The 72,089-nt window shown below is 39.9% G+C and overlaps 5 protein-coding genes across 5 annotated transcripts in view; 3 read left to right on the forward strand and 2 right to left on the reverse strand.

Annotated features, from left to right (window-relative positions):
- Positions 1–11,683: 11,683 nt before the first annotated feature.
- On the reverse strand, positions 11,684–23,269 carry mpzl1l (myelin protein zero-like 1 like). Its single transcript, XM_080780602.1, has 6 exons — positions 23,135–23,269; positions 20,735–20,901; positions 19,066–19,273; positions 18,624–18,753; positions 15,763–15,865; positions 11,684–14,805 (listed from the first exon to the last, which is right to left on the reverse strand). Exons 1-6 carry the CDS (start codon positions 23,205–23,207, stop codon positions 14,704–14,706), a joined length of 783 nt encoding a protein of 260 aa, XP_080636728.1. The 5' UTR covers positions 23,208–23,269; the 3' UTR covers positions 11,684–14,703.
- A 2,400-nt stretch (positions 23,270–25,669) lies between these two features.
- Positions 25,670–54,438, reverse strand: rabep1 (rabaptin, RAB GTPase binding effector protein 1). Its single transcript, XM_080779583.1, has 18 exons — positions 54,304–54,438; positions 49,398–49,526; positions 48,820–49,023; positions 47,294–47,454; positions 44,502–44,621; positions 42,250–42,385; positions 41,897–42,075; positions 40,526–40,642; positions 39,276–39,743; positions 37,240–37,344; positions 36,448–36,564; positions 35,357–35,455; positions 34,489–34,629; positions 33,972–34,161; positions 31,689–31,744; positions 30,861–30,959; positions 29,969–30,085; positions 25,670–27,334 (listed from the first exon to the last, which is right to left on the reverse strand). The coding sequence occupies exons 1-18, from the start codon at positions 54,347–54,349 to the stop codon at positions 27,233–27,235; spliced, it is 2,586 nt and encodes an 861-aa protein (XP_080635709.1). The 5' UTR covers positions 54,350–54,438; the 3' UTR covers positions 25,670–27,232.
- Positions 54,439–55,185: 747 nt separating this feature from the next.
- Positions 55,186–56,445, forward strand: LOC308326857 (medium-chain specific acyl-CoA dehydrogenase, mitochondrial-like; the record flags this gene model as incomplete). The annotated part of the gene is made up of 1 exon (XM_080779904.1): positions 55,186–56,445. One exon carries the CDS (start codon positions 55,186–55,188, stop codon positions 56,443–56,445), a length of 1,260 nt encoding a protein of 419 aa, XP_080636030.1.
- A 3,027-nt stretch (positions 56,446–59,472) lies between these two features.
- On the forward strand, positions 59,473–63,781 carry scimp (SLP adaptor and CSK interacting membrane protein). Its single transcript, XM_080779449.1, has 4 exons — positions 59,473–59,685; positions 60,914–60,968; positions 61,182–61,264; positions 63,358–63,781. The coding sequence occupies exons 1-4, from the start codon at positions 59,592–59,594 to the stop codon at positions 63,444–63,446; spliced, it is 321 nt and encodes a 106-aa protein (XP_080635575.1). The 5' UTR covers positions 59,473–59,591; the 3' UTR covers positions 63,447–63,781.
- Positions 63,782–64,497: 716 nt separating this feature from the next.
- The window catches only part of vps37d (VPS37D subunit of ESCRT-I), a 24,740-nt gene continuing 17,148 nt past the window's right edge, over positions 64,498–72,089 (forward strand). The window contains exon 1 of the mRNA XM_080779654.1: positions 64,498–65,031. Within this exon, the coding sequence (XP_080635780.1) occupies positions 64,909–65,031 (123 nt within the window). The 5' untranslated portion in view covers positions 64,498–64,908. The remainder of the gene's footprint in view (positions 65,032–72,089) is intronic.

Consider the following 72,089-nt stretch of genomic DNA (forward strand, 5'->3'; position numbering starts at 1 on the left):
AATGAGGATAACATTTTTTTCAAAAATTCAAAAAACGATGGGCTATAACCCATGTTTTTTGAAATTTTGAATTTTCTTCAAATCCTCAAAAATGATGAAAAACGGCGTGCTATAGTATGCCGTACGGTAGGGGCTATAGCCCATGTTCAAAAATGATGAAAAATGAGGATAACATTTTTTTCAAAAATTCAAAAAACGATGGGCTATAACCCATGTTTTTTGAAATTTTGAATTTTCTTCAAATCCTCAAAAATGATGAAAAACGGCGTGCTATAGTATGCCGTACGGTAGGGGCTATAGCCCATGTTCAAAAATGATGAAAAATGAGGATAACATTTTTTTCAAAAATTCAAAAAACGATGGGCTATAACCCATGTTTTTTGAAATTTTGAATTTTCTTCAAATCCTCAAAAATGATGAAAAACGGCGTGCTATAGTATGCCGTACGGTAGGGGCTATAGCCCATGTTCAAAAATGATGAAAAATGAGGATAACATTTTTTTCAAAAATTCAAAAAACGATGGGCTATAACCCATGTTTTTTGAAATTTTGAATTTTCTTCAAATCCTCAAAAATGATGAAAAACGGCGTGCTATAGTATGCCGTACGGTAGGGGCTATAGCCCATGTTCAAAAATGATGAAAAATGAGGATAACATTTTTTTCAAAAATTCAAAAAACGATGGGCTATAACCCATGTTTTTTGAAATTTTGAATTTTCTTCAAATCCTCAAAAATGATGAAAAACGGCGTGCTATAGTATGCCGTACGGTAGGGGCTATAGCCCATGTTCAAAAATGATGAAAAATGAGGATAACATTTTTTTCAAAAATTCAAAAAACGATGGGCTATAACCCATGTTTTTTGAAATTTTGAATTTTCTTCAAATCCTCAAAAATGATGAAAAACGGCGTGCTATAGTATGCCGTACGGTAGGGGCTATAGCCCATGTTCAAAAATGATGAAAAATGAGGATAACATTTTTTTCAAAAATTCAAAAAACGATGGGCTATAACCCATGTTTTTTGAAATTTTGAATTTTCTTCAAATCCTCAAAAATGATGAAAAACGGCGTGCTATAGTATGCCGTACGGTAGGGGCTATAGCCCATGTTCAAAAATGATGAAAAATGAGGATAACATTTTTTCAAAAATTCAAAAAACGATGGGCTATAACCCATGTTTTTTGAAATTTTGAATTTTCTTCAAATCCTCAAAATTGATGAAAAACGGCGTGCTATAGTATGCCGTACGGTAGGGGCTATAGCCCATGTTCAAAAATGATGAAAAATGAGGATAACATTTTTTTCAAAAATTCAAAAAACGATGGGCTATAACCCATGTTTTTTGAAATTTTGAATTTTCTTCAAATCCTCAAAAATGATGAAAAACGGCGTGCTATAGTATGCCGTACGGTAGGGGCTATAGCCCATGTTCAAAAATGATGAAAAATGAGGATAACATTTTTTTCAAAAATTCAAAAAACGATGGGCTATAACCCATGTTTTTTGAAATTTTGAATTTTCTTCAAATCCTCAAAAATGATGAAAAACGGCGTGCTATAGTATGCCGTACGGTAGGGGCTATAGCCCATGTTCAAAAATGATGAAAAATGAGGATAACATTTTTTCAAAAATTCAAAAAACGATGGGCTATAACCCATGTTTTTTGAAATTTTGAATTTTCTTCAAATCCTCAAAAATGATGAAAAACGGCGTGCTATAGTATGCCGTACGGTAGGGGCTATAGCCCATGTTCAAAAATGATGAAAAATGAGGATAACATTTTTTTCAAAAATTCAAAAAACGATGGGCTATAACCCATGTTTTTTGAAATTTTGAATTTTCTTCAAATCCTCAAAAATGATGAAAAACGGCGTGCTATAGTATGCCGTACGGTAGGGGCTATAGCCCATGTTCAAAAATGATGAAAAATGAGGATAACATTTTTTTCAAAAATTCAAAAAACGATGGGCTATAACCCATGTTTTTTGAAATTTTGAATTTTCTTCAAATCCTCAAAAATGATGAAAAACGGCGTGCTATAGTATGCCGTACGGTAGGGGCTATAGCCCATGTTCAAAAATGATGAAAAATGAGGATAACATTTTTTTCAAAAATTCAAAAAACGATGGGCTATAACCCATGTTTTTTGAAATTTTGAATTTTCTTCAAATCCTCAAAAATGATGAAAAACGGCGTGCTATAGTATGCCGTACGGTAGGGGCTATAGCCCATGTTCAAAAATGATGAAAAATGAGGATAACATTTTTTTCAAAAATTCAAAAAACGATGGGCTATAACCCATGTTTTTTGAAATTTTGAATTTTCTTCAAATCCTCAAAAATGATGAAAAACGGCGTGCTATAGTATGCCGTACGGTAGGGGCTATAGCCCATGTTCAAAAATGATGAAAAATGAGGATAACATTTTTTTCAAAAATTCAAAAAACGATGGGCTATAACCCATGTTTTTTGAAATTTTGAATTTTCTTCAAATCCTCAAAAATGATGAAAAACGGCGTGCTATAGTATGCCGTACGGTAGGGGCTATAGCCCATGTTCAAAAATGATGAAAAATGAGGATAACATTTTTTTCAAAAATTCAAAAAACGATGGGCTATAACCCATGTTTTTTGAAATTTTGAATTTTCTTCAAATCCTCAAAAATGATGAAAAACGGCGTGCTATAGTATGCCGTACGGTAGGGGCTATAGCCCATGTTCAAAAATGATGAAAAATGAGGATAACATTTTTTTCAAAAATTCAAAAAACGATGGGCTATAACCCATGTTTTTTGAAATTTTGAATTTTCTTCAAATCCTCAAAATGATGAAAAACGGCGTGCTATAGTATGCCGTACGGTAGGGGCTATAGCCCATGTTCAAAAATGATGAAAAATGAGGATAACATTTTTTTCAAAAATTCAAAAAACGATGGGCTATAACCCATGTTTTTTGAAATTTTGAATTTTCTTCAAATCCTCAAAAATGATGAAAAACGGCGTGCTATAGTATGCCGTACGGTAGGGGCTATAGCCCATGTTCAAAAATGATGAAAAATGAGGATAACATTTTTTTCAAAAATTCAAAAAACGATGGGCTATAACCCATGTTTTTTGAAATTTTGAATTTTCTTCAAATCCTCAAAAATGATGAAAAACGGCGTGCTATAGTATGCCGTACGGTAGGGGCTATAGCCCATGTTCAAAAATGATGAAAAATGAGGATAACATTTTTTTCAAAAATTCAAAAAACGATGGGCTATAACCCATGTTTTTTGAAATTTTGAATTTTCTTCAAATCCTCAAAATTGATGAAAAACGGCGTGCTATAGTATGCCGTACGGTAGGGGCTATAGCCCATGTTCAAAAATGATGAAAAATGAGGATAACATTTTTTTCAAAAATTCAAAAAACGATGGGCTATAACCCATGTTTTTTGAAATTTTGAATTTTCTTCAAATCCTCAAAAATGATGAAAAACGGCGTGCTATAGTATGCCGTACGGTAGGGGCTATAGCCCATGTTCAAAAATGATGAAAAATGAGGATAACATTTTTTTCAAAATTCAAAAACGATGGGCTATAACCCATGTTTTTTGAAATTTTGAATTTTCTTCAAATCCTCAAAAATGATGAAAAACGGCGTGCTATAGTATGCCGTACGGTAGGGGCTATAGCCCATGTTAAAAAATGATGAAAAATGAGGATAACATTTTTTCAAAAATTCAAAAAACGATGGGCTATAACCCATGTTTTTTGAAATTTTGAATTTTCTTCAAATCCTCAAAATTGATGAAAAACGGCGTGCTATAGTATGCCGTACGGTAGGGGCTATAGCCCATGTTCAAAAATGATGAAAAATGAGGATAACATTTTTTTCAAAAATTCAAAAAAACGATGGGCTATAACCCATGTTTTTTGAAATTTGAATTTTCTTCAAATCCTCAAAAATGATGAAAAACGGCGTGCTATAGTATGCCGTACGGTAGGGGCTATAGCCCATGTTCAAAAATGATGAAAAATGAGGATAACATTTTTTTCAAAAATTCAAAAAACGATGGGCTATAACCCATGTTTTTTGAAATTTTGAATTTTCTTCAAATCCTCAAAAATGATGAAAAACGGCGTGCTATAGTATGCCGTACGGTAGGGGCTATAGCCCATGTTCAAAAATGATGAAAAATGAGGATAACATTTTTTTCAAAAATTCAAAAAACGATGGGCTATAACCCATGTTTTTTGAAATTTTGAATTTTCTTCAAATCCTCAAAAATGATGAAAAACGGCGTGCTATAGTATGCCGTACGGTAGGGGCTATAGCCCATGTTCAAAAATGATGAAAAATGAGGATAACATTTTTTTCAAAAATTCAAAAAACGATGGGCTATAACCCATGTTTTTTGAAATTTTGAATTTTCTTCAAATCCTCAAAATTGATGAAAAACGGCGTGCTATAGTATGCCGTACGGTAGGGGCTATAGCCCATGTTCAAAAATGATGAAAAATGAGGATAACATTTTTTTCAAAAATTCAAAAAACGATGGGCTATTTTGAAATTTTGAATTTTCTTCAAATCCTCAAAAATGATGAAAAACGGCGTGCTATAGTATGCCGTACGGTAGGGGCTATAGCCCATGTTCAAAAATGATGAAAAATGAGGATAACATTTTTTTCAAAAATTCAAAAAACGATGGGCTATAACCCATGTTTTTTGAAATTTTGAATTTTCTTCAAATCCTCAAAAATGATGAAAAACGGCGTGCTATAGTATGCCGTACGGTAGGGGCTATAGCCCATGTTAAAAAATGATGAAAAATGAGGATAACATTTTTTCAAAAATTCAAAAAACGATGGGCTATAACCCATGTTTTTTGAAATTTTGAATTTTCTTCAAATCCTCAAAATTGATGAAAAACGGCGTGCTATAGTATGCCGTACGGTAGGGGCTATAGCCCATGTTCAAAAATGATGAAAAATGAGGATAACATTTTTTTCAAAAATTCAAAAAACGATGGGCTATAACCCATGTTTTTTGAAATTTTGAATTTTCTTCAAATCCTCAAAAATGATGAAAAACGGCGTGCTATAGTATGCCGTACGGTAGGGGCTATAGCCCATGTTCAAAAATGATGAAAAATGAGGATAACATTTTTTTCAAAAATTCAAAAAACGATGGGCTATAACCCATGTTTTTTGAAATTTTGAATTTTCTTCAAATCCTCAAAAATGATGAAAAACGGCGTGCTATAGTATGCCGTACGGTAGGGGCTATAGCCCATGTTCAAAAATGATGAAAAATGAGGATAACATTTTTTTCAAAAATTCAAAAAACGATGGGCTATAACCCATGTTTTTTGAAATTTTGAATTTTCTTCAAATCCTCAAAAATGATGAAAAACGGCGTGCTATAGTATGCCGTACGGTAGGGGCTATAGCCCATGTTCAAAAATGATGAAAAATGAGGATAACATTTTTTTCAAAAATTCAAAAAACGATGGGCTATAACCCATGTTTTTTGAAATTTTGAATTTTCTTCAAATCCTCAAAAATGATGAAAAACGGCGTGCTATAGTATGCCGTACGGTAGGGGCTATAGCCCATGTTCAAAAATGATGAAAAATGAGGATAACATTTTTTCAAAAATTCAAAAAACGATGGGCTATAACCCATGTTTTTTGAAATTTTGAATTTTCTTCAAATCCTCAAAAATGATGAAAAACGGCGTGCTATAGTATGCCGTACGGTAGGGGCTATAGCCCATGTTCAAAAATGATGAAAAATGAGGATAACATTTTTTTCAAAAATTCAAAAAACGATGGGCTATAACCCATGTTTTTTGAAATTTTGAATTTTCTTCAAATCCTCAAAATTGATGAAAAACGGCGTGCTATAGTATGCCGTACGGTAGGGGCTATAGCCCATGTTCAAAAATGATGAAAAATGAGGATAACATTTTTTTCAAAAATTCAAAAAACGATGGGCTATAACCCATGTTTTTTGAAATTTTGAATTTTCTTCAAATCCTCAAAAATGATGAAAAACGGCGTGCTATAGTATGCCGTACGGTAGGGGCTATAGCCCATGTTCAAAAATTATGAAAAATGAGGATAACATTTTTTTCAAAAATTCAAAAAACGATGGGCTATAACCCATGTTTTTTGAAATTTTGAATTTTCTTCAAATCCTCAAAAATGATGAAAAACGGCGTGCTATAGTATGCCGTACGGTAGGGGCTATAGCCCATGTTAAAAAATGATGAAAAATGAGGATAACATTTTTTCAAAAATTCAAAAAACGATGGGCTATAACCCATGTTTTTTGAAATTTTGAATTTTCTTCAAATCCTCAAAATTGATGAAAAACGGCGTGCTATAGTATGCCGTACGGTAGGGGCTATAGCCCATGTTCAAAAATGATGAAAAATGAGGATAACATTTTTTTCAAAAATTCAAAAAACGATGGGCTATAACCCATGTTTTTTGAAATTTTGAATTTTCTTCAAATCCTCAAAAATGATGAAAAACGGCGTGCTATAGTATGCCGTACGGTAGGGGCTATAGCCCATGTTCAAAAATGATGAAAAATGAGGATAACATTTTTTTCAAAAATTCAAAAAACGATGGGCTATAACCCATGTTTTTTGAAATTTTGAATTTTCTTCAAATCCTCAAAAATGATGAAAAACGGCGTGCTATAGTATGCCGTACGGTAGGGGCTATAGCCCATGTTCAAAAATGATGAAAAATGAGGATAACATTTTTTCAAAAATTCAAAAAACGATGGGCTATAACCCATGTTTTTTGAAATTTTGAATTTTCTTCAAATCCTCAAAAATGATGAAAAACGGCGTGCTATAGTATGCCGTACGGTAGGGGCTATAGCCCATGTTCAAAAATGATGAAAAATGAGGATAACATTTTTTTCAAAAATTCAAAAAACGATGGGCTATAACCCATGTTTTTTGAAATTTTGAATTTTCTTCAAATCCTCAAAATTGATGAAAAACGGCGTGCTATAGTATGCCGTACGGTAGGGGCTATAGCCCATGTTCAAAAATGATGAAAAATGAGGATAACATTTTTTTCAAAAATTCAAAAAACGATGGGCTATAACCCATGTTTTTTGAAATTTTGAATTTTCTTCAAATCCTCAAAAATGATGAAAAACGGCGTGCTATAGTATGCCGTACGGTAGGGGCTATAGCCTATGTTCAAAAATGATGAAAAATGAGGATAACATTTTTTTCAAAAATTCAAAAAACGATGGGCTATAACCCATGTTTTTTGAAATTTTGAATTTTCTTCAAATCCTCAAAAATGATGAAAAACGGCGTGCTATAGTATGCCGTACGGTAGGGGCTATAGCCCATGTTCAAAAATGATGAAAAATGAGGATAACATTTTTTTCAAAAATTCAAAAAACGATGGGCTATAACCCATGTTTTTTGAAATTTTGAATTTTCTTCAAATCCTCAAAAATGATGAAAAACGGCGTGCTATAGTATGCCGTACGGTAGGGGCTATAGCCCATGTTCAAAAATGATGAAAAATGAGGATAACATTTTTTTCAAAAATTCAAAAAACGATGGGCTATAACCCATGTTTTTTTGAAATTTTGAATTTTCTTCAAATCCTCAAAAATGATGAAAAACGGCGTGCTATAGTATGCCGTACGGTAGGGGCTATAGCCCATGTTCAAAAATGATGAAAAATGAGGATAACATTTTTTTCAAAAATTCAAAAAACGATGGGCTATAACCCATGTTTTTTGAAATTTTGAATTTTCTTCAAATCCTCAAAAATGATGAAAAACGGCGTGCTATAGTATGCCGTAGGGTAGGGGCTATAGCCCATGTTCAAAAATGATGAAAAATGAGGATAAGATTTTTTTCAAAAATTAAAAAAACAATGGGCTATAACCCATGTTTTTTGAAAATTTGAAATTTCTTCAAATCCTCAAAAATGATGAAAAACGGCGTGCTATAGTATGCCGTACGGTAGGGGCTATAGCCCATGTTCAAAAATGATGAAAAATGAGGATAACATTTTTTTCAAAAATTCAAAAAACGATGGGCTATAACCCATGTTTTTTGAAATTTTGAATTTTCTTCAAATCCTCAAAAATGATGAAAAACGGCGTGCTATAGTATGCCGTACGGTAGGGGCTATAGCCCATGTTCAAAAATGATGAAAAATGAGGATAACATTTTTTTCAAAAATTAAAAAAACAATGGGCTATAACCCATGTTTTTTGAAATTTTGAATTTTCTTCAAATCCTCAAAAATGATGAAAAACGGCGTGCTATAGTATGCCGTACGGTAGGGGCTATAGCCCATGTTCAAAAATGATGAAAAATGAGGATAACATTTTTTTCAAAAAATCAAAAAACGATGGGCTATAACCCATGTTTTTTGAAATTTTGAATTTTCTTCAAATCCTCAAAAATTATGAAAAACGGCGTGCTATATAGTATGCCGTACGGTAGGGGCTATAGCCCATGTTCAAAAATGATGAAAAATGAGGATAACATTTTTTTCAAAAATTCAAAAAACGATGGGCTATAACCCATGTTTTTTGAAATTTTGAATTTTCTTCAAATCCTCAAAAATGATGAAAAACGGCGTGCTATAGTATGCCGTACGGTAGGGGCTATAGCCCATGTTCAAAAATGATGAAAAATGAGGATAACATTTTTTTCAAAAATTCAAAAAACGATGGGCTATAACCCATGTTTTTTGAAATTTTGAATTTTCTTCAAATCCTCAAAAATGATGAAAAACGGCGTGCTATAGTATGCCGTACGGTAGGGGCTATAGCCCATGTTCAAAAATGATGAAAAATGAGGATAACATTTTTTTCAAAAATTCAAAAAACGATGGGCTATAACCCATGTTTTTTGAAATTTTGAATTTTCTTCAAATCCTCAAAAATGATGAAAAACGGCGTGCTATAGTATGGCATGAATTGAACAAAGGGCATTGTTCAATTCATCAAAACATTTAGAGACAAACAAATAGACACTTATATGTAGTTAAAGCAACAGAGTTAAGCAACAGAAACAAACAACAATGGATTCTACAGTGTAAAGACACCAATTTAATTATAAATGTCAATAAAGTTGAATATCTAATAATATCAATTTAAAATGTATTATCCAATACAAATTTCCTTACCATTTTTAATGTTTTAGTTTTGTATTGCTATTTTTATTTGCTAATTGTAGATTGACCTACTTTTTGTTTCTGGCATTCCGCTGCTTGTTATTTTTTATTTTATTTTCATGTGAAGTACTTTGAGTTGCATTTTATGTATGACATGTGCTATATAAATAAAGTTTAATATGTGAAGTACTTTAGTTGTCAAGGATGCAGACAGAGTTGAACCCAGGAGCAAAGTCACAACAAACTAGAGTATAATAATAAAGTATTTAATAAAGAATTACGAGATATCTTACACAGGGGAATGCAGGTAGGAATCAGGCATGAATCAGAATGACATCAAAGTCAACACATGAACAGGCAGGACATCTGTGACACAGGTTATGAACTGACAATGAGTGTTTGTACTGAGTCCAGTTTTATAGTGAGCCGGTTGATTGGAGAAGTGTTCACTGCTGGGCTGATTAGGTAGTTGACAGGTGTGTAAATGGAACTGGGTGTGCTGGAATGGGATATGGGAGGCCAGTGTGGAGACTGAGGGAGAGACAGAATGTGACAGAGTTGCATTTTATGTATGAAATGTGCTATATAAATAAAGTTTACACCACTGACTGTCCCTCCATATAAAATAAAGGCGAAAGTCACAAAAGAAAATTGATCAGTTATAATTCCAGACTATGAAGAATCATTTAATAAAGGAATACTTCCAGATTCAGTTAAAGATTAGCTACAATAATTGTGATATTAAAAGTTAAATGCTCGTCATATGACATAACAGAGAGGAATGGGCCGGACCCTCTTTAAAGTTGTCCTTCTGAAAGTCAGTGTGCAAAGCAAAGCATCACAGAGACACATGAATAATGTGGGATTTGAACCGTGGACCTGTGGATGACAAGTACAGCCACTCATCACACTGAGCTAACTGCTGGTTACTACAACACAGATTTTCTGTGCTAGTTGATGTTAGTGTGGAATAGGAGGGGCCTATATCACGAAAAACGCCATAAATCACGAACGGAATGTCCAATCCATCCGAAATTTGAATCGCATGTCCGGGGTGGTTCGTTCGACCGAGTTCCGAAAGCATTTTCATTCCATTTTCATCCACAGGGGGCGCCGCAAACGCGATAAATGTAACCGTCTGTCGGGAAAACATGAATTTCGGGGGTCAAATCCCCTCCGAATTACTTACACGCGATCTGAGGCGTGACTCGAAACTGTAACAGGCTGGCGAGATCAGCGGGAGGGGTATATATGTAAGCCGCTGCGGCAACCACACTCTGCAATTTTTTTAAATTGCGACCTTTCTAGTTTGCTAATGTTTCTCATCCTCCGCAACACTCAATTCTTCCGGTAAATACAACACATTGAGCAGGGCACTGCAGGGAGTTGAACCCCGTTCCGGTAAACCAGAAGTACGACACCAGTGTCTTAGCTTTTGTGTATTCAACTATTTGGGTAACATGTGAGCTTTATCCTCTCTAATTCATGGGCCTTTTCAAAATTTCAAAAAACATGGGCTATAACCCATCGTTTTTGTCATTTCGTCATTTTTTTCAAATCCTCAAAAATGATGAAAAACGGCACGCTATAGTATGCCGTACGATATGGGCTATAGCCCATGGTCCAAAATGATGAGAAACGAGGATAACTTTTTTTTCCAAAATTTCAAAAAACATGGGCTATAACCCATCGTTTTTGTCATTTTGTCATTTTTTTCAAATCCTCAAAAATGATGAAAAACGGCGCGCTATAGTATGCCGTACGATATGGGCTATAGCCCATGGTCGAAAATGATGAGAAACGAGGATAACTTTTTTTTCAAATTTTCAAAAAACATGGGCTATAACCCATCGTTTTTTTCTTTTTTGTCAAATCGTCAAATATGATGAAAAACGGCGTGCTATAGTATGCCGTACGATATGGGCTATAGCCCATGGTCCAAAATGATGAGAAACGAGGATAAATGTTTTTTTCAAAATTTCAAAAAACATGGGCTATAACCCATCGTTATTTTTTTTTTTCAAATCGTCAAATATGATGAAAAACGGCGTGCTATAGTATGCCGTACGATATGGGCTATAGCCCATGGTCCAAAATGATGAGAAACGAGGATAAATGTTTTTTTCAAAATTTCAAAAAACATGGGCTATAACCCATCGTTAATTTTTTTTTTCAAATCCTCAAAAATGATGAAAAACGGCGTGCTATAGTATGCCGTACGATATGGGCTATAGCCCATGGTCCAAAATGATGAGAAACGAGGATAACTCATTCAATATTCAAAGGACACTGATCATCCCCTGCATCGCTTCTTCAACCTCATGCAATCTGGAACCTTGGGGATGAAAAAGATCAATTTGAGCAGTTTTTCCCCCTCGGCCATCACAGCATTAAACAAACTGCCCCAACGATTCATAGGAAGGCTTCTGTATACAGTGGGGACCTCATATTTATGTAGTCTTGGTGATATGCGTTGATTAGACATTTTCTCAGAGTTGATAATAATCACAAGTACATAGAACATTGGCCAGGAATAGGTTTTTTATAAAAATTTGAACACTGGATACAGAGGCGATTTTATGCGTATAAAAAGGAAATACAATAAAGAAAAATAAATGAATCTTATCTTTTCTATTCTGAGCAGATGTTCAAGTAAGCGTATGAAATGTAAAAGGCACTAAATGTACAACATTCCAGTTTTAAACACCAAACACAAGGCAAAGGTCATTCAGAGATGAAGGAAAATAAAGTCACAGGGCATTTGTAGTCTTCTGAATGCAAGACATAGTGCAGATTTTACAACATAACACACAAAACACTCCTTACCATCCCAAAACACAACATACTAGACATACTAGACAGAGTAGAAAGACTACCAGACAGCATTCATTCAAACTTAAAACCGCAAACAATATCTGCTGCATTTGAGGTCTGATAAACTGAAAATCTTTTATAGTTTATAGTTAACATCACTTCTACACTGCAACAAGTCAAACAGGAGCAAATGGACCAGCGTTGGTTTTGTCAGTGTCATGCACACATTTTTGCGTTTTTGAAATGAAGCCCAAAATGGCAAAATATTAAATAGAAATTGAAATAGTGAAAATCTAAATAGAAAACATATCTGGAAATCCATTTACTGTTTGTGTTGTGTGTCTGTCAAATAATTAAGAGAACATAAAGCATAATGTACTTACATCTATTGCTAAAATATATTTTCTAGGACAAGACATTGGAATGAGTTACAGTAAATAGCACTATATCTTACAGAAGCGAGAAATATATACAAATATTGGTCAAAATTGGAAATTTACTGCATTAAGGAATCAACTAGATTACACTAAAGACGAGACTGGGTGTACAAATACCATGACTGAGTCTGTGAGTAGCCAAACATTTACGGAAGTAATTGTAACACATTTTTAAGAGTTTCAAGACATACCAGTGATTTGGAATGCAATTTAAAGCTTAAAAGCATCTCGAAGGTACAAAGCTAAATATGGGAGTGTAATATTGTATATTTGGCCATTTACTATAAAACAAATAACACCTTTAAAGACATTTGTACAAGTTCTAATAATGGTGCCATATTATACATGAAATGCCTTACATGCAGTGTTTTTATTTTATTTTTTGTTGATTTGTACTGTAGTATTTTTTTCTTTTACATTTCACCTTAATTGAACTTATTTTAACATATTTAGAATGACGCATAAATAGTCAACCTCTTATATTCAACTGCCCTCAGGATCTATAGTGACGACGACACAAAGCTCTCTATCAATTAACGAAAACAAGCATTTTTAGATGTGACAAAATCATAAAAATGACATTGCCGTAATGTGTATGTATGTACGCCATAATGCATATTTATATAGAGCGACCGAAGTACTGACGTCACTCGCTCATCCCCTGGTTTGTAGAAGTTTTTCTCTATGGAGAATAGCATGCGGTCATCTTTTGTGGACCAAAAATAAACAAACTGTCTCTGCGAAATTGTCGGGGAGGTGGCTCTGTATCGTTTACGACAGTCACTCATATTTCATGTAATCCGTTTCTGAGAAAATGTAACTAATTCAGCAGCAGTAACAATAGCGTTTTCTCTCAGTCAGTTGATTCCTCATATCCATATGAGTGAAACGGCCAGGATGATTCGTTTACTTTTCAAACACAGTTCTTATATGAGGGGATCTAAAATCCCCCTATGGGGATTACAATGCAAATAAAAAAGCCAGTGGACTTAGCGGCCTCTACCGATATTGACGTCAGACTTCAGTGCTCTATATGTACATTTTCAAACAAGCACCGATAGCCAGAGCAGCCACTCAAATATGGGGCTTTTTAGTGTGGTAAAAGGTCATACACTGGAGAAGGCCAAAGAGAAAGGGAGTATTTTCAAAAAGGTACCACAATAAAATGCTAGAACCTAGCACAACATTTTAAGCATTCACAGTAAAATGTCAGGGACACATTATATATTTTAAATCGCTGAACTATAATTGGTTGAGCACCAAATCTGTATGACTTGAGGCAATACAGAATGTCCACACTGCTACCAAGCACAACAGTGGAGACCGATTTATGTGGCATGAAGTCTTTAAATTGACAGGATTTACTGTACATACAGCAGTGGTTCTGTAAGTGTAGTCCGGGAACCCCCAGGGGTCCTTGAGGGGGTGTCCAAAGGTTGAGAACCACCGACATGCAGTACACACAAAACACTGCTAATGGGGCACGCTACCAAAACTACAGACGGCTTTCTCACATTGGTTACAACTACTAATAGCCCTATTTAATGTATTGTATGTCGAATAGCAAATTAGCGATCTTCAGTAGCTCATTTCTTTTTAAAATTTGACATACAGTACAATAAAAAGCAAGTCTTTTGCAGACCTACAAAAGGTGACCTTAACAGAAACATAGTAACCAAAAAAGGGGTCCGTGGCCTAATAAATGTTGATTTGGGTCCTTGACATGAAAAAGTTTGAGAACCACTGGTCTAATAGAATAAAAAGTATTTCTTTGCATTTGAAGACAGTGTGTGGGAGTTTTTTCTGTACCTACAGTATAATGACATGCCCAAAAAGTAGGGTCAACATTAAAGTGGTTAAAATCATCTCACATTCATCTGGTTGTTGCAAATGAATAGACTTCCAGCCACTATTTTGAGTCGTTTGTTGCGTTGATATTTTTTGTATTATCACGATCCCTGCACTGTAAAAGCCACCTCAAGTATGTGGACATACAAGTTGTTACATGCTGTTAACTGCAAACGGTATTGTTGTTGTTTTTTAAGGCCACTGTCTTGGCCTCTTCATGCTAGTTTATCACATGATGGAATGGAATGCTTTCAGAGGACTAAAAGGAAAAGTACAACTAAAATGTATAAATCAAACCTGTGCCGATTCTTTCCTCGTCCTTTAGATATACAACCCCTCCCCAGCCCAATCCCAAGAGCAGCTGATCGAGAGGTCTGGTCCTTTATTTTTTTGTCAGTTTTCTTCTTCTTTTTTTTTGGTCCACATTTCCACACCCCCTCCTCTTCAGTTTTTCCTAATGTCAGCGTAGACCACTGGCTCCATCTTATGGATCGAGTTGGGAAGGTTCATGCCTGAGTGATCCAGCTGGGCGTATATCACCGGCCCCTTTGAACAGAATGGAAAAGGGAGAGGGAAAAGGAAAAGATGAGTAAATTAGTTTGCCTAACAGACCAAGCACAATATAAAATCACACCCGTGTGAACTGAGTGGTGCAACTCCCCTCTCCCCTCTCTCTCTCATTAGCAGACAACAGTGCAGCACTCTCTCTCTCTGTTTCTGGCACAACAGCGCCACCTTTGCCCCTACTGGTGCTCATAGTCACATACATAGTCACATAGGTTAACACGGACATTGCTGTTCCTTGGAGTGGTTGCACCACTCAAAAACACATTTCAGGCACATGAAACAATGGACCATGAAGATCATATGGATTTGATGCAGTCTGTCTGGACTGAAACCATCACACAAATGACATGTGTAACGCCAACTCTAGGACTGTGATTAATAAATTCACACCCAACGTGACGGTTTTGTGTGGTTCGGGGGGGGGAGAATCTGATGACTTTGGCATGAGACCTGGCATGAGACCAGGTTGCATTTGTTATACAGGACTCTCACCTTACATACACCTGCACATTACCTAATAGTCTCAAGTAGCAATTCATTGGAGCAAGAAAAGCTGATCTTTCTTCACATTTTTCTTCAGTCAACTCTTGACACTAGTTTGCAATTGATTATTTTGCCGTTACTGCATTCTTGACAAATTAGTCTACAATTACAAAGCCAGTGTTTGTTTCGTCTGGTAAGGCACCTTACGAATAGTTATGCTGAATCTGTGCAACAGTTAACAATAAAGCTTTAGGGGTAGTTACTGTGATTTCAGTTCTAATGCTTAATATAATATATGCTTTTAGATCGGCTATTTTTTACATGTTAAACTATTAAGTATAAATCAGGCTTAAAATCGGTTTCATTTAGTCGCGAGTCTTTGGTTTGAGATAGGCTTTAGCCACCTCCTGTATTGTGTTGTGGTGGTGGCATTCAGTGGATCCCAGCTCCTACCTGCAGTGGGCCCGAGGGGCTGCTACATCTGGAGCTCTCCAAGTTCGACTCCTTCTTCCGCGGTTGCGGTGCGTGAGAGCTCACGCTCTCCGTGGAAGTACATCTATTTAAGGTGTTTGTGATTCAGCAATTTGGGGCAGTTCAGGAAGCATTGGTGGAGAAATGGTTTTGATTCGACAAAGACAAATATGGGAAGACAGACAAAAAAAAGAGATGACACATGGACATGAATGAGATGTGAACAAAATAGCATGATAGTTGCCTTATAGGCAGATATGCTAAAAAGGAATGACAGGCATTTGGCAAAGACAACGCTTGGGGTATGGGTGGGCATGAGAATTTGAATATTCCATTGTCCTTTTAATATATTTTTGATCCCACGATTTTTGTAACCCATTTTTCACCCCTGTGCCAATCATCTACTGTGATCCTGGGCTCTACACAACCTCCGCCAACCTGCCAACGGACTTAACTCATGCTCCCTTCATGCCTGAGTGTCCAAGTTGCTCCTTTACACCTGACAGGGGGGAGTTTCCCTGGTTGGACGTAGCGCGTGGAAGGAACGCGTTATTCCAACCAGTTCCTTTCCCCTCCATCAGGCGCCCCGGCTGGCCAGGGGGAGGCAGTTTAGAGACCAGGATTACTGCATGTTTTTGTGAGGGTACCTACCCCAATATTCCATTGTCCTAATTCAAGATGGTATTAAAAAATGTGCATAATAAGGGTGGGAGCTATGAGGTTTAATTCAATTAAATTAAGAAGTAAATAGTAAATCAAATATTAAGCTACATTGTGACAGAATGGCAGGAAGGTTTGCTTCACAAAATATGCTTGTTGCACAATGGTTGTTGAAATTTGTTTCTCTTCTTTGTTCTTTGTTTAAGGGCTTTTAATAACATTTCCTTCCTAACAAACTTTTCAACTAATTCTATCATAAATGGGTAATCACAATTATGGGTTATTTCTTTAATCAACATTTAGATTTATAATAACTCAAGCCACCACCACCCCCCTAGTATTGGCATGTGACTCTGTGTAGTTATTAACAAAGAACTGAACTTCTTCAGTAGAGCCTCACAGTAAATTCATCTAATGTCCACAGTAAAGTCAAGATACAGTATGCAAGCGTTCCCATCTCTATCTGTTTGATCACATCTTTTCAATATGAAAAGGTCAAGGTAGGTAGTTGAACCCATTCTAGTTGCAAGCTACACACACAGTCACACACACTTAAGCCTTAATAAAATGTGCAACAGGCATGTAATAAGTTTGTTAGTAACAGGGAAAAAAACATGACAAACAAATCAATGTGTGAGTTAGTGGTTAGTTTGACATGGAATAATGAATGTGGCAGATGGCAATTGACAGATGAATAGTAGCAGGCATCAAGCGAAGCTTCGAGATGTTGTTAAGTAGAATGCCTCAATGTGTTGCGTGATCAAATAAGTTGTGATGATGGGATTTTGTCTTCCTTGATATACTGTAGGCACCATTACAAATAATTACGTCTACTTTAGACACCCGACAGTGACACTGAAAGGAACCGATTTAAAAACTGGATATTTCAGCCTACCAACACCACTGTGCTCGATGAAGTACACTAGTACAGTATAAAATATTAGTAATTGCTTGGCATTTTCATTCTGTAATTTTATTTTTAGGAATTTGGTTCACTCACAGGCTACTTAATTTGGGAGATGTTAAATATCTCCTCTTTAGAGACAGCAACTGTTACTTCCATCCTGGTGCTTTCAATTAAATCTGTAGGCATCCATTTAACCGCTTAAGCCCTATTTCTACAAATACATAACACAACGTGACGTGAAGCGAGCTTGTGGATCTGCTATTTTTAGTCCCAAAGGTTGTTGAACATTTATGAGATTTTCACCTGACATTCCTAAAATAGTTGAAAGTGATTAAGCTAGATTTGTGACGCTTCAAGTCTGTTAGAGATGGTAGCAGGGTCAAACTATATTAGGCGGATTAAATGTAGTATTCCATTTGCAGAGCGTTTCCGTTTGACACACACTTGTTATTGAAATAATAAATAAAGCCAAAACACAGATATACTGAAATCAGCACCCATGCAGAATGAGATAGGGTGTTAAAGGTCTGATGACAAATTGTCACCGAGTGACTAAGAAAAACCCAAAAGCAGAGAAAACGGGAACAGAAACAAACGTATTTATGCAGATCCCCCTCAAGCACACCAGGCCAAGAGCTCCTTTCAACACAGACACACATAATGCTTACAGGATGAGATCCTTATGAACCTTAGGAAGTTAGGATGCACCTTTTTAAAGACTGTGTAGTTTAGAGCTCGACCGATATATTGGTTTGGCAGGTATATCTGAAATTATGTTGCTGATGTTGTTTGACAACAATCAGGATTGGCAGTCATGCAGCTGTCAAAGAAACATTGGTTCTTTGCTAAAAAATAGTAATCTAAAAAGCAATGTTAATTTGTGTATTTTATATATATTTGCTTGCTTGACTGTATGTGTATATAAAGACTTCATCTATCAAAATGTTTTGTGTATTTATGGTATCTTTTTTTAAATTATAAGTAATACATAAATAAAATCGGAATCATCAGAACCAAACTTCTGCCATCATTCAGGCTCTAAGGCTAAGCAGTTCTTTAACTGAATTACTGCCTCAGCTCTACTAATTCAAATCATGTTAGAACTACACAGAGTGGATTGTGGCAATGTTAAAAATGTCCATTGCCAAATGCCAAGTGTCTGTTTTCCTTGTGCAATCAAACCTGCACCACTTGAAATGTGCGATGATATCATCTCAGGAATCGCCCCAATTGTGTGCGACAAACCTTGAAATAACTAATAAGTTAAACGACGTACCCTTCGTAATCAAGGCGGCTCTGGTGCCTCTTTATGATGAGGCAGGTGACCACGGCAATAACGATGAGTCCGATGACAGCGCCACAAACGGCTCCCACGATAACAGCAGTGCTGTTCTGAGGAAGGGACTCTGGACAGGAAAAAACAACAACATTAACCACTTAAACCACTGTTTCTCAAGGTTTGGTGCGGGAACCGCCAGGGGTCCAACATGTCTATAACTCTTGAGTGTGCGCAAATGGAACCAAATTACATTAGACATGTCAATTTGGTTCCGCTGGCACACTCTCATAGAGTTACTGGTAAATGAACACTGAACAGTGAGGATTGGGGTCCCACTCGTGTGATATGTTGTTTGTGGTTAACTTGTGCTCAAAAAATTGTGTTCCTTGCCAGAAATATGCCCACACCACATAGCTGCTTTGCTCGACAGCACATTTACCTCTCAGAACGACCTTGAGCTCTGTGCGAGACGGTGTGCCCGACACGTCCGGGGGGTTCTTCACGTCGCAGAAGTACGTGCCATTGTCGTTGAAGTGCGCCTGGATCAGCTGGATGGAGGCGTCCTTCTTGTTGAGGTCCCCGATAAACTGCACCCTTTGTTTGTACAGTTCCGATGGGAAAGCCTTCCCATTTCCATAGTAGAAAATCTGCAGGAACAAGGGGTGGGATGGAACTTAGTCAACCACGTGAACCCATATCTGGACATGTCATGACAGGCAAACATTTGGCCAAACAAAATTGCGGATCTGCAACAATCTCACAATGTGTGTCCCCGGTTTGCATTGAATTATTTTTTAACGGTTATTCAATAACCGATTACTTTTAATCAAATAATAATCATACCCGTGTGAAGTGAGGGGCGCTCTTATTACCTTATACCGACCTTGAAACATACCTTAGTTACATCACCAATAATAGTGGTCCCTTATTGGCCAAGGGTTTGCGTCGTCATACCGACAGACATACCAACAGCCGATTTGCTAAGGCACATATTACTTAAATTCTCCATTCATTGTCGATGGCCGTTTGTTTGTGTTCAAACAAACATTGTTTGTAGTGGGGACATTCAAGAGAATGTCCCCACTACCACCCTTAGATCTCCATATTCTGTATGGAGCTGACCTGTTCTGAGATTCCACATGTCTTACTGGTATATTTGTATTTATTCTTTATTTTGTGTTTACAGGAAGTAATTAAATATATTTTTTTACCTGGGATGGCGATGATCATTTGATGAAAATATTTAACAAATCCCCAGAACATGGGTTGATTATTCATCTAATCATTATTATAGAAATATAGTAATGGATTTTAATGTCAGTTTTACACATCCCCAATACGTGTAGCATGCATGTTAACACCACACCAACGAGCACTGCAGGCTACTTTGCATGAGCAAAAACAATCTGTTTCAAAGTTTCATCTGCCGACTGGTTTGTGCTGAACTAAATGCTAGTTTGTTGAAATCTGTTGGAGTTTGAAACAGTCTCTTTGGTGGAGAAGTACCTTTACAAGTGCTCAAATAATGCCTAGCCATTTAATTAAATTTCCAATTGAATTTAGTAAAAGGAGAACGTGTAAGCCAAAGACATTATTATTGTGACAGACATCAGACATGGTGTTTTTTCAGCTTCTAAAAAGAGGGAAGTGAGCTGTTTACAGGAAAAGGCTGGAGTGGGGTTGAATCCTAAACCAGCAGGGGTCCAGTGGTTCCAGAGGCGGAAGTCTTTTAACCCCCATTCCCTGTTCAGTGAAAACATTCCCACAGCATTGAGCCAAACAATATTTGAAAGTAAATATTTTCACGTTACACTGATGTAGAGGTATTTTAAGGGTGCACAATTGAAGTATTTGTGACATTTGTTATCGTGCTATACATGAATTGTTATTCAAGTCAATGTTAGCGAAAATTGATACATCTAATCAAGCAAGGTACTGTGTTAAAGACATCTTAATTATCAAAAATGCGTTTGTTGTGAGCTTGTAGATTTTAATTTTATATATATATATATATCTTTTTTTTCTTAATAATACAATTAAGCTAGCATTAGCTTGTATTGTAACAGCTACATTTTAAGAGGTTAAAAGACCAGATGAGGCAGTCTTACAGAATAGGGAAGATCAGATCCAGTTGGTCGAAATGTCCACGTCACTGCAGCAAGACTGCTGACTACTTCGTTGGACTTGAAGGAACATTTAAGGATTCCTGTGGTACCGTTCTCGACTATCAGTTCTTCCGGGGTATGCACGTCCACTGCTGACGCAGGATGTGTGCCTGTTAAAAAGATGGAGACAGACTACCAGTTTAAAGCAGGGCAATACAACAACAATATAATAATATTTATGGACCAGAGCCGACATTAAATGTCGGCATGTACCATCTAGTTCTAAATGTCCCTAGTAAGTACACAATTCAATGATTTACCTCCATGTTAAACGACTTAATTGACTGAATAACACAGGGTTAAAAGGGGAAGCAGCAAACTGACAGATGATCTGGGTGAGTCATTTTGCCCTACATTTTGAAATATCCAATGAAAAGAAACAATATGTTTCAATATCTCCTTGACAGTAAATTAATACATTTTTGGAGTGCAGCACACTGGTAGAGCACCACTGATATCGTCCAGTGATTTGCAATATTAATTGGTGTGCCGGGAAGGGAAACATAAAAAAAACAAACAATAACAGACTGTATCAGAGCTTTCCACATCACCATCATAGCACACACCATCATTAAGTTATCCTGTTCAGGATTGTACTGTGAATGTGAAATAATATATAACTATGGGAGGGAGCAAGAATCTAAACATCTGAGCCAAACTGTCATACAAGGCATCACAATTACAGATCAAATGTGTTACATTTCCTAGGGCTGGGTGATAGGACTTTGAATCAATATCACCATTATTTAAAACTTTTGCCTTACAAGTAATAAACAATTATTATTATTATATACGCTTTTTTACACTGCTGCAGCCCTCAGTTCTCTAACAAGGTCTGTGCTGTATATAATTATGGATACTCTTTTTTGCATACCACCATTGTACAATGAAGTGTAATTTATACATTTTCTACTTGTCCTTGAAGTCAGGACAAGCCTTAATGTTGACCCCTGAATAATACATGGTGGTGAATCACCAGAGTAATTGATTTAGTCGACCAGAAAAGTAATCTTATTAGAATGTATTCATGTTGATATCAAAATAAAAATAAAATCGAAATAAACCTGCTTCTCGATTAGCTGCTTAACCTACGTGAGCATGATTAAGCCAGTTAGACGTTCTTAAATGGTGGTTTTGGATATACATTTATTATGTTCAGGTCATTGCCCAGACCTTATAAAACTGGTACATATAATCATATATGAAACTGAACAGGCTCCACTGTGTGATCCTCCAGATGAGTTCTTTAATGGTGTCTCTGTTCTCACACCATAACGTCATTTATCTTGTTGCTATCACTGTGCCACATTTATTTAACCCATATCTTGTTGCTATCATTGTCATTGTGCTCAAGTGGAAGTAGCATTTTGTGATTTGCACTGATTTCTGCTGAGTAGGTAGCTTCTGGTTTCCGTTCTGTATTGCTGAGAGGAAAGGAAACTACACTACTACAGTGGACAGGCGGATATTTGCTCCCTAGCATTTTCTTTCTCACACACACACCGTCTCTCTCTCTCTCTCTCACACACACACACACACACACACACACACACACAACCATGTTATTGTTGTAGTCAGGCCCGCGTTACTAAATATTTAGGCCAACAACGTGTCACAATTCAACAGTGCTTTTACGCACATTACAATAAGTTATGGGAATACGTTACAATATCAAAAGGAAATAACCTGCCCACTAAATTTGTTTACGTTGCGGAAGCTAGTACTATCATTAGCCAGCAGTGAACTGATAATAGTCGAGGTGTTGCACCGAATGTGGTGACCAATCTAACTCGATCACTCCCGAGGGAGAATGGTAACGCCAGCCAGGGCTAGAGCAGCCATGAATGATAACCGGATTGTAAATTACCACAAGCCTCAAACACCGACTAACGTTAAAGATCCACAGGTTCAATTTATTGTAATTTAATTTATGAACTTCGGACGTACCATTATCCCACGGTCACTAACTTCACGTTCGTGAGTCGACTAAAAATCTCCCGAAATAGCAAAAACGACTCCTGCCGGCCACACAATTCGATGGGTCACATATTCCGGTGTAAAATGGTAGCCCTTGGCTGTACAGTAGCATTTCAGTGTTACTGTGTAGTTACATATTTAAAAGTATGTTTCTTTTAGATAAATAACTCTGTAAACTAAAACGGACCACTTCGGTCAACGTAACGGCCCAAACTAAGCAAGTCGTACATCAGGTGATGCTTGTCAGGATATAATGAACCAGTGATCAGTGGGAGATAACGCTAGCTACTAACGCCCTATCTCAAATCCTAACATGTTTCACCAAAACGCTGTTACAACCCGGTCAGCGCCTCCATCGTTACTTACCGAATACTACGCATAGCGTCAATCCGCTCAATAAAAGGCATTTCCAAAAAGGGTGTAACCTCCTCGGCTCCATAATGTTGTAAACACGAATATTTCCTTAAACACTTTTTTTCTCCTGTGGTGCCAGCTAGCTTCGCCCTTCTTCTTGTGACTTTACAGGAAGCTGTTTAGATGCAGCGTTAGTGTGTTGCTGCCACCTAAAGGCCCCATGAGTATAAGCACCTAGTGGGTGCACAGTGCACACTACAGCCAGAGACTCACTGCTACAGTGGTTCCCAAAGTGGGGTCCGGGGACCCCCAGGGGTCCTTGAGGGAGTTCCAGGGGGTCCCCAGCTAAATGATAATTTGGAACCAAATTGACCCATGTGCGTCTGTGACTCTTGAGTTAAATTAATTTTGATTTTACAATATACATTGGGGGTCCCAGAGCTAGAAATGCCATTAAATGGGGGTCCGTACGTAGATGAATGCATGTCAAACTGCATGTGGGTCCATGAAATTAAACGGCTTGAGAATATGGCTCGCTGGGGAGAGTCCATGGCCGCACCAGTGCCGATAATTAGCCCAGGTGTGTGATATAAATGGTTCATTTGTGATGTCTCTAGATTATTTTCGTGGCTTGATGTTTTAAGGGCCTGTGGGAAGAAAGTAAGAAACCTGAGAGAATAGATGTGTTGTACATTTGTAGAAGATCTGGGCCCATGCAATTTGATACATTTTTGAAAAAGGCTTTTTGACAGAACATCAAGGCAGCAGGAGGAAGATTGCAGATGTTGTATATAAATTTCCTCCAATTTGTTTTGATTGGATAAAATTGTGTAATGTGTATTTCAAGCAGCAGAACAACAGGAAGGATAAAAAAAAGAAAATGCAGACAAAATAGGAATGGAAAAATTTAAATGGAACATTTGAAGCCGATAAATGTGTTCTGCCTCATGATTGGATGGCTGATGTCCCATGCCCACCTGGACATGTGTTTTGTTTAAAAATTATACCCAGAGAGAAAACATTTTTTGCAAACATTATGAGTAAAATTACTATGATGGATTAACTTAAAAAAAACCCCATCATAGTAGTTTAAAAAAATGCTATCCCCAAGTCATTAATTGACATCATTTTGGACATATACCCATGACTGGGAAAGGCTTAATTATTGGGAACATGAACTGTGCACTGTATTTATTTCACTAATTTCAAACTTTCAAAAATATACGCCAACATCACAGATTCCTGTAATAGATGTCATATGTCCCCAGCGAACATGACACACATGTTCTGGTCATGTCCCCCGCCTACAAGGCTATTGGACTGCTATTTTAAACAGCTTGCCGAAGCCTGGAACACAGAGCTGTCACCATGTGCAGAGATGGGGTTGTTTGGGGTTCTACCAGATCACTAACCTATCGGGAGGGGTATAAAACAGAATTTTCCTTTTATATTAGCAAGATAAATAATGGTTTTTATTGGAGTGGAAATCAACACTGACCCTTAAGCATCTGTATGGCTAAAGACCTCATGATGTATCTAAATTTGGAGAAACTTCTATAGAGGGTATGGGCATGCATAAAGTCAAAGGCAGATCGAGTGGCAAATCGAGTGAGTGACAAAGTGAATTTAATGTTGTTTAAAGTTATTTAATGCAATCAAATAGGAATTTTCTGTTTGGATGTATGAGCTGTCAAGGCCAGAAAGTAGTTTTTTGCCACTCAGTATGCGTTACAGCATAACTTCCGGGTATGATGATGTCACACGCATACCCTCTATTCAATTTGAAGGGATCACCGGGAAAATCTGACCTGGTATGGGGCCCTATGATTAAACATACTAAATTTAAAGACACTCCAGGAAACAACTACCACCAACTCGACGCATTGACAAGCTCGAAGTTAACAAATGTTAAAAGGTTGTATACATACCATTCGCGCCACGAGGGAGTGCCAGGATGGATAGCACAAATTTGAAGGTTTTCAGAAAACCTGGGATAGGTTTTAGAAGGCGTTTTTAGAATCGGCCTTACATTGTATACATTTTAAAACTTTAAATGGGACATTCTGCACGAGTGCTTTTACTTTTGGTCCTCTATACATTTCGGTGCCACTGCCAATACTTTTGTACTTTTACTCAAGTACATTATTAATTTCTGAGTATTTCTACATCGCCAGGATTGATACTTTTACTTACGTAAATAATGAGTACTTTTTTTACCACTGAAAATATCACACAAAGAAGGAACATTGGTTCTGCCACATTAGTGGCAGAACTGGAATGAGTGCCCACACCACTGCCCACGAGATCCTTCATTTTTTCTGTGTACTTAATTTCGAATAGCCTGCTGCCCTTACAGACCACGTAGATGTTTTGCAAGTATTATAGTTTAGTAAAACGGTGTATACATGATTATTCTTGCATTTGACAACTTGGACACCCTAATGTTAAATTGGTTTGCTTTAATCATTCACTAAGAAAAAGTAAATAATGCACCTACGGAACAATCAGTCCTCATTGAAGTGACAACTGTCTTATGTTTCTCCCAACAATATGATTTTATTACAATCACTAGTTAATTTTATTTTCAGTAGAATCACACATAGAGCTTTCTTTTCTTTTGTATAAGTGAGCATCTTCAGTATTCAGTCACATGGCTGTATTAATTTCTGGAATGATTCCTCCTTTAAATGGGTCTTCCCACTGAGTGCCAAACGTACAAGATGGATATATTCCTGCCTTGGGATTTCTAAGATGTTCTCAAAGCAAGTAGCAAAATATGTTTTAAGTAAGAGCTCTAAATATCAGACAAGTTTGAGCCAGCTGTCCGCATTAGAGTTTAAGAAACCTTTTGCTTTATTGAAGCAGAGAACAGCCATGGGAGTCAGTGTCACGTGACGTCAGTGTTGGAATTAATAAGCTACCATCATAAACTAAGCAGTATGATTACAAAAAGACAGCCTGATTATTTAGGCTGTCCAAGGTTGGTTGGATTACACTGTCTTAAACCTGATTTATACTTAGTTGCATGTTGCTGTCAGGCACCAAAAATGACAGATCTACAAGCTTACAACACGTCATGCTGTAACACATTGTGAGATTGCAGATCGGCTATTGGTTGTGCATAATAAACAGGCACAACCAAAACAAGTATACATCAGGATTTACATATGCCATGACATTGCCCTGACCTCAGTAAACAATGTCTTTAGTTTGAGTGATACCGTGCCGGTTGAGAGTTCCAATTAGTTCATTGACAAGTCAAAAAGTTCATGAAAACAGGAGGAGGAAGAAAAAGAAAAACCCTAAAACATTAGCTAATGTTTCTTCAGTTTTCAAAAAGGTTCCTAGTCCAGTAGCTATAGAGCAAGGATGAAACGCAGGACACAGTAACACAGATCGTTTAGAAATGGACAATGCACACAACGTTCCACTATTTCCTGGGAGAGTTATGTGCAAATCTTTCCCACGAATTTCCTTCATTTTGCCATTGCTTTGCCACAGGATGAAATGAACAAACTTGAGTTAGAAAAAGTATGAAGCAAATAACCCCCACCACACCCCGACAAGGGGACAAGATTAAGATCTGCCATCAGAACTGAAACATATACAGTACCACCGGTGGAGGAAGTCGTGTGCATGTATGCATACAAGTATGCATTAAAATGTTTGTTTACCTGGGAAGAGAGGGAGGCAGATGAAAAGTGCTTTTTTAGAAGACGACAAACTTTTTTTTTTTGGTTGAGCTAATACAGATACAGTCATATCTACAGTAGAAACAAGGGACAGAGACAGACACAGGAAGGCAATGCTTCCACTCCTTCTGTCGCAGACAGTTATCTTAGTTATTTACAATTTGTCATAGTAGTAGTAGTAGTAGTTGTAGTAGTAATAGTGTTCTTCATTATTCTATCCGTGGTGTCTCCAAGAGTCTTAAATGTACAGAAAAAGGCCTTGTTCTCCTCAAAATCGTGACTTGTCCTTTTCCCCTCCAGACACGTCCTTCCACAGTGGTTATGGGGGAGGGCGGGGAGGCAGAGAAGGTTACTGGGACCAGTGACGAAGGATGAAGGGGAAGCAGGGCTTTACGCTGCAGTTCTCCGTCTAGCGGCATCATGTGTCCGGGAGCTGATTGATGTCAGTCAAGTTGGTGTCGTTGAGGATGATTTTTATCCGGTCCAAGGACTCCGCCTGTCTAATTCGCTCCAACTGTACCTGGAGGCGCGGATGGACAGAAAGGTTATTTTTAATTCGTTTTTTATTTTGTTTGGACTTTTTAAATTTCAGTTTAATTTTGTTTAAAGATCACAGGGGGGCTATGTCCGGTGGAGGTTGTCCAACATTTTAAACATAACTAGAATTCTTGGGAGCTTATCTTGTAAAAGATAGTACTCTAAACTATCGAGTCTAAACTACTAATATTTTCAAAATGTTAAAAAAATACAGAAAACGGCAGATCTACAAGCATTTTTTTTTTGCTTTTCTGCCTTTTTATTGATAGTATCAAGTGAAGATGGACAGGAAAGAGAGAGAGAAAGAGAAGGGGAGAGACATGCAGCAAAAGTCGCCATGAACGGGACTCAAATACGCGACACGCTGTCAGCCTATATGTGGCATGCGCCTGGACCACTTGACCAGCGGGAACTACGCCAATCCTTTTATTGGCTATGTTGTCCTCCCTTTGGCTGGGTGGAAGTGACGTGCACCCACTTGCAGCCAGTCTGTTTACATTATGTAGGTGGCTGTCCGCTAACATTAGTGCACAATCATTGTCAAGTACTATCGTGCAAATGTGAAGAGGGTGACGGATCACATTCTGTCCACCACAGTTTGCCAACTCATGAGGCCGCTGGCGGCTCGCTCAGGCACGCCTCACAAGCCCTCAAGGCTGCAGTTGTTGGCACACCTGCCTTGCTGTCAAATCATGTAAAAATCACAACGATGGGGGCATGGTTTGCATAATGTTTGCATAGAGCATGCACACTTTGGCACACACTATTGAGATGCTTATGACATGGGTTCCCAAAGTGGGGTCCGGGGACCCCTAGGGGTCCTTGAGGAAGTTCCAGGGGCTCCCCAGTTACTGTAAATGATAGTTTGGAACCAAATGGACCCTTTTGGGTCTGTAACTCTGAGAGTGTACACACTCAAGAGTTAAATTAACATTGATTTTACAATATAAATTGGAGGTCCCAGAGATATAAATGCCATTAAATGGGGGTCCGTAGACTAATGCATGTCAAACTGGGTGTCCTTGAAATTAAACGGGTTGAGAATGACTGCTAGAGCGGTAGAGCCATAAAAATGATGTTTAATATTATTATTATGGACCCTCATTTAATGGCTTTAACATTTTAATTTTTAATATCTTTTCAAATGGGGGTCCACAGGCTAATAAATCAATTTGGGGGTCCTTGACCTAAAAGAGTTTGGGAACCACTGCCCTAGAGTAGATAACCTCATAAAATACATGCAGTAATAACCTGGTCTCTATACTGCCTCCCCTTTGTCAACTGGGGCGCATGATCTAGGGTAAAGGAGGAACTGGTTGAAATAACGTGTTCCTTCCACATGCTATGGCTACGTCCTGCCGGGGAATCTCCCCCTGTCAGGTGACAAGAAGCGGCCTGCTCACTCCTCATGCATTGAAGGAAGCATGAGCTCAGTTCAGGGCCCTCCCCAGGTTACAGCTTAGGCATTGGCACCGTGTGAAAAAGTTGATTACAAAGATCGTGGGATACAAATTTTGAACTACCCTGGATCCACGGACACACATTTGTTCCCCCCATTTCCTAAAAACGACCAATCAAACAAATCTATGGGAAAATTAAGCAGAACAGACACATGTATACAGTACACAGAGCAATTTCTGACCACTAGAGAGCAGCAAATAGTAACTTAATTGTTTTAACTGGATATATTGGGCCTGTAAAAAATACAAAACATGCCTGGTAAGCATAAAGGACAACTTCAGCCATTTTCAACCGATTTTCATATCATTGGTCCTCACTAATGCCTAATCCTCATTTTAATATGGTACCATTTTTGCACACTCTGTCTGTGTCTCAGAGGAGGGCTTTGGACAGTTCAGAAACCTGCCTACCAGTGACATCATCGAAGGGGAATCCAAGCTAATAGAGATTCACGTTGGGCAAGACCTACACTGTGTAGACGCTATCATTTTTTGGGGCGGAAGTTGCGGGATTTTGGCGGAGGTACCGCATCACGTTGATGCTTTACAAATCAGTTTACATTCTCCGTGAATGAAACAAGTGTTGTGATTGGTCGGAAAAATATCCTATACAGGGGAAATGCATCTGACGGATGTTCAGGGACTGTTTCAGTTCAAAATATTTGGGAAACTGTGCATTCATGAGGTATGTATTTTAATATTTGGGAAACTCTGTGCATAAAAGAGGTATGTATTTTAATATTTGGGAAACTCTGTGCATACATGAGGTACAGTATGTATTTTTTAGGGCATAGAGATTGTGAACCCCTGGAAAAGAGTTCATACATAGAGACTGGATACTTTTACAAAGAGATTCGTTTCCTAATACAGAATTCCAGAAGGGGTTAAATGAGGAATTGGTATTGTTAACTGTTTTTTATAATGAATAACTTTCAACTTCCAGTGGTTTGTGGTTTGTTGTGGGATTAGTAATGTTTCAACTGGTTTCTTTAACTCTTTGTGATTTACTGTGATTGTTTTGTGTATTGTATTTTGTAATTGATTGTTTTGATTGATGATGAGTCATGAGACATGACTGCCTGGCCCTGTATTGCCTTAATGATTTATTATTAGAACCACTGTTTTAGTTTATGGCCAAAGACCTGCTTAGTGCTTACCTGCAGAGTCTGAGAAAGCTTGACAAAGTCCTTCTGCACCTGTTCACTGACGTCTAACTCTGTCTGCAGCCGCTGGGCTTTGTCCTTCTCCTCCAACGCTTGGCTCTCGAGCGCACTCTGGGTCCAGGCACACAGATGGAGAGACAAGCAACATGAACATGAACATGAACACACACAAACGGAATTTGGGAGGATGGCTTTTAGTTTAGTTTTTGGAGTCGGCTCCAGAAGGACATTAAACTGGAGCATTTCATCCCTTTGGGGGATTTTAAAAGTTCAGTACAGACTTAGAAAACTGAGGTCTGATGCCGTTTTACTTGAGTTAGTATTATTGTCGTTTGTATTTTTTCTGTGTTTTATTGTATGTTGTGTTTAAATCCCTGCTTCATTGCTTTCTTGGCCAGGGCTCCCTTGTGAAAGAGATGACCTAATAAAAGAGACAGACACGGACGAACGGAAGGACACACGCACACGCACGCACGTGTGTGTTGAAATCAATCTCTCCAGTTCTAAGTAGATACAGTAATGATATATAACCTTCAACAGGCATAAAGAAAAAAAAGTCTGATTTGAGTTAATAATGCAATATGAAACCTGGCTGTACGCAGTTGAATTGCATTCAAACTCTACAACCTAGAACATATTTTAAGCTCTCCCCCTGCACGCCTCCTCCTCCACTCCCCAGTAGAACGCAGTGGAGAACACAGACGTCACCAAATTTGTTGCGACGCCCCTCTGCACCGTTATCGGTGCGCGACTTTTCCTGCTGGGCTCGCCCAGGATTTTTCTTTTTCCATAAAACAAAGCGCATGCGGGCCCCAAGACTACATGTATAGAAAATGTGACGCGATAGAGACATATTATGGTCGTAGCTACGTGTACAAGCGCTGACCTTGGTAGTGGTGAGATCCCTGAGCCGTTTATCCAGACTCGTCCTGCCAGCCTCCAGACTGTTCAGTGCTACACTCCTCTCTGCCAGGCTGGTCTCCAACTGGAAAGCAAAACACCATCAAAGCTTAGAACGCGCATGCTTCCATTTCATTTGTAACAAAACAACAGAGTGGGTGGACATTTTCTTAACCACTTACGCCCTATAATATACTTTGTTGTACCACAACAGCATGTCATATCGATCATCATCATGACAACGTGGGACCATTCCGTGTTGTAGACGAATGAGTTGATTTGCAATTTTGCACAGCTCCTGTATCCAGTTTGAGTCACAAAGTCACTTTGTCCCCCAGACGGTGTGCAATGAGGCTTCTAAACCTCCACCACAGGCTTTTCATCTTCTCTACGGCAGAGACTACTCAAAACATGTCCCATGCCGGTTTTAAGCCCCATTCTCTAGTCTACACCGCTGACTTTGAAACATTATGTGCCCACGGCAAACCAGAGTCAGAAGCTCTCAAGGTACACCTGTATTCATAGCAAAATGGCCTATAATGCCGAGTGTAGAAATGGAACCAAATTAACTCATAGGGGTCCAATTTGGTTACATTTTGTACACTAAATTTACACTAAGTTTGTATTGTATTTGCATTGTGTATTAGCTGAGGCAAAATATTTAAAAGTGGAAAAACATATTTCTCTGATGCCTCCTAAAGAATTTAAAGCTTGAATAAATAAAAAAGTAAAGAACTGTGAGATGGAGTCGTTGTGCGAGGTAATGCAGTGTAATATCATATTACCCTACGTAATATAAATGAAGAGTAAATACCTGTTCCTTCTCTGTCTTTACTCGTTGTAATTCTGTCTTCAGACTGGAGAACGACGCTGTAGGAATAAGCATCATGACAACTGGTTACCACTCACACACACATGCTCTATTCATGCACTGCAGGCTCCTGTGAAAACTGTGTTGATTTACGAACAACGTATCAAAACTGTGCCATATGGGTGCGGGGGGGGGGGGGGGGGGGTAGAAGGGGTTAAGTGGGCAGAAAGAAGCTGCTTTGCTCATATCAATAGGGTGTGATTCTGTGAGTGAGGGGGAGAAGGAGAAAGATAGACACTAGAGTGACTAGACAGATGGAAGAATATAAACATAAGAGACGGGGAAGACAATCTACATGTCAAACCCCAAAAAGCTATTAAGACTAAAACAGACTGAGCCATCGAGTGTTAATAAAGTAGAAATTCAAACATACGCCGTCGCCAAGCCAGAACTACGTTCACACTAAGCAACATAGACAGTACTGTGCCAAAGCACTTGGAGCTATAGGGTGCAAAATCCTGTGACACCACACACACACACACACACACACACACACAAGCAGCTTTGAGTAAAGTTTCAAACTATCAAAAGGGTTGGTCAAATCACGCAATACGATAGAGGTGGTATAATAACCACAAGATGTAGCTATGAGCTATATCGAAGCCTAATATCTACTAGTTCTAGGTAATTCCGTGGCTACGGAAAACTGTTAGGATACTATTACTAACTGTAGTGACAATAAGGTGAAATCCACAACAGAATTTAAGATCAACTCTGATCTTTGTGGGGGGTTAAGTATGGAGGAGATGATAGAGCAATATCTCTGTTAAGTCCTCATTAAAAGGTGCAGATACATTGACGGTGGTTTAATTGGTAGAGAGCAGTTATACTGAGGACACTGATCGATGAATGAACTGAAGTATTGAATGCACAAATGGTAAATGAATAAAATATGTGGTTTACATCTTCAAACAGAATCAAATGAGTGGTAAATTAAATTTGAAAGAGAGCTGAGTTTTAAAGCATTACAATCATCCACAGTCATAATGGGGACATACCCGGTAAATAATTAATACATTATGTTGAAAAAGGAAAAAAAAACTATTTTTGTGTATTTCTATATCAAAAGTTGATTACTTCCTGTCAAACTAAAATAACCATCATCGGGTAATAATCAACCAATGATGCACCCGTCAATCAATCTTCCACACAGAACTAAGGGTCATTACGCTAGACATTAGAATATTAGATGGACGTGATGCATGTTGAACGTAAACAAACATGGCTGCCACACACTTCAAACTATCTCTTTCCAAAGCTAAACAGTACACTAAAATATTTTCCTGAAAACATTTGCTGTGACAGAAAACTTGATTCAGCAATGCAAATTTGTTTTACTTTGTATGTGGACCGAAATCAGTGACAGTAACAGTCTGGATATTGGAAGGTTTATAATTTAACAGTCTCAAAATACCATCTAGGATGGTCTTTAAACCTTCAGGCCGACCAACACCCCTTAGATGTGATATGGTTTCTGTCGGGTGGAAACTTTTTATTTTTTTCAGGATTGTATTACAAAGTAGGGCATTCATTAAAAAAAGGAGAAAAAAATAAACATTTTTAAAATATAGAGATAAAAGGTTTCTGCCTACAGCAACGATACGATATAATGACTAACGGCCCTTAGATGTGACACACCATGGCCTGTTCTGAAGTAGTGCTTAATTGGGCAATGATGCTGCAAAATTGTCTAAAAATATCTACCTAGTGAAACGCTGCTACTGCCTCATGTATAGGAAAAGACGGCATTTGAGGAGTGATCTAAGCATTTTTAGGCCTCATACGATTAGTAGGGTCTGACAGCTATTATCATACACACAGTGAACATACCTTCCAAGATGTCTGAACAACAGTTATCAATGGAGAAGAAAGAAGAATAGAAACATGGATATGAATAAGAAAAAAAGGAACTATATCCAGAAAGGGTGAAAATAAAGGCAATGTCACTCTGTTGAACACAGATGTGAACTGTTCAGGAAGCAGAGAACTGTTCTGGCCACCTTGAGGCTTGAACAATAAGATTCAGGAAGATGTTCTTGTACTATGAATTAATGCTGGAAATGGATAATCAAAATAGAATTTGGGCAACAAGTAAAACATAACTGAACAGCAACACAACAAGTACAACATAACACACTGGTCTACATCCTGGAACCCTCTGGGATGACTCATAGTTTCAGTGGAGTGAGTACACAGATGGTGGTGGAGTCTGGACAGACAACTCACCTATCTCCTCCTTACAGCCTTCTATCTCCAACTGCAGGGTGTCCTCCAGGTTCTCCTTCAGACACTGCTCTGCCTGGAGCTGCTCCTTCAGGAACAGGATCTCTGCCTTCAGCTTCTCCTCGAGGTGGTCTGCGGCCGTCCGAACCGCCACCACGTCCTCTCGAAGCTGCACCACCAACACGTGGAGGTCCTGGCGGGACAGTGCACACGTTTTGTTTTCGCTGAACTGGGCTGTCACAAAATGTTGTATTTCTAGTTTTCTACTGAAAATTGGTGATAAAAGATGGATTGTTCGCTATTATATTAACCAATTAAAACCGCGAAAGCAACCGTGTCATTTCAGATTTTAGCGTTCGAAAATAGCAGAGATGCAAACTTGTATATCTGGCCTCAGGTCTTAAACGGGTTAAACAAATTGATTATTAGCGGAATGAAAGGCGACGCGTCAACTCTAACGAGAACACCGTGACAACAATCTAAAACGTGTGACACAGAGTCAGTAGAGCAGTTGACCTACTTGTGTGCTAGCGGGCATGTGGAAGTCCTCCTGCTGTTGGAGTTCTGTGTGCAGTCTGTGTTTGCCCTGCAGGCTGTCGTTGTCCCTCTGTAAGCGGCTCAGCTCGTCCGCTACCTGCTCCCTGGACCGCAACAGCACCGCCTAGCGTGACGAGCAACAGAGTCCAGTCATGTGTCACGGTTTGCTGCCCCCTTTTATAATTCATGGACAATGAAACCAGCCAGGCTATACCAACTGGACAGGAATTCACAGAGGGAAATTAAACGCTTTTTGGGGAGGCCAACATGCAATTGAACTGACTGGGAGTACCCAAACTTTGTCAGCTCGAGATACCCAGAAGACAAATTTGGTGTCTACTGTGACCCAAACGTATACATTATGAATGAACCACTTTTCAATAATAGTGAAAATAGACAATCTACAACATGTTGCGAGTTTGTAACAAACTATTTTGAATATATATACAGTTGGAGGAACATCCAAATGTTTTGTCAGATCACATTATTTTGAGCGAGATTTGTTTTGTTCTGGTGGAGATCAAGCCCCCAGAGCGGCAGGTCAATGTTGAAGCCGCCGAGACGTAGTGGTCAAAAATGGAACTGCATGCAGCCCGTGCGAAACCCTGCACAGCTGGGGTTTAACATTGAGCGCTTGTTAGCACTTCCGCAATTTGCCAACCAAAAGTTGGTTGGCAAATGCGGAGGTCGAGCGTTCAAAGCTCCACTGAGCAACTTCCATTGAAATGAATAGTAAGGCTGTCGCTCCCGGTCCGCTTTCTATCCTTTATAAGTCCATGGTGGAGATGTGGACAGAGACACAGGCAGACAAGAGCCTGCTGGGAGTGACTAGGTAATGTGGGACTGCTCACCATTTGTTCTTGCGTGTGTCTCTTAGCTTGACTGAAAGCCTGTTGCAGTGTGCTGAGCAGTGTCTCTGACTCCTGGACTCTCTGCATGAGGGCAGATACCTAGGAAACATCACAGAAACAATCATCTCAAAAACACAATAACAGAAAGCTCTCCACATATGAATCAAGTAGCCAACACATGTCAAGTTATCAGTTTATTAACTGATAACTTGACAGAGGTGGAACATTCCTTGTGGCATAGCTGTGGTTTTCTATAAAGCATCAAGTTATGCTGCGATTTAGTACTTGTCTGATGAATGTTGGGTTAGGCAGAGGCTTGTTGAACATTTATACTTTAATTAATTAATTCACAATCACAACCTTGTCTTACTTATTGTACTGTAATTCAGTCATTTTACTTCAAATAAACAATAACCATCAACAGTGATTAATTATTCATACTGACAGAAACTAACATCGAACAAAGCCACACTAATTTTGAAATGAGTTACCGGTAAGTTAAATCCATTTTAGATTATGGAACTCTATACATACTATTAGGGTTAACATAATTAAGTACTCTGAGTCTGAGGCTATGGTTGCAATCCTGCAAACATACATACTGTACAGTGTACAGTACTGTGCTGTTGACTAAATAAGATATTCCAGTCCAGCAGACCTGGGGTCAGTAATGATAAGGCTTATAATGGTCTGATTAGAATACCATTCTTTTCATTTAAGTAATCAAGGATCAATTTGCTTATCTGATTCAGGTAGGTAGTAGGTACCTGTAGCTTTGGAAATATCAGCTGCCAATGTAGGCACTCAAATAATGTACCATCCAATAGGTCATACAATCGGGATGAATCAAATTCTTAACATATGAACCTAGCTGTGTGGCAGATCTGTTTTGCCAGGCAAGGACAAAAAGACTATTGTGTGAAAAGCTAATTTTGCAATGAGCTGGGCAATGAGACTATATTGTGGCAATAAAGGGTTATAACATTGCTCAATCGTGTCACTTGCCAAAAATAACTGATCTACAAGCTAAAGTGATGTGACGCATGTATGTGTGTGTGTGTGTGTGTGTGTGTGTGTGTGTGTGTCCAGACCTTGGCAGTGGTTTCCTCATTGACCAACTTCACAGAGTCTTCCAACTCCTGTTTCTCAGCCATCGTTCTTTCTAACTGGTCATTGGCCTGACGCAGCATCACCTGAAGCTTTTTCACCTGGGAGAGACATTTAAAACAAGTGTTTTCACCTAGGAGAGACATTTAAAACAAGTGTTTTCACCTGGGAGAGACCTTTAAAACAAGTGTTTTCACCTGGGAGAGACATTTAAAACACGTGTTTTCACCTGGGAGAGACATTTTTAAAATAAAATGTAAAAGTGTTTCCCACTGAGCGAATGGCTAGAATGGGCACGTAGTCCAGCTTGCCTTAAGACCATGCCTTAACATTTTTATGGCAGTACTTTTGAACTTTGCCTTAAGATATTGAATGCAGACGTTTAACTAGTTTACCTCTTGCACCACTGCATAAAATTTCATTTTCTCTAAACAATACAGGGCATTTTGACAGGCTACGGTTCAAATTATAATTTACAGTGCAATCAAAGTTGGTCACGGTGGAACAGCTGAGTCACTGAAATCCCAACAGGCTGAAAATGTCAACCATTCCACTTACTTACAATGCTTCTGCGAAAAAGAAAATAGTTTTAACCCATTCAAACCCAGAAAGGGTCCGTGTGATTTTAGACTTTAGCGTTGGCTGTTCAAAAACTGCAGACATGCAAGCTCATAGCGCGAGCTAGTACATCTGCTAATTTGTTAATGTTTCGAAAAATCTAAAAGGTACAACAACACAAGTCCCAATATAACTCTGGCTGGCGTAGAGTCAATCACCTGATCTCGCGTGTCGGCCTCCTGTCCTTGGATGACCTGCAGCTGTTTCTCGTAGTTGGAGCACATGTCACAGCGCCGGCCGAGCTTCCTGCCGGCGTTCTTCACCTAGTCACATGACATGACCACTGAGGTTAATGCTTTGCAATGGACAACATGAGCTTGTAGTAGGAATATCATGGGACAACGTGAGCTTGTAGCAGGGATATCATGGAACGATAGGAAAAATACACGCCACGTTTATTGTGGCAAAAAAAAGCAATAATTGCATTTAACGATATTATTGCGATAATCAGTTGAAAAGTGGCACTGAATTTACAGCTTAACAAAAGCGAATTCATCAAAAGCTGATTATTGTGAACGATTATCGTCCCATCCCTGGCTTGTAGATTGGTTATTTTCACCAATCACGACACCGGCAAGCAATTACGTTTTTAGAATTTAGTTTTCATATAACACAGCAATAGAACATTTATACCACCTGAACAGTGGCCTTTCATTAGTTACAAATCAGTTTGACTCATACAGGCCTGTGCTTCTGTTAATACACCTAGCTTAAAACACAAATATTTAAGTATGTTTTGGAGAAATAGCATTGATATTTTGTAGGCCTGGGCTCTGTAACAAACGGGAACATGAGAAAGCAAATAATCTGCTGGAAGTGGCAGGAGGAGGAGGGCACTCTCATGCACATGCTGTGGGACTGCCCTTTCATTTAATAATTATTGGGAGGAGATTCGCGATCACATTGAGCGTCTCTTGGTATGTAAGATCTCATTCTCCCCAAATATGTGGATTCTAGGTGATCCCAGTTCCCTTGACGACCTGACACCCTATGATGCTGGGTGGGCTCAAACAGCGCTAATGCTGGGTCGTAAACGTATTATGTGTGAATGGAGGGCTCCTTCTGCCCCCTCTGTGAATGTTTGGTTTAGTCAACTTGGTCAGGTAGCAGTGCAGTCTTTCAAGCTTCTTAAGAAAGTAGACAACTATCTGTTAAAATGGGATAATGGGAGGCGCACACTGGAGGCACTGTCCAATTGTGAACTGAGCAGACTATTATATGATCTGTACTTGTATTTGCCTAAATAACCATCGCTTATTATTTTTATATTTCTTTGTTTCGTTTTTTTATTGTTTACTTTTGTGTTCCGTTTCTCTCTTTTATTCTGCTTTAGGTATTTGTTTCTACATTATTGCAAAACTGTATATTATTATTGCAAATACCTGTATATTGAAAAATAACAAATATTAATCATAAAAAAGAAAACAAATAATCTAAGGTAAGGTAAGTTGATTTTTTTAATACTGCTCAAGGCATGAATTTGTTTTATCACTTGCCAACTTTCTTTTCATTTTATTATTCTGTACAGCTGGCTTTAAAAATTACCCTTCATGCATTCAATACTTCAGGTCATTCTTTTATCAGTGTCCTCAGTATAACCTCTCTACCAATTAAACCACCGTATGTAAGATTTTGTTTGACATTAAACCACTTTCTATTTCGATTTAACCTATCCAGGGACAAGCCATTACAATTCTAAATATATTGTATTAGCACTTAAATATATATATATTTCATCACTTTTCTTAGATGTGCTGCCCGGTATACAAAATACTACTGTACAGCATAACGTTTATTTGCACAAATAGAGCTACCATTTCCCATAATTTATAATTAACCTTCAATAATGGGTATTTGTAGCGTCCTGCACAGGTCAAATTGTGACAACGTGCACACGCTCTGCCTTGTGAATAATCAGATGCATACACCAATCCGTCGCCACGTCACCCGTGATTATATAATACAAACGAGACCCACCCAAATAATGGGCCTGTTGTCCGCCCTGTTCGTATCACCGCTCAGTGTCTTAGCTCAGGGACTCGAAGCTGTGGTGGCGGTGTCAAATTAATAGGGGACCTTCCAGTTCCCAGACAGATGGCTGCTCTAGTGCTCTAACCTCCTGAGCCACTGCCACTGCCATTGACCATAAACCCCTCCTATACATATTGAAACTGTTCAAACGACTTTTAAACACCTCTTGCTGGAGCAGGTTCCACTCGCTATCGCTGACCAGCCGGTAGCCACCCGGCGGCAGGTATGCGTTGTCGGGTGCGTGGGAAATGCTGGACAGCAGCGACGCCGTCTCCTCCTGTTCGGGCGTCATCGCCTTTATGGCCTTCTCCTGGTCCTTGGTGAGCAGGAAGTGGCTAGACGTCAGCTTGATGGAGCTAACCGACATCGAGTCACTGCCGAAGCCCTCCAAGGCCCCGCAGTCTGCCCCCACAAGGGGTCCAAAGTCCGACTCGTCAAGGTGGCCGGCCGACTTGGCTTTGTAGTTGTGTCCCCCGAGGCCCTGTGGGGCCCCCAGCAAGGAGGTGGAACCCAAGCTGTCTGTGGACTGAACCCGCCGCAGGCTGTCTTTGTAGGGGTCCATGGGTCCACCAGCCACCACCTCTGTGTCTAATGAGTGCATGGAGCCATGGGCGCTGTGGTTGGCGTGGACCTGAGAGAGAAACAAGGGGCCTTCAGTGATTCCCAACATTTGAAATTCCAAGGACAGCGGATTTCATATGCATTAGGCCACGGAACCCCATTTGATAAGATTTGTACCTCTGGGACTCCGATCTACACTGTGTTTGAGTGCCAATTCTCCCATTATAAAGAAAGAAATAATTTGTAATTCTATTATGCATGTAATGTGCATGTCATCACCTGTACACCAGATTAGAGGAATTTTCTAAATATGGATGAAAAAAAAATATATATATAAAATTCCCAAGGGAAGACGTCTTGACGCCCGTGGCATCCATTACTTAATAGGCAATTAGACGTCTTGACGTTTATGGCTACTAAACAGTTTTAAGGGTTCATTTGAAATTTGGAGACCCCCTTAACAACCTAGGACCCTTGGGGGTCCGAGGACATCACACTATGTTGCAAACCAGTGCTAATCATTACTTAAAATTATACGGGTAAAATGAATCAGGAAGGTGCAAAATGCTAAAACATCCAGCAATGGTTGAGTTTACAACATTCACAGCATGCTTTCTTGAAAGATTAATATTTGACTTATAACCAGCGGAAATACTACATTCTGATGCTATTGATTAAGGCACATGCAATACCTGAGGCCACAAGTGAAGGTGTCACCTTGGCTTTCTCTGAAGACAACAATGTTACTTATGAGAATGAAGAAACAGTGTCCAGCATAATATGATGTAAGATGCGATAAGCATACAAAGATCTTTGGAGGAAGGTAGTGAAATGGCATGTCCTCCTCCGTACCTCTTCAACACTTAGCCCCAGAAATAAATCATCCAAAGGCTCAGTGTGATCTCCCCTGGAATCTTCTTCCAATTCCTTCACGTGCTCTGCCTCTAATCTTTCTTTCTCCTCTTCCTCCTAGAATGGGGGAAAAAAATGGTTTTGTAGTAAACCTTACATTATCTTACTCACAAGTCTAACCAACCACAGTAAGTATTGATCATAATAGTCCTCAATAGGAAAGTTACCCGGCTCAAAACTTCACATTTCTAGCAATTAGCTAATCATCTGAATTCCTTTCCCAAATAAATGTAAAGGAAAACATTCGCAACAATGGCCGTTTGCTGTACTTTATCTACTTTGATAGACTTGGAAGAATTCAACTGAAATACTGTACTTTGAGTATTTTCTTAGCTCATGCATTATATTCAGTATTATTCTGTACACAGAGTAACTGAAAATACAACCTTTTATCTTATAGCTTGTCATTATTTTATGATATGGAATTTAATGTGCACTCCCATTGCATTAAGGTGTGGAATTTGACATGCACTCCTGTTACATTAATGTGTGTCTAGTTATGTAGTACTTACTGTGCGTGTACTACACAGTATTCTGTATTATTAACTGTGCCACCATTGCTGTACCAGCCACTTACAGTACGCACGTGATTGCTATTTATTCATATAGCTACAGTACATAAACACTGTGTAGAATTGTATACAGTAGTACAGGATTACTGCTTCACACATTTATGGTTTATATTTATAGTATACAAATGTGATTTTATTCGTTTTTCATTACTATTTCTATTAATAGCTACTATTTGTATTTGCTATGTATGCTAATTGTATTGTATTTTTATGAGGAAGCTCAAAGTACAATCATTTCATTGCCTGCAATGTTTCCAAAGCTGTATTTTATATGCATATTAAAACACCCTGAAGGGAGTTTTTCTTTTGAGCTTTATTAATTAGAATGTCATACTACCAGTACGAGTTGAATGACCATGAAGACAACAATCCTACATATGAGACTGACTGTGTGTGTGTGTGTGTGTGTGTGTGTGTGTGTGTGTGTGTGTGTGTGTGTGTGTGTGTGTGTGTGTGTGTGCACACTCGCTCGCAACTAGGCGTGCATTTAAAATATATATATAGAGAGCAGATCTACAAAGTGCCACATCACAGCACATTGTAAACTTGTAGATTGTCTCTTTTCACTGTTTGCAGTATATCATTTTACAATACGGCTTAAGTGTATAATCAGATTAAAAAAGTATTTGTTAATATACAATTTATTTTATTTTATTTAAAAAAGCGTGCCTCTCAATTATTTGCTCATAGTCAACGGAATAATCGCTGGGTAAAAGATGGACAGTTGCAGCCCTCGTACCTGGTCTTTCCTTTTGCTCTCCTCCACCTGACGGAGCTGCTCTGATGACAGGACACTCTCTATCCTCTGCATGTCTCTCATCAGCAGCCGCTGGGACTCCAGGAACTGGTCGTTGGCTCGCTGCCACGTGTGTTTCAGCTGGTTGTGCTGCTGCCGTTCCAGCTCCAGCTTGTGACACACTGACCCAACAAGCACGACAACCACAGACAATCAAAGAGAGTGGAAATGAGGCTAATGCGAGCACCTTTATAACTAGGAGTGGGCAAGAAAAATTGCTCCCAGACCCAGGAATCAAACCCATGAGGGTTTGAAAGCAGAAGAACCAAAAAGAATAAATAGAATGGAGCACTGACCTTCATGGAGCTCTTTCCGTAGCTTCTCTGCATCTTCTTGCAAGACAGACTTCTGGGTGTTGAGCACGGCCACGTACATCTCCAGGTCCGTACGACATGATTTCTCAGCCTCCAGAACATGGTTGAGCTCCTTCACCTACACGGGAGAAAAAGACACTTACAAGTCCACCGTTTGGCATTGTTTGTCCCCCCCCTTCACCCCACACATACTTTCACTCTTTCACATAAACCCATTAAAACCGGGAAAGGATCTGTGTCATTTTATATTTTAGCTATGTATATAATTAGCAACATACATGTTTTAAAGCATTTAGAACAGTGGATCTAAAAAAATAGCGGATCTACATGCACCCAGCCCGTCTTCATGCCGCACTGCAAGCTTGTTCAATGTACTGTTTACTGCTACAACAGCAGTAAACAGCAACAACTACGACCATAAGCAGCAGCAGTTCTTTCTACATTACAGAAATTACCTGCTGTTACTTTATTCTAAATCTGAGATGGGTCAGTTGGGAGGTGAACACCTCTAGTGATATGCTTTACACCAGGGTTCCCCAATTAGCGGCCCGCGGGCCGAGCGCCCCCTTGTGGCCCCTGGAAGAATTATTAAAAAAAGATATAAATGGCATGTAATGGGGGTCAGTAGCCTCTGCATGTCAAACTGGGCGTCCTTTTCAAATGGGGTCTTGCCCTGAAAATGAATTGGGGAACCCTGCTTTACACACTAGTTGACTTACAGAACAAAGAAAGGAGTGCACACCAGCATGTGTTCATGTTGAACAGATCAAAGTCAACAAGCATAAAATAGTAGCACAACCTGTTGCCACAATGCAAAGTGAGCTTTAATCGAATACAACGCAGAGTAGACACCCTGTAATAAAACATTGGTACATCATTGGTGTGAGTTGTGCGAGTGCTTTATTGTTTTTAACTTACATACTGGCTGAGCCACCAATATCCCGCACTGTTCGTTCAAGCACACCAAGTAGCCTTTTAATCCATCAGAAAAATATTTGGACTAATGTATCTTCTAATCTGTAGCCAAGGAAAATATTCGGATGTAACCAATCTCTGGCCATTTATCTGAAAAGGAACGCTGAGAGACCATCAAACTATTTGCCAGAAGCTGCAACCGCAGTGAAGAGTTCACTGCATAAAGTACATTAAAATTGAATTTGCATGGGTGGGATCCCCCAATGCTCCGTGACCACAATGCATTATCTGCCAGGGTACAGGCTAATTGTAACTTGGCAAACTCGCTATGCTACAGTATGTATGAATAATGGATGAGCAATGAGAATTAAATTTAATTAAATTACTGGTAATAAATGAAAGTCGTTAGGCCATATGCGTTTTCAATTTGCTTCTATTGACAGGCATATATTAAAAGGTGCCATCTGTAACTTTTAAGTACTACCCGGGATTTGAACGTGGGACTCCTGCATGAAACCAAATTTATACCGGAACTGGGGAGATATTGTGCTATACAGTGGTGTCATGGTGTTTTTTTTACTGGTACCACAGCGTTTTAATGATGTCACGTGCATGTGCGTACATGTGTGTATCACAGCATGCACACAAAACAGCTGATATAGCCTAAGCGGCTAAGCCTATTGTTAAATAGTGTATGATAGTTTGACACAAACACAAAAGTAGACTTAAAATAGTCAGACAAACATCTTTACTGCACACTAGCTAAACTAAAAAGGTTGCTTTGGACGAATGAATATGTTCTTTGATGGAGGAGGCATTCTTCTTGTGTGCAGAACAGATCACAGCAGCAGTAGCCTACTGGAGCCGTCTGCCATAGCCTACTGCTGTAAGTGTGCATGCTTACCGTACGTGCGCTCAGGTAAACAGTTAAAGCTGTCCTGTTGTTATGCAAAGTAGTAGCCATTTGATTCGGCACGGTACTTGACACGGTGTGAAAATAGGGGGTGGGGGGACGCCAGTAAACCTAGACCACTGGGTACTTGGTGCGTCTTGGAAAGTCTGGTGACGCGAGGTTGATTAGGTGCGTCTTCTCTTGAATCTAGGCCGGGGGCGTGTTCTAGCGTGCACACACATATACCGGCATTACGTTCCTGCGCGTGCAAATCAAAAAAATACTGGTACCACGGCATGGTACTGCGTTCTACGAGCATGACACCACTGGCGCTATATGATATTTTAGTCTTCTCAGGTCTAACCACACAATGACATAGTTTGCATATCATAACAATTCTGGCAATTTGGCATCAAAGTGCACTAACCGTGGAAGCTTCCAGTTCCTTCACCCTCTCCTCTGCAGTGGACAGCTTGCCTTTCAGTGCTGCTATCTCTTGCTCCAATGGCATTACCACCGAACGTAGCTTCTCTGCATCCTCCTGGGCCTTTAAGAATGAAATACAAATAATGACATACTAATACCATATGGTTGCTGTCGGGCACAAACCAGCTATCTCCAAAGCGCTTCTGACTAAACTAAAATTGTATCCTCAAACTGCCTAACTTACACCTTACACCTAACTCCAACTTGTGGAGTTAGATGGTTTGTCCCCCATTGATTAGAATGACGAAGTCAGAGGGAAAAAGATCTCCACATTAATTGTCAAAAACCTAAACCACCGGAAGGTCTGGAGAGTCGTTTCTGTCTCGTTATATACCTGTATTTTATTCCCTTGTTGTTTTTTTTTGTTTCTTTGTTTGTTTTGTGAATACTTGTAAATGTATGTGAAGTTGTTTATGTGTATGAGTGTATCATTTATATATCCTGTGAAAGTATGTAACAGCTGAGGTTGTGAAAAAAGAAAAGAAAAAATCAGTTGTAAGATAAATGTATACCTGTAATTCTGTGAAGTTGCCTAAACTGAAAAAAAAAAAAAAACCTAAACCAACAAAATGATGATAATATAAGGACACATTCAAGTATCTGAACTGTATTAAGTCACCATAAAGACTTTGATGAGGCAGTATTGTGCCCCCCCACCCCCAAAGTATAAATACCTCAAAATTGTACTTAGTTACTTTCCACCACTGCCATTTCTAGTCCTATAACCTGGATGTGAGTTTGCAACTGGTTCCAAGTTCCAACTCTTCTGTCCCACAGGGTTCATGATTTACGATGAAAATAAGGTATGTGGATTATATAAGGCTTGTTGCTCTAGCACAAATTACTCAATTACTTATATTGACTGCATGCATGATGAAGACAAAACATTGTATATGGCTAGACCACAATGGAAATAAGTATTTGTTTTTATTTTCTCCACATTTTGGAATGAATGTGAATTTGTTGCAGTGTATGACCTGTTACATATTTTTGTGTTGAACTATGATGTGAAATAGTGATTGTTTTCAGACATTGTTATGACTGCATAAGCTTTTATGATCCCACTGATTGCTCTGCAATTGACCTGTCCATTGTTGTGGTCAACTGATAGACTACCCAATAGCCTGGAGGGCTATTGTATTTGCTAATTGTCTAATTAGTCATTAGGCCAAGGATATACTTCCATTTCATAGCCTGGGGGGGATGACTGCGCTGCAATTGGCTAGTTCAATGTTAGGCCAAGTGTCCGACCGATGCTGAAACCGATGCTGTAACTCCATCCGTCAGTCATAAAAAGTGCATTGATTTGTGGAAATTGCTTGCTACAGAGATCATTTTCTTAATTTAACCCTAGACCACTTACATTTTTTTTAATCTACAGTGGGTACGCATGCTGTAAAAATAGAATGGTATACACAAACTACAGACATAATCGCTGTTATCATTGTGATTATTACTTGCAGCAAGCAGAGCGCGCAAGTACTGTGGCCGTGCTGGTACGAGTATGCTTGGTAGGTATTGATGGTGACGTAAGATACAGTATGTATCAATGCCGGGTTATAACTGGCTTTTGATGGTGACGTAATGAAGATAGGTTTCAGATTACATACAAACATACATACAGACATCACCTTTAATTCACCCGACACTGAAAACATATCCTAATTACGTCACCATCGACATCAGTATATATACCTACCAAGCATACGCAAATAAAAAAGCCAGACGACCACAGTATAGTACTCACAGTATAGTACTTTCAACGTATACGATATGTTTCAACTTACATACACGTATACATACATACGTTACCCGTTACCCAACCAATATTGAAACATATCGTAATTACGTCACCATTGACAGCCAGTTATAACCCGACATTAGTATTTAATTTCAATGTTTTACAGAGAGACTGAGATTTGAACGTTCGTATCGGTCGACAGTACTTGTAAGTAGGCACGCGACAGAGTGCAGTTCTAGTTCTATTGAGGATTGTTAGATGGTTAATATCCTTTTGGGCATATGATTATTGCAAAGCCACAATGGACATCTGAGTTACTACTACACCAGATTACATCATTGTGGTGTATGCTCATCGTTAGTGGTACAAAACCATTCTTCTCTCCGTTCTGTACAAGAATGGGGTCTGACATTTGGGCTATGCTCAAACTCTCAGTTTTGTCCAAGACAAGGTGGTGTTCTGTTCATAGTACAGGGACCCTTTTCTGTAGAATTATACAGGGCGATCTGACATCGTCGTGATACCAGCAATGATGTTTTAAATACGAAGCACTTAACCCATTTTCAACCTTATCTTCTAATAATTGGTCATCACTCATCAATAATGCTCATTATAAGATGGCAAAATCTCCATCTACTCCATCTAGTGTCATTGGTGGGCTATAGACACCTGCCTACCAATGACATCATTGATGGGGGTTCCAACTAATAGAAACTACAGCCTTCCTCTTACTAGAAAGTTAAATAGAAATAGAAGCCATTGTTCAAGCATTCAATAAATAAATTAAAATACAGAGGGTGCGCTATTGTGTGAAGAGTATAGGAGTATGCAAGAGTGAGTGATGTACTTCTACTTGTCTGTCTAAAGCAGTGCAATGTTTGTCTTTTTAGCTTTTTGTCTTATATAACCATACATCAACGATGAATGTTTTTGGTGGAACCAAAATGTGAAAAAGCCCCAGTGGTCTCCCTTAAAAACAACTTAAAGCTCACTTTCTTCATCTCGTCCTCCAGGTTCTCCTCCTCCTGGCCCTCGGTGAGTCGACGTCTCAGCTCGCCCATTTCCCTCTCCACGGCCTCGCGGTACTGGTTCCACTGGGCTCGCTCCTGCTCCAAGCGCTGGTGGAACTGCACCTCGTACTCACACACTGTGTCTGGTGAACGGGAGGGACAGAGAGACCACACGCAGGCAGTTTAACAACCCATTTTGGACGGGAACCCCTTTTGGTGTTTTAAGAATCGTGAAAATGTGGCGCAAATCTTTGAATATATATTCTTTCCCAGTGAACGCTTTTGTTTTAACTAAAACTTTTGCTTCTGGGGGGGGTCCCTGGAACAACATATTTTCAGATGGGGGTCTGAGGCCAATATAATTCTGGGGGTCCTTGACACCAGTGCACCACTGATATGGAAACATAGGATTTTCAGAAAACTGTCATGATTTAGAAGACATTTGTAGAATCAGTTCTCAGGTCTAAATGGGTTAGTTTTTTGGCTGTTTTGTAGGCAAACAGCCATCCACACTAAGAATTATAACTAACAATTTTGCTTCATGAAATTGCACTGAAAGTGAACCCAACAATATTGTTTGTCACCACTGTCGATTGTCACCACTATTGTGGTTACAGTTACAGTTGTGGTGTGGACTCTCAACTTTCCCGTTCCCAACCCACCAGATGAGCTTATGACCTCACGTGCCACAACATAATTGTTCAATAGTATAGATGTATGGAAGCAAGCGAGTAGGAAAGAAGGACAACTGAAATGTTTTACAGATATCATTGGGGGAACAAATAGCAGGATCAGACCAAATAAGCACATATCAGAGACCTATGTTTTTGTTTTGTTTGTTTTTTTGCTATGAAAGCTTGCAAACTTTTTGTCCTCTTCCTTGAGGAGTCATTTGATTTCAATTAACTCGTCTAGTAAAATATTAAATGACTGCTCATCGCTGGCTGTGAGATAATGCAGAAGCATGTGTTTCGGTGTTGAGTTTCAGCCTCTGGAAAGCAGCACAAGGAAATGGGACAGCGCCTGCTGTTTGGAGCAGGGAGAGGGTGTGATGTTGCTCATGTGTGTTTCAACAATGAGGAGTCAGTCAGTAAGTAACCTACATTCACTATTATAGACGAGCTTCTCCAGGGCCATAAACTGTAGAATATTGAAAGGTAGGATTTTTTTTAAACGGTATTCAAGCTGTGTAACTGCATTAAAGGTTGAATCATTATTTTATTCATTAATTTACATTTACAGCCTATAGCATACCATAGCAGTTGGGGCCATTTTCTGGTTCCATCGTTCCAGACCCCATTCATTTTTCCCCATAGAGATTTCCATAATATTTACCGTTATATCAACTATGGGAAAAATGCATTGGCTTCTATTGACTGGAAACACAAAATGGCACCGCCACTGCTATGCCATAGAAATAGAAAGAGTAAATAGCATAGATCACCAGGGAGTTGGTTCAAAGCTATGTGTAAGGAGCAGCACAAGCTGGATTTGTGATGCTGGACTACCTTTCATAATGGCCTGAAGTGAGGCCACTTCCTCCTGCCACTGACTGCGGACCTGGTCAATGGCCTCTTGCTTGGTGCTTTCCGACACGGTGGCCACGGCCTTGATGTTCTCCATGTCTGCCTGGGTCTGAGTCAGCTGGACCTGGACACTGCTCAACTCAGCCTGGGCCTGCTCCAGGGATGCCCCCTGCCTCTTCAGCTCCTCTGGAGATTAGGATGAGGAGGAGGAGGAAGATGTCATGAAAGAAGAGGAGGAAAGCGGAATCAAACGAGAGGGAGGAGGGACCACAATAAGGATGAACAAGGAAGGAGGGGTGGAAGTAAGGAGCGGTTGAAAGGGAAGAAGATTGGGAAGTGAATCAAAGAAGGAGTGGCGGGGTTGGAGAGAAGCCATACAAGGGCAGTGTGTTGACAGAATTTAAGAGAGTTACATAAAACTGGCTTAGCCAGTCTATGTTGTCAATGAAACAGTCGGGACATGATAGGAACATGACAGGAACAAAGTACTTCTGCAGACAAGGATCCCAGTCAAGTGTACTGTAGGGGTGGGGGGTTAGTAAGTGAGGTGGAATCCTCACCTTCCTTAGACAGGTAGAGCTCTTTAAATTTAGCCCGTTTCTGGTTGAACTCGGCCTCCAGCTGTTGCTTGAGTTTGATGAATTCTGCCCTCTCCTGCTCCAAGGCTGCCACTCTCTGCTGGAGCACCCCTGGACATAAGAAAGACAGCACAGCAAGACTTATAAAAGGAAAACCTGCTTTCTGATATAAGTCAGGAAAAATGAGTTCCATAAACCAGTTTCAGACATGGATAACCCCCTGTGGAATTGTTGAATGTAAATAATTGATGCGACTCATTACACGAACTATTCATTGCAGTTCCAGATAAAAATGCCTTTGAGTTTGCCTGTTCCGGTGGAAATAATGAGATTGTATACCGGTACAAGCAAATAAGAAGTTACTCAAGAACTAAATGTATTCCCTCAAGCATTCACTTAGTTACAAAATTAATCATTTAATGGCTTCGCAGGGTGGAGGGCAGGTCAAACAGAACTACAGATTAATAGTTTTGGTGACTTTCAGTATGTGTGAAGAACGCAGATCTACCAGCGCACATATCCCTGCGACGTGTTATGAACTTGTAGATCTGGGTCAAAGAGTCAGTGATGAATGCGAGGCTAGTGATCTGTTAGCGATTCATGGGCTATAGGCTGCAGCCAAGCCAAGTAACCTCAACAACTGAGGCCAAATTAGTCTCCGATTCCAGCAAAAACAAATCTTTACATGCCTCAGCTTGTCTTCAGTACACTAAACTTGTCTTAGATGTACATCAAGTTTGACTTGATTACTTGTGTGCTGATCATGCCAGCATTCAAAGCAATAAAATCATGGTTATTGATGACAATTTAATTTAGAAAAAAGAAGAAACGTCCTAATGACAAAAGTGCAGGTCTCGATATTTTAGTCGCACAGCGGGAATGAAACAACAAAATCCTGGCACAGGCTTTCTTTTGATCTCGTCTCTTGCAGAGAAAAGCCTATTCATCTTTAAATGTTCTATAAATAGGATAAAAAGTAATCCTCAAAGGCTTTTGCTCAAATTTAAATCTACATTCTTATTTTACTTCATCAAAGACTATACCGCCTGAGTTATACTTGGTTGGTTGAGCAACTTGTGCATCGTGTCCCACAACTACTTTAAGCATAGTTCAGGCTTAAAAGCTGGAAAAACATTGGAATGGTTTTCACAGAAACGGCTCAACCCCTCAGTTCCTGACTCGGCTACCCCAGAGGGACACTCTATTCACCAGTAGGACCAGACAAGAGTCAGGGAATAGGAGGGAGGTGGTGTCTGCTTCATGCTCAACAACTTGTGGTGTTCAGATGTGGTGAGTGGCGATTTCTAATGGATACAGCAGCTTCTTTGGACCACAAGCTGGCAACAAAAAACGCAAGTGCTGGATGGGTTATATGGGTTACACAGATTACACAAGGTGCAAGGTGCACGCCTGAGAGCATCCCGACTGGCTGCATCATTCACTACCTCTCTACACCCAGAGGGGTAGGGTGAAGGCCCAGATGATCATCATTCACTACCTCTCTACACCCAGAGGGGTAGGGTGAAGGCCCAGATGATCATCATTCACTACCTCTCTACACCCAGAGGGGTAGGGTGAAGGCCCAGATGATCATCAGTGACCCGAGTCACCCACTGTTCAACGTTACTGTCTGGCAAATGAGCATCAGAGCATCAGGGCCGATGTACCAGGCTCAGGAACTATTTTTGATGGGCGCTAGCCCCTCCTATATACAGGTATTTAGTTCAATGTTTGTTTTACAAACGCCATTGACAATGAAGGGAAAATGTACGTCATCTTGTCCCTAACACAAACATTAAATGCCATTAACAATCAATATTGCGGGGTTGGCAAAAGGGCTTTTCTGTGTGGAGTTTGCATGTTCTCCCTGTGTACCCCAGGGTAGGTAGTAGGTACCCTCACAAAAAACATGCAGTAATCCTGGTCTCTAAACTGCCTCCCCCTGGCCAGCCGGGGCACCTGATGGAGGGGAAAGGAACTGGTTGGAATAACGTGTTCCCTCCACGCGCTACGTCCAACCAGGGAAACTCCCCCCTGTCAGGTGTAAAGGAGCAACTTGGACACTCAGGCATGAATGAAGCATGAGTTCAAGTCCGTTGCTCTCCCCATGTCCCCCATATATGGGGACTAGGTTGGTGGAGGGTGTGTAGAGCCCAGGATCACATTAGATAATTAACACAGGGGTGATAAATGGGTTACAAAATCGTGGGATAAAAATGATAAGAAAATAATGATAATTTAATGTTTGTGTTGGCACCTTTTGTTTTACCATTACATCACATAATCAAAGAGTCTAAAAACTAAACTAAATATCCTCTGTTAAAAAAGGGTGATTATAAAAGTTGGATAATTCTGACCCAGGTTCTGAAATTAAACTAGACTCATTGAACTCAAAATAGCAACATGGACTATACAGAGATTAGATCACAGACTGACTCACTCACCACAACACACCATTGCACATACTGGTCTGGTAATTCACAACACCACAGTGGTATACCATTCTGTTCACTCTACACACTACTGTGGAGGCTCCAAGTACAACAATTGTACTACCTGCAGCGCAATGTAGCTGTATTACAAGTATATATGTGACAATAAAGCTTGAACCTTGAATTAGCTAGATAAGCCGCAATGATCCATCCAGAAATGTAACCGCGCCTTAAACCCTAGCGTCCCGATTCTGGAGCAAACATTCTATGAATGTGAAAATCTCAGATCTACAAGCTCATAATATTGTGAACCTGTTGATAGGCTATTCTCAGAAAAGCAATTCGGTATAGAGGGAAATACTAGTACCGTACGCACTACCGTGCCGAATATAGAGCCGTATGGGACTCCGGTCAACTGAGTATACAAAGTTTAAGTGGTTAAAGTTGTATGTTAGTGTGAACTGAAGGATGGAATAGCACTCACTTAGTCACTTCAAAGTCTTGTTTATTTATTTATTACAGTCTGCATGAAGTATCCTTACTCTTACAAACAGCTTCTCTTAGAGCAACTTTGAGGTGAGGGCTGGTTTCAGTTTTACAGCTAGATCCAGAATTTACATAACAATTTAAATAACTGTATATTCAAATAATATAAGTTTAAAGCCCTACCCAATTTGAACAACCGAATGAAACAACGTATGTATGTATTTTAATATATAAAGCAGGGAGGGCCATGCTGAATGGGGCTCCACTCAACTTGAATCTTGACATTAAGTTGGCTACAGCAGATTATTTGCATTCAAGTGTGACAGAGTGATTGGTGTTTGGATACGTAAACACCTGTTCTGCAGTTTTAGTCAATATCACTGTCCGAAAATGATCTACCGTGAGCACTACATTACTCATAATCCTAGGAAAATGTACAGCCACCCACACACAACATCACCAATCTAGTATAAGGTAATACCAGGCTGGTCTTGTCACCAATATTGATGAGTCCATGGACTACTACTCCATGTATTGTACAACAATAATGCCTGCTAACAATTTGCCTGATTATCTTTTCTAGACAAGACTTAAAAGTGTCAGCATTATGACCGCAAGGAATTAATCTAAAAAAATATTCCTCCGAAGCTACAATAGTTGGACTTGCTACTAGAAACAAAGACAGAACCCAACGACAAAAACCTCTTTTCAATCAGGAAGGCCAAAATTAGGTTGTTCCAACTTGTTCGTCCTCCTATAATGGTATAAAACATCGCACAACCAGGCCATTTTAATAGACATGATAACTGAAAGACATTCTCACATCCTCTTTTGCAGTCTCGCATCGCATGACTAAACCTCATCATGTTCCAAAGACAAGATCCACCATGATGTCGGTCTGCCTACGCTGAAAGGGTCTTTCATTTTCTTTGCATCTATCTGTATGACTAACAAATTATTGTGAAATTGAGGCAGGTAAACCATCTGCGCTGTACAGAGTCACCAAGAAAACTTGCATTATGCCTATGAGATGTACCATAAGCGAGATTGATTAATATACATTCATAGCTCTGTAACAGAGCATAACATGTGGACAATCCACAGAATCCAGATTAAAAAAATTAGAAGGAAACTGTCAAATATCAAAAAGACATCACATGTGAATTCTGGTTAACAAAGGACTTCATTTGGCAAGAATACCGTGGGATGCCTGGTTTTACATCCTTCCAAGGTACAGTAAGCTGGTATCAGCCCCCACACTGCAGCTCAAATTAAAACAATATTTAGGGACTTTCTGTGGTGCATTCATATTTTAAAACAGACAGGAAAACGGTGCCAGAAAATCATATGTATTGATCGTTCCTGGCATTAATCATGTAGTGGACCCACACCCACAGGATAAAGTCCACCCCAGTCTGCAATCCAATCCATGCCTCCAAGCCTCTATGATATTGTACACAACCTATTGTACTATACAGTCATAACCCACAATACAGTGTGTCTTCACGCATTGCATAACATCAGGTTTGTTTTAAACTGAAAATGGCACAACCTGTCAATGAGCAACATTTCAGGCCCTTTAGGTAGAACTGTCAGCAGAGCTTAGACTAGCTGTCCTGGTATTATGAGCTAACGTTAGCTCCTACTACAACAACTTATCATTCCAAAACAACGTCACGTTACATTAGCAGCCAATGACATGACTCTCTGTTCTTTTTTGCAACAATAGAAGCTGCAATCCTTTTGTCTTCAAGCATGTGTCATTGAAGGTAAATGCATGCAACGAGGATCTGTAAACATTAACATTAGCTGATAATAATGACAGCCAGTGACACGTCGGCTGCTGATGCTAGCTAATGTTATGAGGCCGAGGATGATGCAGACAGAGGCCGTTCGCCTGGAATGCTTTGGAGCCCCTCAACACAACATCACACTCACACATAGCCTGCATAAAACAGAACATAATTTACCGTCATGCTGGGACGGCCGGGGAGATCCCGGGGCCTGATCGGCCATGGCTTCTTTAAAGTGTCTGGTGACAGTAACCAGTGCAGTGAGTGGGATAGATAGAGCTGCTAGGAGTGTCCAAGTAGAAAACAGGCTAACATCACAACCGGTGTCAAGCACGCAGCAGCAGAACCGTGGACCATTCCGCTCAGGAACCTTCACAATAAAAGTCTTCGTGGCCACTGACAGGCGGGTTGCGATCACACATATGTTTTATTATTATTTTTGTATTCTCCATTCTCCATGTCTGCTGTTAAAACGAAGTAATTATTTATTATTATAATTTTGTCAATAGTGAACCATTCAAGATGTGCAGCTCAAGAGTCATCAAGTTAACGCTGCGTGGAAAGCATGCTTATTTAATTACAGCCGAGTGCTCAGAGTCAGAAACAGTGTAGCATTTGAGCCCCGATTTGAGGAGTCGAGCGCACTCTATGACACACCTCTTTAGTCAAGTTTAGTTATGCAGTTGTGTGTGTTTGTATTTTTATTTTTGCAATTTTTTCTTTTGTAAAAGGAAGGGTCAGGAAGGATCTTTCTAGGTTCACACAGAGGTGCTATCTGTGGTTGCTATAACAACACATAATGTTGCAACAAATTCAAACCTGTAACATGTAATGTTGGAGTTTGAACTATAGGAACTTATTTTCTAGTTTATTGCAAGTCAAAGGGGCTGTGATGAGTGTGATCATGGTGAATTAACCCTTTCCCAAATTTGGAGTCATATGTCATAGTCTAGAGATGATGTCATAGATGTCACAGGCTGGTCAGATGAATTCGGAGGTCTGCATTGGAGCTAAAAATGAGGTCAGAATGAACTAGATTTAAAATATTCTATAGGAAAGATGCTCTTCCACAAGGTATTGAGAGCTGCTGTGCAAACCGGAATCCGGCTTAAGAGCACAGCTGTCAGTGCGAAGGCTAAAGCCCCGGCAGCGTCGTTGGGGTTCTCATTTGATATCACTGACCAACAAAGGGAATTCCAGGAGCTGGCAAGGAAGTTTGCTCGTGAAGAGATTGTTCCAGTTGCTGCAGCCTATGACAGAAGTGGTGAGTATCCCTACCCGGTCATCAAGAGAGCATGGGAGCTTGGTCTGATGAACTCTCACATTCCAGAGGACTATGGTGGAATGGGCCTGTCAATTTTTGATGCCTGCCTTATCACAGAAGAGCTGGCTTATGGCTGCACAGGAGTCCAAACTGCTATTGAGGCAAACTCTCTTGGTCAAATGCCTGTTATCCTTGCCGGTAATGATGCACAGAAGAAGAAATACTTGGGGAGAATGACAGAGGAGCCACTTATGTGTGCGTATGGTGTGACGGAGCCTGGGGCAGGCTCTGATGTAGCTGGAATCAAGACCCGAGCTATTAAGATGGGGGACGAGTATGTTGTTAACGGACAGAAAATGTGGATAACCAATGGAGGAAAAGCGAACTGGTACTTCCTCCTGGCTCGCACTGAGGCTGACCCTAAATGTCCCGCCAGCAAGGCATTTACTGGCTTCATTGTTGACGGTGACACACCTGGTATTCAAGTTGGCAGGAAAGAGATAAACATGGGACAGAAGTGTTCAGACACCAGAGGTATCACCTTTGAGGATGTGAGGATACCCAAGGAGAATGTCCTCATCGGAGAGGGAGCTGGCTTCAAGATTTCTATGGGAGCCTTTGACAAAACCAGGCCACCAGTAGCAGCGGGAGCAACAGGCCTGTCACAGAGAGCACTTGATGAAGCCACCAATTACGCACTGGAGAGGCGTACTTTTGGAAGGCTCATTGCTGATCACCAGGCAGTGTCGTTCCTGCTGGCTGAGATGGCCATAAAGGTGGAACTGGCCAGGATGGCCTATCAGCGGTCAGCCTGGGAGGTGGATAGAGGCCGTCGGAACACCTACTACGCCTCCATTGCCAAGGCATTTGCCGGTGACATCGCCAATCAGGTCGCCAGTGATGCCGTTCAGGTGTTTGGAGGCAACGGCTTCAACAGCGAATACCCAGTTGAGAAACTTATGAGGGATGCCAAGATCTACCAGATCTACGAGGGAACTGCCCAAATTCAGAGAATCATTATCGCCCGTGAGCACCTTGGAAAATACAAGAAATGACCTCCACCAAGATCTATCCTTGTTGTCTGTATAGACCGTGTCACAGCCAGTCCCTATTTGTCTGGGTAGGGTGTAGACCTAGATATGGACCTATAACCATCAATTAGTTGAGTTGTAACAGGTTCCATTTACTGTACTTTATTATTATGTCTGGAAATAAGTTTTCGAGCTTTGTTCTCTTAACAGATATACAAATATATGTTCATGATATGCATTTTAATTAATCAATTAAAACATCACTCAATCAACATTGGAGCCATGCCACGTGGATCCTGAGTTATACATAATTTCCTAGTTATTGTAAACCTGATGTTTTATGATGAGAAGTTCACAGAACACCATCTGTTCACATTAAAAATAATACATGATGTTCATCAATATGGTGCTGCTGTATGGGATAATTTGAAATAAATGGGCATTTGTTGGAGAGAGCGTGACTCATTTCATGGTTTCTCAACTAGTGGAAAGAAGGAAAGAAAATCAACAAATCCTACATTACATGGTCAGGGACCACATACAATACCTTCACGGACCACCAGTGGTCCATGGACCACTGGTGGTCCGTGAAGGTATTGTATGTGGTCCCTGACCCTGACAAACAACTTTTTTCTTGAGATAGCTAGCCAGTGGCCACCACAAACAAGCTTGACATCTTGGGCATCACAATACACCACACAAGCCGTCATGGTCAAAAAACCTGACCTGACCAATATCTCCTCAGGGAAGGTCAGAAACTGTGAGCACACTGAGGACTGAGGAGAGTGCCAACTCACCACTGAGAGCCAAGCCACTGTCTGACTCTACACAAGTTACAAGAGTGCATCTGTGTCATGGAATACGCCTCATGCAGCTAAATGTCTGCTCCAACAACACATTTTGGTTTGCTTGACAAATGAAAATTGAAAATCCAAAATAATCCCTGCACTGCCTGTACAAAACTCTCCATCCCCAGCCTTATCGGCGGAACATAGCTCCACAGACCTCCTGGCTATATGCTCCCGCCACCAAACACCAGATGACGAACCACCCGCCTATGCACAGCCACACCAGACCATGCTCCCAGACTCCACAGACAACATGATTGTTGGATAGCAGTTTTATGCACACTGCTGTTCCTGTATGGAACAGCCTTTGAGCACGTCATCATAGAACCAACACAGATAATGGTCGTTAGGCCTTCAAATGCAGAGCCCTGACCTCCCTGGGCCTCTCATTAACTGTTGAGCTGCAGTAAACATATAATTGGCCAACTGGATATAACTATATTCTCTGACATGTGTGTATGTGTACAGTATGTGCGTGCGTTCGTGCGCATGTGTGTGTATGCATGAGTGAATCTGTGTCTGTGCTGTGTACATCTGCGTTTGCATCAGGATCACATGCGGTAACGCCAAATGGGATTGTTTCCACATGTGAATATATAACGACACATTTTTCACTTGTGAAATTAAAACGTGACATAGATGTTCATAGATGGATTCACTTCAGATGTGAAAAGTCAACATGTAAAACACACCACATGCTTTATTTTCACATGTGATGTTCACCAGAATTTATATTGACCAAAGTCCCAAAAACATTTTTCAGACTTGCTCAATCCATGATGTTTTGGCATAATGAGTATCACATTGTCTTTTGTGAGACCACTCCCTTACAGAGCATATGAATTTATCACATTCCACATTGATGTTGTTGGCATTATGTTCATAGCCAAGTCTGTAAAATTGGAAGGCATGTTGCATACAACATCAAAGGTTAGTTCCTACCATATTTGTGATTCATTATGATTATTTGATTACTTTTTCTTGTCATGCAATCAACTGATGTAAGATTGATTCAGGATCCAGGAATAAATATAATTTCATAAATGCGCGCACACAAACACATGCACATGCAACACATATTGCTGCTTTGTGCACCACAGCAATGGCAAGAGATGAGTTAGCCTATTAAGGAAATGAGTTTACAGCAGACCATGAAGTATACTGTACATCATGACTTCCCCAAATATTCTACAGTCGTCATATGTACACTGTACATATGACGACTACATATTACAGTGCTCTGTACATTGTACAGAGCACTGTAACACAGTTGATAGCAACCAATACTTTTCTTAAAAGATAGGCAAATTCTGTCTTAAGTAATGTAAAGTATAGGTTTCTGCCCAAAACGACTGTTACCGTATACAGGTTTTGTAGCAATTGTAGAAATATTAGACCTTAATTGTTGAATGTTCTAATCATGTATAGGCCTACTTTACATTACTTAAGACCATTTGCATTTTCCTTTCTTTAAAAAAAGACAGCCAATTTTACATTGAGGTGCCCAGTGCCCACTCTTCCTTAGTGCCCATTCTTCTTGTTACCCAATATAGTATATCAATATTATCACTGACTGAAATTATCCCCAAGGATGTATGCCAATCATATTAATAATAGTATTAATAACATTTTGTTTTCATACATTTAGTGTGGTTTGCAATGGTAGCCATTTTAGTATCCAAGAAAAGTTTACTTGTTAATATAATGCAATGTAATGTAATGAAGTATGATTGATGAAAAGAAAATGTGTTTTTCTTTTTAGTTGCATACTGTATGTATACAGTTCAACAGTGTTTGAATCAAACTCAATTGTCTTCTTTTTTTGGACAGTATAAACAGGAAACACTGTAGACATTTTGAACAATGCTGTCCATAAGAGGATGTGTTGCGTGCAGATAAAAGAAAGCATCATGTGGCCATTTGTACCACTGTGTTCATACAGATAACAGTGAATAAATACCAGTGAACCTCTTTCTGTTTGTCAAAAGCCAGACAAGTTTACGGTATAATGCTTTAACAGGTTAGTTTATTTGATGCTAAATATAATAGCAGAACCAGAAAGAGTATTTTGTTGTTTTGTGAGAGAGAATTTTGTTTTACTTTTATTAAATTATCCTCACAAAGTTCTTGTCATGCATATCAAAATAACCATGATACTTGGTGAGGAGTAAAAAGAGGAAGTGATGCATCTTCTTTCCATTGTAAAGCAAACTTGCATATGCCATTAAAGCAAGAGATCAGGATTAGAGCGCTTACCTCGAGATGCCCCTATTTTTGGGGATTATTCTATAATAAAACTAATTTGCTCGTGGCAGAGCACCAATGGAGATGTGGTGGGTTATCACTGGAATGGTTGTAGTATCATTGTTGATAAGCTTCATCTTCCTCCTGATCAACAGATGCATCGCCAAACAAGGTCTGTTGAGCTTGATACTATAAGTGGTGATAGTGTTGTTTCCATTCTTGTTCTGCCTCTTATTATTTGTATTACTTGAGTGGACTTGTTAAAACATAATTTGTGTTCACATAATGATTGAGTATATATGGCTTGCATGGGGGGATTATATTGTAACTTTAGGGTTGCCATTTACACCAAGAAGTCTACAGCCCATTTCTAAATTGTAGGGTATCCAATCCATAAGTAAGTTATTTTTTCTCTTTTTTGTTTAAAGCACTCTCAATGTGCTGGCCCCTCTTTTCATTAACCACATGATATGAACCCTAGCATCTCTAGTCTGGGGTGAACATTTGGCAAAGAACTGCAGATCTACAGTACAAGCTCACAACGTTGTGGGATTGTAGATGCTGTAAAACATATTGTGCTCTATTGTATACGAGATAATCCATTTTCTTTCTTTTTTTGAAGACTTGCGTAAACTACATGGTAAATGAAAATAATTGAGCATCTATAGGCCTACCAGCACTAATGTCTGTGAATAAACTATTTCAAAACACACTTGGAAAAGTTCTCTCTTTTATTCAACCCACAATTTGTAATGGTAGCCTATAACATAAAATTCTATAGACCTACACAACGCATCTTCCCCCAAATATGTGCATTAGTCAAATGAATACACCTAGTTTACAGTGACCATAATAATAATCTTGATTGTCCCGAAGGATATTCGTCTTCACAGTCTGTTCAAACACCCACATCAAAAACAAGACAGAGCACATAACACCAAGACAATACAAAAACATGAGGTCCCCAGACTCCCCACAGTATACAGAACCGCATCCTATCGACCAGAAAACAATGAAATAATAATGACTCAGAGCTGCATCATTAGACTATCGTACAATAAACCAGTAATACTTACTAATGTTTACTAATGTTGTATTTTGCCTTGGCAACAGACACAGGATGTCAGTATGTGACGTGTTAAAGCCCATTCATCCACACCACCACGCCCATGTCCTGCAATCTGCAGCCGGACCCTTCTCAAAAAAACACATTTATTTACACTGCAGATCAGAAATGATGCAGACATTACATTATACCCTCTTATTACCTTGCTATTACCAAGTTGTGATTTAAAGAACGACAAAGATTTTTTCGAGAGTCATAAATAAATATTAAATAATGAATAGACTTATTTCTTTGTGCAATTTCTCATGCAATGTCATTTTTAAATGTTCCACAGATGAATACAGAACCTCACAACAAGCCAGATCCAGCAAACCCCAGTTTTATTCTCAGTATGTATTTAATTTGTATTACACATTTTCTAGTTAGTCATCAATGCGATTTCCTTGAACATGCTGGACAAAGTTGGACCATTACATTATGGTCATTCTACCTTGTTAAAATTGTAAAGATGACTGATGGGCCATGGTTTAGAATTTTGAAATAGTTTTTGTCAATGCAGACTGCCAACACTAAATCCCAGTGAATTCTCCTTTCCTTCTCAGAAACAGCAAATATCATCTAAAAGATATTGAAGATGACTTGCCACCCCCTTTGCCACCCAGGACTCAGTTTCTGACAGAAACAGGCAAGATTTTACGTGGATTATATGCAATTTCTCGCTGCATTGTGTCCTTGTTAACATTTTACTCATCATAATCAAAGCCAATTAGCCATTGATTGATTGAAAGATTTATTAACAGATTGGAGAATTACAGTACATTTCAAGCACAACTCAATACAAAACTGTTAACTGTGGACGACACCATAAAGCATTACACTTGTTTACAATAGGGTCCACCATATTCAATTCATCATAACATTTAGAGACGTACAAATATACACTTCTATATAGCCAAAAACAGAAAATCATCATAGAGGATGTAAAAAGGGGTGGGTGGGGGAATCAGATTTTATGGGGGCCAGTTTCGAATTGCAGCTGTCCGTAGGTGCCCTTTGAGAGCGCTTTTGAAGGAGTCAAGGGATTCGCACATGTCTTAATGACTGTTGGTAGGGTGTTCCACATTTTGGTGGCATAGGATAATTTAGTCCCTTGTTTGTGCCGAATCTGAGTTGCACATTGAACTCCCTCTGGTGTTGTGGGTGTGGACTTTGTTGACATTAAATAAGGAAGTATTTAGACTGTTAGACAGGTACATGCAGGGTATCTTGGTGGTAATCTTGTGGACCAGACCCATTGCAAGATGCTGTACTCTGTCGTCAAACATAAGCCATTCCAGCCTATCAAAGTGGGCAGGGGTGAGGTGGGTTCGGGGAGTGAGGCCAAGTCCTGACCAGCCTGACCAGTTTGTTTTGGGAAGTCTGGAGCCTTGTTTTAGCCTTTGAGGAGCTGTGGTACCAAGAGGTGCATGCGTCGAAGAAACCTTGTACTATAAGGGTCTTCAGGGTATTTTTGTTGATCCTGTATAGGAATCTTGTTCTTTGGTTGACATTTTTTTATTACGTTGGTGGCCATTTTATCACCGGAAAGATTTGCCTCCAGGATGGAACCTAGGTAGGTAATTTCATCTTTTCGTGTGATAATATTGTCACCCACTCTAACAAAGAAACCATCTGCCTTGCTGAGATTATTATTTGATCCAAAGAGAATGGATTCAGTTTTTCCCAGCAAGCCAGGTGCAGATTCTACCGAGTTCAGAGCTGAGGGTCTTTTCAACATGCAGTTTGTTCCTGTCCGAGACCAGGAACAAGTTGCAGTCACAAGCAACAGTCCAGCTCCTTCTACCAACACTAGCATCACTTTCTATTATTTTATGCTCTGTATGTTTTCTCAGTTATCCTCCAATACAACTCATTGCTGCGCGCCTGTGTCATTATGCTACTAAATGTATATGCACATACCGTAGAAAGGCATAGATGTATAGGCTCAGCAGAGCACATATCTCTGCCAGGCTCAGTAGCATATCCATAGCTGTGTGTGGTGGGTTGCAGCCCTTAGGTCCTAAGGGCTGCAACCCACCACACACAGCTATGGAATCTTAGGACATGAGGAAACTGCAGGAGCAACTAGTTTTTATGACATACAGTTCAACATTTCACATTTGCGGTGCTCCCTAACAGAAGTGAAAGCATTTCTGGAGGTGTGCACTACAGAGGCCTCTCAACATGCGATTTAAATTTAGGATTAATTACAGAAATAGGCCCCACATACTAATATTAGAGGCCAATTTTAGGCAAACAATATCGAATATCAAAAAGCTGTTTGATGCTTATTGTCACGTACATGACTCCTGAGAGTATATCAAATCTGGTGAAAAAGAAGATTTTAAGAAAATGCTAAATGGTGAAAAATCTAGTAATCGGAGTGTAAGTAAAGCACATTTCGAAACAATTGCAAGGTGCTGATTCAATCAAGTTACAAACAGGGGAAAATAACACAATAGTGAAATAATAGCATTACAACAAGGATTAAAGCAAAACACTCACACATTTTCCCAGCGGGATAATAAAGGTATCTATCTTAAAAATAAGCAAATCTTCTGGTAAAGAATTACTTTATTGAATAAATAAACAACGTTTCGATCTTGACAGATCTTCGTCAGGTCAGTATACAGATGCACACATGTTTCACATGTTGCACACCAGTTCCCTCAGATTGAGTCCCTCCCCCGTTATGTGCCACCCCCACAAAAAAATCTATCTATATTTTTTTGTTTTCAGATATATACGATGACATCGGTGAGGTCGATGGCGGAGAGGACGATGAAATCTATGATGATGTGGGAGAAATCTATGATGATGTGGGATAAATCCATGGCAATACGAGAAAAGATTATTCTACTGCTTGTATTTGACATTCGACCTGCTGAAAAAGGGCTATTCCTTAAAAGCTTTTTCTGTATTTTTGATTACTTTTCGAAAGTAAATAGAAATTTGTGCTGCAACTCTGAGATAGGAGCACACATTTTACTTAAAGAAAGTATATGTCAGTGAAACTGCATTGTTAGTGAACAGCTTGATTGCTCCTTGTTTTTCTCCTCCTCTTTTCACGGCATGTCATCTTGTTCCTGAAAGATGATCTATATGTTTTAAAGGATGGTTTCAGGGCATTCCACATTTTGGTGGCAGAGTATAGAATTTTTACATTACATGTTTGTTCTATACATGCATGGTATATATCCAGATCGCTCCCTCTTGTGGCTGTCACTCAATTTACCCTGTATTCTACCCAGAGCCATCCCAGGCTAGCAAAATGTGTTGGAATTAGGTGGGCTTTAGGTTGAGAAGTATCAAGGTGCAAGCATACAAAGTGGCATTGCATGAAGGCTCTGGCAAGAGTCTTGAGAGCACCTTTGTAGACAAAAGAGTAAATTCTGCTAAAACATCTTGTTCTTTTATTGACTTTTTATCACTTGATGCCATCTTGTCTCCTTGTTGTTAAAGTTAGAGAGTAATAGACATATAGGATATTATTTTAAGTCTAAAATATTGGCTTCAGGGTTAGAGATAAACTGCAAAGGGAGATTAAGAGCTAGGACGTAGGACCCCCAGGGTTCCTTGAGGGGCCTCCAAGGGGTTCAAAGTTAAATACCATTGCCTTGAGACGTGTGTGCGCCCCCCACCCCCACGGCCCACCCCCACACCAAAGAGTTAACAGTAACACTGAGGATTTTACAGTGTAGATATTTGGTCCAAAAGTCAAAATCTAGTCAAAAAGGGACAGTGAGGAAAGGCGTATTCAATCATGTTCTATTCTATGACGTATACATTTATGAATGTTTGCCAGGGTGGGCTAGCCTAGGAAGTTGGAACCATGCAAGTTTGCCAGTTTAAGAAAGCTGTTTGAAAGTGCTAAGAATATCGACACGTTTCTCGTGGTGGGGGGGCTTCACACCGACATGAAGACCCCTCCTCCTCCTCCAACTCACTGACCAACGCGCATACGGACCGTGCTTCCTTTGATCAGAGGCTCAGGCAGAGCCGAATACCGCATGATCGGATCTCGGATGGTTTCTTAATCCACGCTTGTTTGATCGTCGTGAAGACTAGAGTAGCCTACTAGACTTGCATTTTGAAAAGAAATCCGACAGGAAGTTACTCCGCACCGGATAACAGCTTGACGCTGTGCGCTGGGTAGTGTGTGTGCTGGTGTGTGTGTGTGTGTGTGGACTCGGAGGCTGATCACATATCGCATTCCAACGTGAACGAAATGTAACCGAGCGGGCTACAGTGTTTCAAGTCGTCTCAACCGCACTGAAAGGATACATTACAATGTCCAATTTTAAGGACACAAACTCATGTCCTGATGGGTACCGGGCTTTGAATACAAGTGAACTTCAGGAGCTCCTGCAAGATGAGGATAAAATGGATCAAATTATTCGACTAAATGAAAAGGTAATTTTTTCCTATCTCCTTTCCACGAAGAAGCAAACTGACAATCAAATAAAGTGTTGCTTTGATCTTTCTCCCTTTCCAATTTAATGGAATCATAATTAACTGGCAGTGATCAAGCTCGCTTTTCTAACAGCTATTCGTTAAATTAGTATTAGATGGCTCATGTACATGGCACATGATGTGCACGATCCGCTTTACAAAGCTCATCGAATGACTGCGTGTCTGAGGGCTGGATTCTTCTTTCGTTTTTTCAACCCCAAATTTGGAACATGTGTTAATGTCATATTTTCCACCAATAATTCACAAAATAATATGTTTTTGATTCACTGATGGACTGATGGACTATTGTTTTACCTCTCAATGCATGGAAGATGCCCCAACCCCCACCCAATGTATACACACATTTAATATGCCAACAAGCTATACGTTTCCTGTCTCTTATATCTACCCTTGCCGAGAACAATAAAGCTCATTGTAGATAGGAATGAGCATGGTCTTGTATTGTTTTCCCCCCTTCTCAGCCATTATTGACCATTATGATCACAGTTCACATATCTTTGGCGGAGTGTCTCATAAGCTATTAGGTTATAATATTTTCTCTGTTAAAGAATAAACTGTGCTTATTATTCAGGGTGTGCCTCATTTCCTGGGTTCAGTTCTGACCAAGGCAATGCATGACATTTGAAACCTACCTCTGATGAAGAATTTATTGGAAAGAAAGATGCTGCCTTGCCACAGTGGTCACCTATCATCAAGAGGTCATACAATTCTCCCTCGGGAGCTGGACAGAGTTACCCAGGATTCTAATAGGGTTCGGTGTGTATTCAGCCAGGGTGTGTACCATATAACTGTAATTAACTAGTAATATAATACCAATGGTTGGTAGAGAATAGAGATGGCCTACGACATGTACCCCGTCTGTCACGCGTATTTTTCAGCAAACATCAGCGGAGTGCCTGCTGTGGCTCTCTCCCGTTACCCCTTAGCTCACGCTGTTATGTCTGCTGGCTGTGGTGTGACTGACACTGCATAGTTGTGGTGGTTGGGCTCATTGTGTGACTGGCTCCATCGCCACTCTCACGAGCCAGCGGAGCACTGCTGCGCTTCATTAATGTTCTTGGGTCTCCGGGGGCAACGGTTTTAAGGGGATCATTTATGGGACAAAAAGATGAATGCCTGCTTTTTGCCTCACTAGCCACTGGTAAACCCCCCTCTGGCTTAACAAGAATGCTTGGAACAGGGGTTGTCCGCTACCTGCCTGTCTGAACTGTCACCCTCTGCTGATGTCACGGTATTTGACAAAAGCCTGGGATTTGCAAAGCCAGTGGACTGCACTGTTCCTCCTTTAACTGGAGACATTCAGTCACTCCCTGAGAATTGTAACTCACAACAAATAGGGTTGCAACAGAAGAACCATGAGCTCTCACAGGGCCCTCTTAATTAGAGAGTCTCAAAAAGCAATTATTAACAATTCAGAATTTCAGATATAAAGCAGACACTCTTATCCACAAAATCTGAGTAAATGGCATGAACTTTAGTCAACAAATGGCAGGGTAAATAGTCTTGAGTGCAAAAAAGACAATTTAATGCTGCAAAGAATCCAGGATACCGGGTAAACATCAAATATATATCTACTACTGTATGTAAACATTCTTAGCATTTATGGTCAGAAACAAATAGAAAAAAGCGCACCTTGGGAGGGCCAGGCGGTGTTGCCCACCCGGTTGCCCTGCAACCTTTGAAAGTCAGTCATAGCATATTTACATGGAATATGAAAATCACACCTGTGTGAACTGAGTGGTGCAACTCCGTGTGGGGGTCCCTGGAACTTTCAGACCCACAGCAACGTGCTCACTCCGCCCAGGGTGGCGGGCCAGTTCCGGCGAGCTGCCCTGCGGCCGAAACGGTCGAGAAATGACAGAGCTACTGTGTGCTCAGTGGACTTGTGGTTAGAGTGTCCCCAATGAGACTGGGAAGTCGGGGTTCAATCCCCGGCCGGGTCATACCAAAGACTCTAAAAACGGGACCCAGTGGGACCCAGTGCCTCTCTGCTTGACACTCAGCATCAAGGGTTGGATTGGGGGTAAGTCCCTGCGACATACTAGCGTCATGTCCAGGGAGCTGCGTCATGCTACAGAAACAGGAGATAGGCTCCTGCCCTATAGGCCTCATGGCTTGGCAAGGCTACTTACTTACTACTGTGTGGGGGCCCCCGGAACATCCAGGAATGCGCCCTGGTTCCGGCGAGCCGCCCCGTGCCTGAAACGGTTGAGAAATGACAGAGTTACCGTGTGGGGGTCCCCAGGAGGTCCCTCTACTGTGTACTGTACTGTCACTGTAGGTACTGTACTGTCACACCCGAAATCATCATACGTGTGTGTGTGTGTGTGTGTTAGGCAGGCTGCTCGGACGGACCCAGGGACCCATGCAGGGACCCAGGGACACACATAGCACATGGAGTGGTGCAAATGTGACTGACACGTCACATAATTCCAGAGATAATGTGTACCAATTTGCATGAGTTTTGGAAAAACTTTTGTAGGACTAGTAGCAAAAACTATGTTTTGAAGAAAACTGATTTGTAGGACCTAAAACGTTAAGTGGGCTGTTATAGCGCCACCATGAGGCTGATTTGGGTTGTTGATTCTTCCTTGACCTACCGTACTACGAATGGTCATGCAAAGTTTCCCATCGAACGCTCAATCGGTGCAACATAGTTGCTCACAGATGAACGGACGGAAGTACGGACAGACAGATAGTCCCTGACCTTCGGATGTCTGGACTGGTAGAGACGACAACAAAACATATAATAACAAATAACCAACAAATAACTATGTAGCCTATCTAATCTATCTTGAAGGTGAGGTGGTGTTTGTTTTCAGACTGCGGCGGGAGACGCATTATTCCGACGGCGTGTTGGTCCGACCCGCCAAAACTTTAACCCTGCCTAGCCTCGCGTAGCGATAATAATATGATGTAATATCACTGTGTGGATATTAGTCTCGTTCCTCAGTGTTAAATTCTGTTCTGCAATGTTCTGCCCCATATTTGCACACTGGGTCCTAGTTGGCTCGTCACCATCTCAATTGTGGACAGTGAAGTCCACAATTGAGAGGGACCAGACTTAATCTGCCAGGGGCAATATGCATTGCAAAGGCAGATGAAGACTGGCTACGCGAGGCTAAACCCGGCCCCTAACCCTAACCGCACGTGAAGCCACGTTGTCTGACTAATGTGCCATCGGAATTACGAGCAGATCCCCATGACCAGTCAGTTCTGTAGGAGTTCAGTGTCTTAAATTGGTAGTTTAAAGTAGACGGCAGAAGTCTACCTTTAAATTGTCAAAGGTATAACAAAAACACATATTTACTTTATTTCATGCCACCAATCATGCAGAACCACAGAAGAAAACAGTGTTGCAGCAATTCATTCACGGACAGACTTGCTGGAACAGGACTCCAAATCCAAAGTGTTCCCAGAGTGTCATTTGTCTGCGACCGTAAATACTGTCAACTCTGCTTTATAGTCAGTGCATCAAAAATACAAGCGCTGGGCCCCAGAGGGCGACTAAAAGGCTTTGTTTTATAAACGGGCTGGACCAGTCAAAGCAGGAAATGGAGCATCTGTTTCAATTCCTGTTTAGGAAAGAAACAGTGTGGATAATTGGGGATATGGGCTGGAATGAGATGCGTTATACTGTTTATAGTCACAGGAAATTGTGAGAGAACAGCAGATCTGTAGTAGCCTATCTGCATGGCATGCACACATGCTTATTTTGCTTTGGGTCTGCATTCCGCAAATTCTTCTGAATCTTGGATGATGAATGCCCCACAAACATCCATTAGATGAGCCAAAAGTGTGCAAGGAATACACAATGCAACACTTGTGGCTGAGTGCTTGGAAATCATCCTTGGCTCTAATCTAGAGGGAATTACTTTGAAGAGAAAAAAAAGCGGTGATGAACATTTTGTGGATTAAGGAATGCTGAGGTGATGGTCTCTTCACATGAGGTTGGTTTATTTGTTTGCTGAATTGCAGAACCTCACAATGTATCATCAAGTTGCTCTTGAAACAACTAGACTTTATCGTCTGCTGTGATGCAGTGATGTAGTCGTGTTAGTAAGGCGTAATGCAGGATAATGATAATACTAATACAAAACAAAATTAACAAAGTTATATATTTCTATAGTTATACATAAAATAAATAAAGTTATTGGTTTACTCATTGAACTTGAATATATTCTATTCTTGTTAAAGTGACCGGAGATTGTGATATCACATTGAAAGAAGATATTTTCTTAAATTACTTGACTTCTAAACGTAGGACCGCATAGTTAATTATGTAGTATTAATTTCAGCTCCCACGATTGACAGTAAGCTGAAATTAATTGCAGTACATCAATATGCATGGCATCAAGTGCTTTAGAGGTGGCTGTATGAAATCAATCACTCTCATTTACATTCTTTGGGTTTTCACACTGAGCACTGTGACCAGCCACAGCTGCTCTCTGTGTTGGCTGAATGAAGCTTGTTCGTCTCTGCACACATCCGCTGCCTGATACATGTGATTAAGCATGTGTCTACAGAAGGGAACTAAGCCGGCTGCTTGCTCACGCCTCATATAGGAGAAGAGTAGTTTGTCGCTTCAGCTTCTGATCAAGGACAATTGGGCACCTCCAGCTAAACTGCTAAAGAACGGAAAGACCCGCCGATAGAGAGGCCAAAGCGTACCAAAGCTAACATACAGGGAGTTATTGTTTTTGAATAGACACATGAGCATTGTCATATACCGATATATAATATTTCAAGCCAGTTACAAACCAGATGGTGTCATAGCACAACTGTGCAAGCGTTCCTTAAGGGGGTTTTCAGCACCTGAAATGTGATAATAAATAAAATCCAGTATGAGCCCCTGAAGACTATGGCAGGTGCAGCTTATGGTCCTCTTGCCACACAGACATAATATACACCAGGCCACTGTTTGATCCTTATTTGCACATTTACAGCAGTGTGATGTATAAAGACACAGGCTATGATTGCACAAGGATTGCCGAGATAGAATTGCTTGTCGCAAGGGACTAAACACAACAAATATACTGTATACCACAATGGTATATTGTAGTTGTGTGTTGTCCCTCAAGTATGGGAAACAACAACCTGTGACACCCCCTCACATGAGTGTGTGCACTGAATGATAATATTATTATCATATTATCTAGATATGAACATGCTATACAGTACCAGTAAGACGCCCTGAGGTCGAGAAGCGACCTCGCCCTAAAGGGAGAGGTCGTGTGCAGTGTACGCATCCGCCTGGGTGACGGCAGGCGGCTGGGTGAGCGCTTGCGCTTTGGCATGGGGGGGTCAGCTCAATCTATGGAATAAATTCTGTACTGGCCATATATGGAGCGTGTCTTGAGTGTACAGGGTTTGATGAGGTCAGATCAACATATGGGAAGTCAGAACAGGTCAGTTCCATATATGGAGATCTAAGGCAGCGGTGACAGTGTCTTGAGTGTACAGGGTTTGATGAGGGCCCAGGTAGGGCTAAGGTTTTGGGCCTGTTGAAAACTCTAGTTTTCGCCGACTCCTGGGCACGGCTGCACAAATAACTTTGGGGACGGGCCCGTCTAGAGTTTGAATGGACAGGTATCAGTCAAAAGGGAGACATCGAAGAAGAAGGACGAGGACATGATTGTAAAGTTTAGTAGTAGGAAGTAAGCGTTTGATGTCCGATTGGTGGAATTCAAAATAAAAGCAACATTAGCTTGTAATATGCTCAGATTCACAGTTGCTACACTTAAAAACAAGAGTGAATAGTCATATTGTAAATCGGATCACTATTGAGATATTTTATAAGAATCGAGTGTAATGCATTTTTGCAGCCCTAGTGTCCGCTCCCCTCCGGTCTAACCAACTAGACTCTAGACTATGTATTTTTCCTGAAATGCAATAACCAAACCTGTTCATTGACACTAACTCATTGAGACAAATTATGTAATCACAGTAGGTAATTAGCAAATCAGGACTGTCATTTTAGCCGTAATTGTGCTGGCTTAATGATAGATTTGTTAGTAACTACATTTCCCCCCAGCTTTAAGCCTTTCGTACCTCTACCCAGTTGTAGCCAGCTAACATTACATCACCCGGTGAACAATGATGAATGAGGTGCTGGTGTGAGAGTGCAGAACTCTTGCATTGATTTGATATTCAATATGATATACATTGACTTTGATCTAATGTAAGTATGGAACAGCATAAATATTTCATGATGCATAGAGGGTTGTTGAGATTTGCAACGCCGTTCCATGCCCAATGCCCATGCTAAATTTGTAATTGACTTTTATGCTACATTGCCAGTTGATGGATGAGGCACTGGTGTGAGAGTGCAGAGCTCTTGCATTGATTTGATATGATGTACATTGACTTTGATCAAATGTAAGTATGCAACGGCATAAATATTTCAGATAAACGTATGCCGTTAATGAAGTTACATGCTAAATTTGTAATTTACTTTTGATGTTACATAGAGTAAAACTAATTGCAGTCGGTGCACTTCTGAAAATATCTTGAGGCCTTGAGGGGTGTCGTTGACAGGTCTTTGTAACCAGCCGATGGTACGAGAAATGCAAGAAGCCCCTGGCTCAAAATATATGCATGGCTGTACGCTCTAATCTCTGTCTACCATGGATTTATCTCTGCATTTATTTATTACAAATCTTCACCCGTCCTGTGCTGTCGCCCTGTGCTTATAGATCGTTTCTTTGTCAAAGGAAGTCAAAGGAAAAGGGTACAGTGGCTGTTTCAAAGTTGAGGTAGATTTTTGTTTGGTATTCACTATTTTGTCTGATTGCCACACTGTTGCCATAGTGCTAAAGCCCGTACATGCTGCCATACATATTGTCTGACAATACCAAATATTTGAAATTTACCGCACATGGTAGTCTTTGTGAGCCATAACTTCAGTTCTTTTAAAAATAACTTCATATTAAAAAATCCCTTGCCTTCCAAGGGAGCACTAAACTGGATCAGGCCTAGATTAAATCCTCCCAATCCGC

Source organism: Protomyctophum bolini (genome assembly GCF_963924005.1).
Source record: "Protomyctophum bolini genome assembly, chromosome: 13".
Classification (NCBI taxonomy): domain Eukaryota; kingdom Metazoa; phylum Chordata; class Actinopteri; order Myctophiformes; family Myctophidae; genus Protomyctophum; species Protomyctophum bolini.

Excerpts from the sequence above, each read along its gene's own strand:
- mpzl1l (XM_080780602.1), bottom strand. The coding sequence starts at position 23,207 with ATGGAGCCGAGGAGGTTACACCCTTTTTGGAAATGCCTTTTATTGAGC. Across the intron at positions 19,274-20,734 it reads GATCTGATCTTCCCTATTCT|ATTTTCTACTATGGAAATGG; the intron begins GTAAGACTGCCT and ends TTGTTCCTGCAG. Across the intron at positions 14,806-15,762 it reads GCCCCTCGGGCCCACTGCAG|GGGCCGGTGATATACGCCCA; the intron begins GTAGGAGCTGGG and ends TTCTGTTCAAAG.
- rabep1 (XM_080779583.1), bottom strand. The coding sequence starts at position 54,349 with ATGGCCGATCAGGCCCCGGGATCTCCCCGGCCGTCCCAGCATGACG. Across the intron at positions 37,345-39,275 it reads GGAACCTGCTCCAGCAAGAG|GTGAAGAACGCCGGCAGGAA; the intron begins GTGTTTAAAAGT and ends TCATGTGACTAG. Across the intron at positions 30,086-30,860 it reads GGGATCTCACCACTACCAAG|AGTGCGCTCGAGAGCCAAGC; the intron begins GTCAGCGCTTGT and ends GCCTGGACCCAG.
- scimp (XM_080779449.1), top strand. The coding sequence starts at position 59,592 with ATGGAGATGTGGTGGGTTATCACTGGAATGGTTGTAGTATCATTGTTG. Across the intron at positions 60,969-61,181 it reads AAACCCCAGTTTTATTCTCA|AAACAGCAAATATCATCTAA; the intron begins GTATGTATTTAA and ends TTTCCTTCTCAG. Across the intron at positions 61,265-63,357 it reads TCAGTTTCTGACAGAAACAG|ATATATACGATGACATCGGT; the intron begins GCAAGATTTTAC and ends TTTTGTTTTCAG.